We start from the raw sequence: 72,089 nt of genomic DNA, 5'->3' as shown, positions 1-72,089 counted from the left end.
TCATGCAATCATAAAAGAACATTTTTGAAGTCAACAATGACTACCATGTCTTGCAATTCATTGAAGCACCAAAATTGATAGCATGGCGGGCAACGCTCCATGTGATCTACCTCGTGGGTTGAAGGGTCTTCAAACCAACAACTTGAATTTTAGCTACACAACAATTAAGTTGGGAAAAATAAATGAACTGAAAGGGGGGAGTGGAAAGGAATTTTTTGTAAATTCAATATTTTCGTGTATATAACCATGCATATTACCGCACATATTACCTTGCAAATTTAAAAATGGAACAAAGCACGATATGAAGAGTTTAAAAAAAAGGACACTTCTCCTATTTGTCCACTATATACGGCCCTTGAGATATGTAGAGGCTTTGTGCATGCCAACATGTGGTCCATGGCCACTAGCTCATAGCCGTCCATGTGGCCCTTGGCCAAACCCCTATACGTAGTCCTTACTATAAAGAGCCCCGTGCATGCTATCCATGTGCTCCTTGGTCGCATGCTTGTATCCAATCGCCTATACCCTTAGCCATTGGCTTGTAGGACTTGTTTCCTAACAAAATCTTATGTGCAAGCAAATATTCCTTGTTTCTCTACCTGTATGTTCACATTTAATTATCTATATCCATGTCTCTCTCCCATAAACACAAAAGAAATAGGAATATTAAAAGAGAACTTCTTTGATATAAAAAATGCTACTTTCCATCACTAGAAGACAAATAGTGGGATCCCTTGACAAGAGATCTTCGATGGGGATGACTAATGGGGATTTAGTTGGGACCTGGCTATACAATCAGAGTGGATGGGATGAAGCTGATGTTGAGAAAATAGGCTGCATATTTGCTTGTTTGTATGAATTAAAAACCTTAGAATGTTGTTGTTGTTGACACAAAACTAGGAATTATCTATAAGTAGAATTTATACGTATAAACCAAAATGTGAACATGAGGATATAATTTCTTTGGTCGATGCATTCCATCATATCAATGGATTTTGAACACCATCTGAGACCTTAAGATTGCACCTATTTTGGAGATACATCCTTAGAGAGTACTGGGCATGATTTGGTAAGTGATAGAATTAATATGACCTAATTGTTGTGCTTTACATGTTTGCACATATATCTCTTTTTACATAATTCTTTCAGTGCAGGGATTAATAAAAATTCTGTATGTTTGACTTAATGACAGGAATGTCTTGAATTGCACTCAGTAATGGAGCGATTACTGTAGAGGATGCACTAAGTGCATCAAAAGTAATGATGACCTCTCCTCCAATTTTCCATGGACCCATGACTAAACTCACCCCTACAAATTTATCTATTTTTGTTTGTAAAGTTTAGTTGATTGGGAAAGGAATGTGACAAGGTAATGCATGCAGCCTTGGGAAAAGTAGGACCAAACTTTGCGTACTACACAAGTAGGAGGCAAGGACTAGCCAAAGGCGAACATGAAGAGGAAATGACTAAATAAAATCGTATTGGAAAGGCTGATAGTATATAATATACATGAAGATTGTTTTGGAGCAAAAGTGCAGTCAAAATAGAAACAAAGGGCAAGGAAGATTTTGAAAGTACGTCATACTCCATAGCTCCATTGGCTACCAAAATGAGAGTTTGGTGGATTGATACACCTTGGTACTGAGTAACATTCTGAGGGGTGGCAATGGGATCAAGGGAGGGGAAGTGTGCGCACGGGTATCACGGACATCCATCTCGGTAATACTGAACTCAGATAGCGCATGCAAGCCTGGAAATTCACGTCAAAAAAAACTAAACCTGGACAACATGTCCACCTGGCGAGATTTGGGAGGTAGATATGGACAAAAAAGGGATCCACGTTGGCCTTTCCACTCACCTCTTGGAGGGGATTTCTATCATTTTTGCATGCATGCATGAGGGGTGGCCATGGGAAGACACTAAAGCTGGACGATTAGAATCAGCCACATAATGTGCAAGGTAGTGGAACTTGCAGGTGGTTGGGGACTAACAGGTGTTCATGAGGGGTGTTTGTGTTTGAGCCGAGCTCGGTAAGCGCTTCATTGTGTGATGCTGAACAAAGACGGGGAAGGCACGCTTGTTTGTGATAGATGCTCGATATGCATATTCTACTACTTGTGGATCAATGAATGCATCTCGTCTTTCTCTTTTGCTGCCAGACACACATGAATGCAATCAGTTGCTCCACACACACACACACACACATAATTGTAATAGGTCATCCCACACACACACACTCATGAATATGAATGCATCGTTCTGCTAATGGTTGTAGGTTTGGCAGTAAGCACCCCTAGAAATGGGGCAATCACTCCAAAAAAATCTTGACAAGAGTTTTCGTATGGGAGATACTTCGTGTCGCATGACACATACCAACTCCATGTGGTTCAGATTTTAAGTGAGTGGAGGAGTAATCCAGGAGATGGAGAGAGCAAGGTAGAGGGATACATCCCTGAGCATGTGGATGATGTCAGTGAGGCACATGAAGAGTTGATGCCTTCTCAAGAGGAGAGCTTCAATAGCCCCCCCCCCCCCTCCCCGTCTCCTGGGGAAAAACTGCCAACAACATAGGTGAGAAGAATCCTGCATCTAGTCATGCATAATCTGCCTGCAAAAGAAGATGGCTAGTTCAAGTGTTGATAATGCCTCCTACAACAAAGAGCTAAGGGATGACTCTAAGGGCATAGAAGAGAAAGCACAAGCAATGAAGGAAGAGGCAACATACATTGATCCTTGCAAATTCTATGTAGAGATTGAGCTCCCCGATGAAGACTAGCAAACCATTGTGGTGAAAGTGAGGATTTCCCCTCGATTTTGCGTTCATATTCAAGGAATTGAGCATGATGACTCACCTCAAGGAGTCTCATGGCATTGATATAGAGATTCCAAAGCGTATTGGAGGCCGGCCCTTGCACAAAGAGGTGGAGAGAAGAGTTAATTTGCTTCCTAAGCCTAAGGTTATGGCTTGGAAGAAAGAAGCCATGAAAAGGTTCTCCGATAAAGATTGGAACTTCAAGAAAAATTGCAAGCAATATCAATGGCTCATGCGCTTTCAAGCATTAGAAGTATAGAAGGATCTTGGTGGACAATACAAGGAGAAGAATCAAGCTTTCTTGGTTCAAGAGTTTATTAGTGGGAGGATGAAAAAATACATGGCGGACAAGGCTTGCTGGCTTGGCCAAATTCAAAAGATAATTGAAGAAGGTTATGATGCACATGTATGTGTCCTAATTTATGAGTGTCCTACTTTGTTGCTTCTTTGCTTCATCACACTAAGCATGCATGTGTAATCACTTTTTCCCTTAATGCTATGCATGTGCATAAATAAAAATTAGTTCACGATATTGCTCCATGGCTTGAGGATGCCTTGGATGACATTGATATTGAGGATCCCTTCCAATTGTCTCCAAAGAGTGAGGATGATGATAAAACATAGAGAAAACTTTTGAAGCAATTGATACAAGAGGATATCTAGATGAGGTTTGTGGGAGGTATTTCTACATTAATGTCTATTGTGACAGGAGGTTCATGACTTACATGCTCACAAGGATGTCTTGTTTATGTCATTTAAATAATAAGATGCACTTTACCATTTAGGATTATGTACTTACTTCTTCATCCAAGAAGAAGCTATCAATTTGAGGAGGCAAGACTTTCAACGAGAAACCGAACAATTTACATGTATGATTTAGAGACATCTTTATATTTTTGGGATTTTGTGTGCATGACAACCATTACATTACTGATTGTGACCTATTTTCACTAGATTCTCTTCGCATATACCCATCAGATTCAACTCCGTTCAATTTGGCATACATGTGGACATGGATGAGGAGGTGTTGTGGATCATACTACATAGTGAAGCCTCAACAAAGAAATGAATTTATTTACAATGTAATATTTTGATGTTGATCCTTTCTTGTGTCTCTATTATGTATAAGTACAAGGATTTAGAAGCATAACTAGTGTTTCTTAACAGGTGGATGGAGCACACTATCGCACCAGATATGCTAAATTGAGTTATGTTTTTTGATTCCATGTGGGTTCCAGTGGTAGAAGCAAGTCTAGGTAAGCAAGATGGCATACATGTTATGAAAAACTTCTTTGGGGAGAAGGATATTAGCCATTGTGTGCTAACCATTTTTCTGATTGTTATAAGGTCATGCACGTTAACAAATACACATATGTTACATTTACCTAATGTGAGAAATGCCCTAAAACTTTCCTTCTTGTCTTTTTCGTAGAAAGCATTGGACTTTATGTGTGATGTACCTTTCCACACATATGAAGATAAAGGGTCTAGGTGGAAGAAAGCACCAGCTTCTCTTCTCTTTTTTGATTCACTCGGTTGTAGTGCTCGCATGGATGTTATGCCTTTCTTGCAGAGGTACTAGCATAATTGTGTATTTGAATTTTACATGTGTTACTACGTCGTGCACTCTTATAGATGATTCATGTAATGCTATGGAGGCAATCGCCATGGAGCAAACAATCATGCAATGAAACGTGCATTACTCAAGCCGTGTAGCAATTTTGAGATTAAAGTGCTACAAGTATGATTTGAGTGTGCTCTTGTGGCTGCTTAAAATCATGGATGGCCCTGATCATGTCATGGATTTGATGTAGGGCCCATGTTAGCCAAATGGGATTGACTGTGGTTTCTATGTCATGGCTACCATTAGATATATAATATCCTCTTGCCTTCAAGAGAAGAGTAAGGGATGGGTATGGTGCCATAACTCCTATGTGCTTGTGTAGTTGGTCCATGTTTGTTCTCATTGCTTACTTACTACATTGCTTCCATGTGACTGCCTATTTGTTGCAGGTAAAGAAGAAATGGTTTTGACCATGATGACATATGAGGAAAAATCTTCATGGATGTTGTCTCAAGGTTTTGGCAGAAGACTAAGTTTATTGTATTGTTGGGAATGCTTTTCGAAAAGTGCCTTGGTATAGCCTTGCCTTTGTATAGACAAGTTACTTATGAGGCAAAATCCCCATGGATGGTGTCTTAAAGTTGACTAGAAATATATGTATATGGAATTATGAAATTGGGACATGACAATGTGATATTCCGCAATTTTTCTTGAGTCTTTACCCAATCTATATAAATGGTATTATGAAATTGATAATACTAAATTTTTTGGAGTCTTTATGGTATGACACTTGAGTCATGGTTTATTGTGAGATCTAAGATGTGTTTAGATTTATGGCGAGTCCAAGTTTATTGGGAGGTCCAAGTTGGTGGTGTGTTTAATATGTCAAGGTTTAGGGTTTGTGGTGTATCCAAGTTTATGGCAAGCTAATAGAATTTTGAGTTTTGCTGTGGTGGTATGTGTGAGGTTGCTGCCAAGTTTTGTGAGTGTTACAGGTTAAACCACTTTTCACTTGGTTCTATAATATGCTAGCTTTGTTGTAAGTGTATTTTTTAGAAATCTGGCCACTTGTTACAAACAAAATGGTGGGTCCAGCTGGGTTAATGGCAAGTCCATGGTTTACTGTGTGAGATCTACGGTATGTCCAGTTTTGTTTATGGCAAGGTTTATTAGTTTGTGTTGTTTCCATTTATGGTGAGGTCCAAGTTGTTTTTGTTCATTCAATTATCATGCAAGGTATATGGCATTCCGGTTTATGGCGAGGTCAACAAGGTTTGCGAGGTCCATGTTTATGTCTAGGTTTTATGGCGAGGTTTAGGTTTTATGGTGAGATCTAGGGTTATTGTGAGTCCATGTTTATGTCTGGGTTTATTGCAATCCAGGTTTATTGCGAGGTCCATGTTTATGTTTAAGTTTATGGCAGTCCAGGTTTTATTGCAAGGTCTAGGTTTTATGGTGAGGTCAAGGTTTATTATGAGGTCCAGGTCTTATGGTGAAGTCCAGGTCTATTGTAAGGTCCATGTTTATGTCCAACTGGGTTTATGGCAGTCCAGGTTTATTGTGAGGTCCATGTTTATTATGTCCAGGCTTATGGCAAGCTCCAGTTTATGGCGAGGTCAAGGTTTATTTCTCGGTCCATGTTTATGTTTGGGTTTATGGAAATCTAGGTTTATACGAGGTCCATGTTTATGTCTGGGTTTATGGAATTCTAGGTTTATTGTGAGGTTCATGTTTATTATGTCCCGGTTTATGGCAAGCTCCACTTTATGGCAAGGTTGAGGTTTATTTCTCGGTCCATGTTTAGTCTGGGTTTATGGCAGTCGGGGTTTATTTATCGCTACATGTTTATATATGGTTATGGAAGTCCAGGATTATTGAGAGGTGCAACAGGAGAGTCTCTCTCTCTCTCCCTCTCTCTCTCTCTCTCTCTCTCTCTCTCTCTCTCTCTCTCTCTCTCTCTCTCTCTCTCTCTCTCTCTCTCTCTCCAAGAAGATGATGTTGCTGGTGGTGATGGCAATAGGAGTATGTGCAATATGAGGGGGCTAAGACCATGTGTTTGTCACTCTGGTTAATTAATAGTTTGATTGTAGAGATAAATTTTCTTAGCCAAGATTTGTAAGATTGAACTAATAAAAAAGTCAAAATTTCTACCAAATCCTAATTTAGCTAGCAAAAATCAAAACTAAAAAAGAAAGTGAAAAAATCACAATGTAAGTAAGAAGGTACAAAGAAAACTCATATGTAAGTAGGACCCATATCAGAATCAAGCACCTTGCAGCCATGTTACTGCTAAGTGTCAAAGATTCAATCCCATAAGTGCATACTTTTGTATTACTACTGAAATGCACACATGCAACACCACATGCATCTTTGACATTTCACTTGATTTTGAACAAATCTTGTCGACAATGGACACAGTGTAGAACTTGGGTACTAACTTGTGATCTTGCAAGCAGCTTGAGAGACATGGAGGGTGATAGTGTGTCCATTATGCAGGAAGGAAATTGACTTTCTCAGAAATCTGAGAGAGCCATATGTGTACATCAGGTCTTTGTCGAGCACTACATCAAAGGACACTAGGCACTATGATGAGTAGTTGCTTGTAGTGTTTGTGAATAGTGCAGGAGAAGCACAAACCGACTCTCTCCATGACTTGGGCTCACATGAAATTGTGCGAAGAGTTGTTGGATAAGAAGAAAGAGGTAGGAACCCATTTAGGTAGCCATTGAAGTTCAAGGTATTTAGCAAGCATTCATCCTTGCCGTGGGCCAGTAACCTACTAATCCGGTAGGTTTCTTAAGGCTCCTAAGACTATTGCAACTCTTGCACATCGCCATAGCCACCATAATCCCTACCCATCTCTCTCTCTCTCTCTCTCTCTCTCTCTCTCTCTCTCTCTTGCACATGCGCGCAAGCACAGATATTGAACATATAGATTCCTTTCTCCCTCAACCACTCAAACAAAAAAGAGTGCTTTGTAGGCTATGATGAGGGCTACTCCAATTTACGAGGATGCCATTGAACTCAAATACCATGGGCTTCTAGACCGGAGAGCGTGAGCTATAGAGATGTTGTAGGTGAAATCTTGTTCTATAGGCTACGATTAGGGATGCATTGACTACAAGTCCTTGAACTCAAACAATATGAGTTGCTAGATGGTGGGAGAGCATGAAAATGTTGCAGGTGAAGTTGGAGAGGCCATTGAGAGACCAAAGATGACAAGCATTGTGAAGCTTGGCATGGGAATTATCGTGCGGTAGCATTCTTGATAGTTCTTGATACATGTGGTTCTAGGGATGTTGTTGTTGTTGAACCAAATGCAAAAGAGGACATGAAGTGCCACATGAGTTGTCAAGGCCAAAAAATGGTGCTACAGAGCCATGAGGGCTACATGCTATAGAAGGAAGGAGAAGCCGAAGAGGACGTCTCTCTCTCTCTCTCTCTCTCTCTCTCTCTCTCTCTCTCTCTCTCTCTCTCTCTCTCTATCTATCTATCTATATGTATATATATATATATGACCCAAGAGAAAGGAATCATACCAATGACATTGACGGCCGGTTTTCAAAACCGCGACCACGAGAACCAAACCCCAAGGAGGGGAGAGCATATTACCAAGGGAAAACAAAAAAAAAGAAAAGTTTCTTTAACATTCACCATCCCTCTAAGCTTAACCATTGGCGGGGCTCCACCAATTTGGCCTAACACTCTCTCTCTCTCACTTACCCTTCCGCTGCATCACCCGGCCCAATGGGCGCATAAAAAAAACATTTCCATTATTCCCTAGTGGGCCGCCAATTTTGTAAATTCTCTTTCTCTCTCTCTTCCATTATTCACAAGATCTCTTTCTCTCTCCCTCTTCCCTCTCGTCCACACCCCCTCGGCTTCACATCCCTCCCCTCTTGTTTTCTTCCTATCGGCGGACCACCGCCCTATCCTCCCCTATCTTCCCCTCCCTCAGTTAGCTCTCACTCTCTCTCCCTCTGAGTGAGCGGCCCTGCGGGCATGGAATAGAATAACTCTCTCTCTCTCTCTCTCTCTCTCTCTCTCTCTCTCTCTCTCTCTCTCTCTCTCTCTCTCTCTCTCTCTCTCTCTCTCTCTCTCTATACAACCACTCACCACCCCCTCCCCATTCCGTTGACCTCCCATCCCCCCCTTCTTGCTCTCTGTCGAACAGGCAGCTCGAGCCACAAACTCCCTCCCTGGCGCTCTCATAAGCTCGAAGGCAGCCCAATGGGCACGCTTGTCCACACACCAACAATCTCCCTCTCTCACACTCTCTCTGTGACTGAGCCAACTCATTGCACCGCGCCCGCAGGCAACCCATCTCATACTCTCCCTCTCTCTCACTCTCAGCTCGTCGGAGGCGCGCAACCAGTCAACAGGAGCACTCTCTCTCTCTCTCTCTATCACAGACACACACCCTTGTTGTATGCGCACACACCCACACACACAACCCCCCCCCCCCGCTCAATCACACACCCTCCTCACACCATCTTTGTGGCAGGCATCACTTAGAAAAAAACCATAATATAACAAAAATAAAAATAAATAAATAAATATATTCTTTAACTTATACCCCCCCGTTCTCATGCACACCTTGCCATACATACACCCATACATATACGCACTCACGAGCACACTCACATATATAGCATGCACGTCTATATGCACGAGTATAAATCCTCACATACACACGCACGCCATACGTACCCACCAAAAATTAAAAAAGAAGTAAAAAAAACTGAAGGACATAGACGTCATCAACAAAAAGAAAGGAGACAACCAAATTGCACGTCGCCGACACCAAAAGACGCAAAGGTGCCGAAGGCATGCCCTGATCGATCTTGAAAGTGACAAATACGCTACACCGAGGCACCAACGAGGCTCCCTTTCACTGGCATTGCATCCACGACACCCTCTTTAGTAAAAATATGTAGGTTGTCGTTATTTTTCTAGTTTCAAAACGAAATCTTGTTAAAAAATCCCAATTTTGTAAATTCTCATCTCTCTAGGTGATGGTCACAAAGGCCCACCTAGAGGTTTTCCTTATAATATTTCCCAAGACAAAGCAAGGGTCAACCACCCAGGGCCCACCTCCTTGCTTGGTCTCCCCTGATTAGATTACCCTAATCTAAAGCAACCAGCACCTATAAAAAGACACTGAGAGGTCACTATTGGGGGGGGGGGGAGGGGCAAGTTCATCAAAGGTCTGCACTTGGTAGTATTTTGGTGGGAGGGATTGGCAACGTTTGCATCACAAGAGAGGGGACTTAGCATAGTGAATTTTTTTGGAAATTTGTACTATGTAAAAGAAGCTATGTCTACATCTCGACTCCAACGGTCGATGCACACACACTCATGTTAGCAAAGTTTTTGTGTCAGTGAGTCATCTCTAGAGAACGCACCAAGTAGGCTCACTATCTCTCTATCACCATGATTTTCCACCTCGTCGGAAATAAGGTTGCTGTAAATATTATAAGAGAATAATTCTCCCTCACACCCCCGAGGGTTTTCAACACCTGTCGCTTTGTGTGTGTGTGTGTGGAGAGTTCGTGATATTTCAAGTCACCATTGTCTGCATCCTAGCCACTCAAAGCTAGGGGGTGCCCCCTGTTCATTTCATCGTGACCGGCTTGCGGCTTGCATCGGCTCCCAACATTTATGTGGCCGTCGGGATTTGTGTCGCGCGTTGCGCTCGTCATTTGGTGCCCCCACGAAGGAGGGCTTCTCGAAAACCTTCAATCTACAATGGTGAAGGCAACGCACATCATCAATCATGGACAAATGACTAAAGAGGCACTAGCTGCCTTCATTGAAGTACTACTGCGAGGCTGTAGTGTCATCAGTATTCAAGAGGTAAGATACCCATCTCGTGTTGCTCGTTCTAACCACAAATTGAGAGCATCAAGTGGGAGGTCTATGAAGTTCCATCACTGCTGTCAACCAAAGCACACTATCAATGAGTGCCTGCAACGAAGGTAGCAAAGGGACTGAAATTGCATTCAACGCAAGGAGGTTGTCCATATCAAAGGAGGAAAGAAAACGATAAGGCCTCTCTTCCCTAAGGAAACTGAAATCAGAGGTATAACCTCGACTCCAAAATGGCCTAAAGGGGTTGCTCGAGCCAAAGGTAAGGAAAGTAGCAACCAGCTTGGAAACACATGACCCCAAAGGAAGAAGCATCTGGCCATGTGAGTGATTCAAATTCGGAAAGCCGGGTCATACCCAATTTGCCAAAGAGAAGGTCATCCGAGGCTAAGCGGCAAAAGGTCGCCTATCGATTCGCACAGCGCATGCGAGTACTGCCAGTCCATTTTGACAATCCTAGAGCAGAAGTGGTAAGAAGGTTTCCATGCCCTAGGGAGGAGAGGTTTGGCTACTGCTCTCGCTGTTTTGGAGGACGGGTAGAGGGTCTTCCTCCTCTCCCCATACAGCTCATCCTGAAGAATCTCTCCACCACGGGTGAAACCTAGTGGGTTGGAGACGAGTTACAGCTATGGAGTGGAGTTCATGCAACACGCCGACTACGGTAATTATCAACAATTGCTGCTAGCCAAAAGACTGGGAGTAGTCAGACGCGTTGTCATCACTCTGTACGTGTTGAGCGACGAAGCAAAAGTAGAGCCTATGAAAGGCGACAACCTCCTACGGATGTGCCAACTCATCAACACCGGCACGGTAAGAGTATAAGTAAGTGATCCACCCTCTGTGCATGATGGAAAACGGGTCGATAGCGTTCACGTTTAGATTCTTGTAGCATATGCATGTGAATATTTATGTAGATAGGAAAATCTTCTACCAACAGAAGATTGTGTATCTGTTTGGTGCTGCGGTGCTAGGAGAAATTGTTAGCTCCCCAAACCCTATCATTCTCCTCATATTGGATTACCACCACTCCTTCAATGTTTCCATATTTATCCTGTTTTAATCTATCCACCCAACCATGTAAAAAGTCGCTATGAGCCGCTACTGTCATTAATAATAATAAAAAAGACTTTGTAATTTCCTGAGTCACTACCATGGCAAGTGTTTCTTTTCCCACGTTTAGTGGAAATAAGGGAGAAGACTTCACCACCGACTTTCTAGATGATTTCAACATCGCTTGTGTGGTTTCCAACAAGGATGACGACGTATCATGTCTATAAATTTTTCCTCTACTGATGAAAGTAGAGGCCAAGTCTTAGTACAATGCTTTGCCCCAAGCTACCAAAAATGCATGGGATGTATTACATGCTACCTTTGTGAAGAGGTTTGGTGAAGGCACAACCTCAGAAAAGCTATGGCAGCTATACTGACGGAATTAAAGCAGGGAGGTCTGCTAGAGTATGCCACCTTTGAGTCCAAGTTTGTGGATTTGTGGGAGAGATGGGGTGCCTCACTGGAGGAAGGTGAAGGAGCGCCTAATTTCTTTAAGAAGGAACATTTCATTGCTGGCCTATGATCACCGCTTAAGGAGAAGTTGAAGGGAAGGTTTTCTGCAACATATGAGTTGGCAGTGGAAGTAGCCCGCCTTAAAGACAAGAAGCTGCGCATGCAAGCAAGAGTCAATGAGTCAGAGGAATAAAGCTCAGTCCGACTAATCCTAGTGACTTCAACAGCCGTGCATAGAACCCAATCACAAGAGGCATCAGAAGAGCAGCAGGACCTGCTGAGTCGCATCACTACCCAACTTGAGAGTTTATCCGTGCATCTAGTGCAGCAAGGGCATGCACCTGGCAGAAATACAGAGCAAGGGAGAGGACAACGAAGGTAAAACCAAGAGTACCATTGCTATAATTGCGGGGAAGACAGCCATGGCATGTACTACTACCCAAATCCAAGAAGGCAGAATTTCAATAGAGGAGGGAGACAGAATCAGATCTCTCCGCCAAGGGCAAGACCACCACCACCCAGGCAACCAGGGCTGATTCCACCGGTCCAAATCCATCGACCACCTATACAAAAACCACCACCACCACCGCGTATTCCACCGCTACCCACACTACCTGCTGTAAACCAAGCAGTGAGTGTTATTGGCTTGGAAGCTAAAGGGAAGGCAAAGGAAGAAGAACCAGTTTGAGAGAAGAACAAAGGGAAAGCTAAAGTAGAAGAGGTGGATGCCATGGGAGTGAAGCATGCCAGGCACAAAGAAGCATCTCAAAAAGAAGAGAAAATAAAAGGAAAACGTGAGTCTAGCAAGCAGGCAGCTAAATCATGACGGAAGATAGACATCGTGGCTTTTTCACTAGGTGAGTATGCTAAACCATATGACTTAGTTCAGGATGTGTTGATGTAGGGTCCGAAGATAACTTGGCCCCAATTAATCCATCTTGCACCAAGGATGAGGAGGCAATGGACGAAGATGGTAAGTACGAGAAAATCAAGACCAAGGATAGCTGGGGCTATCTCTAGGAGGGACCTAGAAGACATCCTACCAACCATGGATGTCCACGTCAAGGGGCAACAAATCTCAAACATCTACATAGATGGTGGCACGCAGATATGCTTCATGAGTGAAAAAATGATGCACCATCTAGGCCTAGAGGTGAGTAGGCCGGCACCCTGCCGAGCCAAAATGGCAAATAACGTAGGAGTGAAATGCATAGGCATTGTGAATGCGGTCAAAGTAAAGGCATTCAATACAAAAGTGGAGGTAGATATTTTTGTCATGCCACACAAAGGGGAGCGCTTACCTATCATTCTTGGAAGACCCTGGCTCATGGCTATGGAAGCTAAGCAAGACTGGAGTACTAGAATGATTCAGATGAAGGACGCTAAAGGGAAGTCCATATTCTATGACATGAAGACTGGGAAGCAACACAGCATGATCTTGGAGGCTTCAGAAGATGATTCCACCAGTGACTATTTGTCCACCTCAGGAGAAGAGACAACAACAATTGAAGAAAGTGACAGTAGCATCGAAGTGATGGGGGTCATCCTTAAAGACCCAAAAAGATTGACACAATCTGAAGCACCATTGGAAAACCGAGAGGGACCATCAAGTACGCAATCCTTAGAGGATACAAGTAGGTTACATTGGATGCTCTCCAATGAGTTAACCGACAAAGAGAGGAAGGAGTATGTCTCCATGCTAGGTAGCTTCACCACATTGTTCATTGATGGTTATGATAAGATCACAGGAATCACAGTAGTACAACACTGCATAAAACTCAAGGAATGAAGTAAACCCGTAGTGCAAAAGCTCAGAAGACTTGGGGTAATCCAACAAGAGGCACTACTCAAAGAAGTGAGGGATATTCTATATGCACGTTTCATCTACCTCCTCGAAGACTCAGAATGGGTCTCTCCAGTAGTGGTCACACCAAAAAAGAATGGCAAGTGGAGAGTCTGTGTGGACTATAAACCTCTCAATGCAGCCACAAAGAGGGATCACTTTCCCCTCCCATTCCAAGATGAAATTCTCAATGAAGTGGAAGGTCATGAGTGCTACATGGTATGTGATGGCTACTCATGATACTTTCAAATTAGCATTGCAAAAGAAGACCAAAAAAAGAAAACTTTCATAACACCTTGGGGATGCTTTGCTTACAGAGTGATGCCTTTTGGCCTCACCAGTACTCCGGCCACATTCCAGTACTATGTGACTTTTGTCTTTCAACCATACTTTGGAACGTCAATACGGGTACTTTGGAACGTCAATACGGGTCTTCATAGATGATTTCTACATTTATAGTTCATGCTCCCTCCATTTGAGCGAAGTCTATGATAGCCTGAACAGGCTACAAACCTTGGGCAGTCAGCTCAACGTGGATAAGTGTCACATTGGTGAAAGAAAAGTCACTGTCCTTGGCCATGTAATTTTAGTAAAAGGGATTGAGGCTGATCCCAACAAGATTCAAGCTTTGGTATCTTTATCATCACCCACCACAGCTAAGCAATTGGTCTCTTTCGTTCAGAAGGTAAGATACTTAAGCAAGTTCATCCATTTGCTATCTCAAGTGGTTCTCTCTCTACAACAAGTCACTCAGAGGGATGTCTTCTCATGGAGTGAAGAAAATAAGCAACAATTTACCAAGGTAAAGCAAATCCTAGCCACGCTTCCCACTATTTCACCCCCCTAGATGGGACGAGCCATTTTATGTGAGCCCAAGTGTAAGAAGTGATATACTCGGAGCCGTGCTAATGCAAAAGGACCCCCAAACTTCTTTCATGCGTACTATCTACTTCTCTAGTCATATCATGACCCCATCAGAAAAGGGATTCATCGCGGTAGAACACATGGTGCTCGCACTAATGTTTGCTACCACAAAGTTTTGCTCATATCTACTGCCTAGACCCTTTGTAATTCTGACAATGGAGGAGGTTTTTTCATATGGTATGCGACACATGGATGTCTCATCTAGGATCTCTAAATGGTTGGTTAGATTACAAGATTTTGACTACACCATGCAAGTAGAAAACTCCACTAGTTCTAGTTTAGCGGGTATTCTTACTCATCACCACTATGAGAAGAAGCTGAAGGTCAACACGGAAGCAAAAGAAGAGGAACCAATGGTAGAAAGTCCTAAGCTAGAAAGAGCTCACTCTCTATTCTTTGATGGAGCATATAAGAGAACAGTGGACCAGTCTGCAGCTGGCATTGTCATTTTCAATGAGCAACATGAAAGGGTGTTCTCCATCGGGTAGCTATTACACTCCTACTCCAATAACGAAGTAGAGTATGCAACTTTAATTCTTGGGTTAGAAAAGTGTATTGCACAAGGGATTCAACGCCTAAATGTGTTTGGCAATGCCCTGCTTTTGATAAAGCAGATAAATGGTACTTGGGTTTGTAAAAATCAGGTTTTACTTGGTCAACTATGCCAAGTTAAGAATCTTTTAAGGAAGTTTGAAGTAGTGCAATTATTTCATGTCCCCATGACAGAGAATCAGGAGGCAGATGCTCTAGCTAAGGAAAGAATACAAGATGTTCCCATAGGAGCAATCAAACTAAAACTAACCCTCTTTCACGATAGTGATGCTATGCCTGATATTATCAGCTTTCTAGACACAGGAGAATGTCTGGAAGGGTACACTAGGGGCCAAAAACAGTGGCTGGTAAGGAAAGCTACAAGATACCGCCTTCTAAAGGACCACTTGTATTGTAAAGGCAAGGATCAAATTCTCAGGTGAGTACCAACCTCCAGTGAGATCACAGGGGTAATTTCAAGTTGCCATGATGGTGTCTACTGCGGTCATTTTGCTTTAGACATCACCAGTAGGAAGATTCTACAGGCAAGATACTCTTGGCCTAGTCTGAACAGGGATGTGCATCATTGGTGTAAAACATGCAAGGCCTGTCAAGTGGTCAGTGATCGGGAACTAACCTATGAACCTCAGACTCCTATCATCGCATACGGTCCATTTGAGAAATGGGGAATAGATGCAATCAGTTCTCTACCAAGGGCCCAATCAAGTAAACTATACATTCTAGTTGGTGTAGACTACATGACCCGATGGGCGGAAGCAACAGCCACCACCCGCATTACAACCCAAGAGGTAGCAAAGTTCATGTTTGAGCGTATATGTTGCCGTTTTGGCACACCTCTTGAGATAATATCAGATAGGGGACCAGGTTTCAGAGGCGATCTGGTGGGAGAACTGATGAAAAAGTTAGGCATTACACGCCGATATTCCACACCATACTATCCACAGTGCAATGGCCTAGTAGAAAAGGTAAATGGAATGATCTGTAAAATCATCACAAAGCAGGTGAATAACCACACAGGAGATTGGGATAAACATCTCATGGTTGCTCTATGGGCCTACCGAACGACGTTCCGAACATCATTAGGTTTCACCCCTTTCCATCTAGTTTACGGAAAGGAGGCAATTTTGCCCATTGAGGTACAGATAGCAAGCCTACGACTCATGGCTAGCCAACTACATCGCCCAATTGTAAATCTCCGCAACCACATCCTGGATGTGGAAAGGCTCCAACTAGATAGGGAAGATGCATTCAATCACTGTGCAGTGTAGGCAGAGGGATGCGGCTCACCTTCAATCAAGGACTTAATAAAAAGGGCCTGGAGAAAGGCATGTTAGTATTGAGATATGACAACAGATTTGACACTAGGAAGGACAAGAAATTTCAACCCCGATGGGAAGGATCATTAATTGTCAAAAGGCACTATGACAACGGCAGCTATAAGCTGATGGAAACAGATGGGAGAATTCACAAGACTAAAGTCAATGGATGGAGGCTAACGAGATATTTCCTTAGGTTTGATCCAGATTTCATGCTATATATTCCAGAAGAGGGAGAACCCTCCCACTCCGTGACTAAAGAATCAAAGGTAGGGCTAGAAGCATGAATGCCTCTAGCCTGACGGGAGGGATAATGACGACCCGTTTTCGTAACCTTGGCCACGAGAACCAAACCCCAAGGAGGGGAGAGCATATTACCAAGGGAAAAAAAAATTTTCTTTAACATTCACCACCCCTCTAGGCTTAACCACTGGCGGGGCGCCACTAATTTGGCCACACTCTCTCTCTCACTTACCCTGCCGCTGCATCACCTGGTCCAATGGGCGCATTAAAAAAAAAACATTTCCACTATTCCCTGGTGGCCACCAATTTTGTAAATTCTCTCTCTCTCTCTCTCTCTCTCTCTCTCTCTCTCTCTCTCTCTTCCGTTATTCACAAGCTCTCCCTCTCTCTCTCCCTCTTCCCGCTCGTCCACACCCCTCGGCTTCACTCTCCTCCCTATCCCTCCCCTCTTGTTTTCTTCCCACCGGCGGACCACCACCCTATCCTCCCCTATCTTCCCCTCCCTAAGTTAGGTCTCACTCTCTCTCCCTCTGAGTGAGCGGCCCTGTGGGCATGGAATAGAGTAACTCTCTCTCTCTCTCTCTCTCTCTCTCTCTCTCTCTCTCTCTCTCTCTCTCTCTCTCTCTCTCTCTCTCTCTCTCTCTCTCTCAATTCACCCCCTCCACATAGCCTCTTCCTCTTATCCATCTTCCCCCCCTCACTCACACACTCTCTCCAACGGTGTAGGAACACGCCAAAATATATTCTCTCTCTCTCTCTCTCTCTCTCTCTCTCTCTCTCTCTCTCTCTCTCTCTCTCTCTCTCTCTCTCTCTCTCTCTCTCTCTCTCTCTCTCACAACCACCCGCCACCCCCTTCCCATGCCATTGACTTCCCATTCCCCCTTCTCGCTCTCTGTCCAACAGGAAATCTGGCCCGAGTCACAAACTCTTTCCCTCGCGCTCTCGTAAGCCCCGAAGGTAGCCTAGTGGGCACACTCGTCCACACACCAACAATCTCCCTCTCTCGTGCTCTCTCTGTGACTGAGCCAGCTCATCGCACCGCACCCGCACACAACCCATTTTATCTCTCTCTCTCTCTCTCTCTCTCTCTCTCTCTCTCTCTCTCTCTCTCTCTCTCTCTCTCTCTCTCTCTCTCTCTCTCTCTCATTGCCCCGCGCTCGCAGGCAGCCCATCTCATACTCTCCCCCTCTCTCGCTCTCAGCTCGTCGGAGGCGCGCAACCAGTCAACAGGAGCACTCTCTCTCTCTATCACACACACACACCCTTGCCATATGTGCACACACACACACACACACACACACCATTCCCCCCCTCACTCACACACTCTCCTCACGCCATCTCTGTGGTAGGCATCGCGCAGGCAAAAAACCATAGTATATCTATATATATATATCTATATTCTTTAACTTATACCCACCCGTTCTCATGCACACCTTGCCATACATACACCCATACATATACGCACTCATGAGCACACTCACATATATAGCACGCACGTCTACATGCATGAGTATAAATCCTCACATACACACGCATGCCATACACACGCACCAAAAATAAAAAATAAGTAAAAAAACCAAAGGACATTGACGTCATCAACAAAAAGAAAGGAGACGGCCAAATCGAGCGTCGCCGACACCGTTGTCAACCAAGGCACACGGTCAATGAGTGCCATCAACGAAGGCAGTGGAAGGGCTGAAGTCTTCTACATTGACATTCATCGCAAGGAGGTCATTCACGTCAAGGAAGGAAAGCAGACGGTGAGGCCTCTTTTCCCTAAATAAACTGCAGTCAAAGATAAAACCCCAAAGTGGCCTAAAGGGACTGCTCGAGCCAAGGGCAAAGAGAAGATAGGCTAGCCTCGAAACACATGACCCCGAAGGGAGAGACATTTGGCCAAGCAAGTGCTTCAAGCTCAGAGAGCTGGGTAGTACCCACTTTGTCAAAGAAGAAGTCATCCGAAGCTAAGCGGCAGAACCGATTTGCACGACGCATGCGAGTGCTACCAATCCACTTTGACAATCCAGAAGAAGAAGTGGTGAGAAGATTCCCATGTCCTAGAGAAGAGTGGTTCGGCTACTGCTCTCGCTGTTTTGGGAAGCGAGTGGAGGACCTTCCTCCCCTCCCTGTACAACTTATCCTGAAAAAGCTCTCTACCATGGGAAAGACCCAGTGGGCTGGAGATGAGCTGCAGGTGATGGAGTAGAATTCATGCAACACGCCGATTACGGAAATTACCTACAATTGCTGTTGGCCAAGAGACTGGGAGTGGTCAGACGCGTCGCCATCACCCCGTACGTGCTAAGCAACGAAGGAAGGGTAGAGCCCATGAAAGGCGACAACCTCTTGTGGATGTGCCGACTCATCAACACTGGCACGGTAAGAGTATAAGTAAGTATCTCACCCTCTGTGCATGATGGAAAACGAGCCGACGGCATTCCCGTTCAGATTCCTGCAGCATATGCATGTGAATATCTATGTAAATAGGAAAGTCTTCTACCAACAGAAGATCGTTTACCTATTCGGTGCGGCAGTACTAGGAGAAATCCTCAGTTCCCCGAACCTATCATTCTTCCCATACTAGATTACCATGTTTCCTTTAATGTCTCTATTTTTATCCTGTTTTAGCCTATCCATTTGCCCCTGAAAAAAAAACCGCTATGAGCAGTTGCTGTGATGTTTTTTTAAAAAAAAAAGGGTAATTTCCCAAGTCACCGCCATGGCAAGTGTTTCTTTCCCTACGTTCAGTGGAAAGAAGGGTGAGGATCTCACCAGTGATTTTTTGGACGATTTTGACATTGCTTGTGTCGTCTCCAACAAAGATGACGACGCTTCACGACTCAGAATTTTTCCTCTACTGATGAAAGTAGAGGCCAAGTCCTGGTATAATGCATTGCCCCAGGCTACCAAGAATGCATGGGATGTGTTAAGGGCTGCTTTTGTAAAGAGGTTTGGTGGAGGCACAACCTCGAAGAAGCTATGGCAGCTATTGATAGAATTAAAGCAGGCAGGCCTGCTGGAGTACGCCACCTATGAGTCGAAGTTTGTGGACCTATGGTAGAGGTGGGTTGCCACATTGTAGGAAGGCGAAGGAGCGCCCAATTTCTTGAAGAAGGACCGTTTCATTGTTGGTCTATGGTCGCCGCTTAGAGAGAAGGTGAAGGGAAGGTTTCCTGCAACATATGAGTTGGCAGTCGAAGTAGCCCGCCTTAAAGACAAGAAGCTGCGCATGCAAGCAAGAGTAAACGAGTCAGAGGAAACAAGCTCGACCCGACCAACCCCAGTGGCTGCAACAACCAATCATAGAGTCCAACCACAGGAGACATCAGAGGAACAACAAGACTTGCTGAGTCGCATCACCACCCAACTAGATAGTTTATCTGTGCATCTGGTACAGCAAGGGCATGCATCTGGCAGAAATCCAGAACAAGGAAGAGGACAATGAAGGCAAAACCCAGAATACCACTATTACAACTGCGGGGAAGACTGCCATGTAATGTACTACTGCCCACACCCAAGAAGGCAGAATTTCAATAGAGGGGGGAGACAGAATCAGATCTCTCCGCCAAGAGTAAGAGCAACACCAAGGCAGCCAGGACCAATCCCAACAATCCAAATCCTGCAACCACCTATACAACAGCAACCACCACCCCAACCTCTCATTCCGCCACTACCCCCACCACCTGCGGTGAACCAAGCGGTGAGTGTCATTAGCTTAGAGGCTAAAGGGAAGGCGAAGGTAGAAGAGTCAGCTCGAGAGAAGCACAAAGGAAAAGCGAAGGTAGAATAAGTGGATGCTATGGGAGTGAAACGTGCGAGGCACGAGGAGGCATCTCAAAAAGAAGAGAAGATGAAAGGGAAAGCCGAGTCTAGCAAGCAAGCAGCTAAACCACGGCGGAAGATAGACATCGTGGACTTCTCACTAGGTGAGGAAGCACAACCCTATGACTTAGTTCAGGATGTGTTAATGCAGGACCCGAAGATAACTTGGCCCCAATTACTCCACCTTGCACCCAAAATGAGGAGGCAATGGACGAAAATGGTAAGTACCAGGAAATCAAAACCACGGATAGCTGGGGCTATCTCTGGGAGGGATCTCGATGACATCTTGCCAACCATGGACGCTCACATCAAAGGGCAGCGGATTTCAAACGTCTACAACGATGGTGGCGCGCAAATATGCATCATGAGTGAAAAGATGATGCACCATCTAGGTCTAGAGGTAAGTAGGCCGGCACCCTGCCGAGCCAAGATGGCAAACAATGTAAGAGTAAAATGCGTAGGCATTGTAAATGCCGTCAAAGTAAAATCATTCAATACGGAAGTGGAGGTAGACATCTTCGTCATGCCACACAAAGGGGAGGGCTACCCCATCATTCTTGGAAGGCCTTGGCTTATGGCCATGGAAGCCAAACAAGACTGGAGCACCGGGATGATCCGGATGAAGGATGCTAAAGGGAAGTCCATATTCTACGACATGAGGACTGGAAAGCAGCACAATATGATCTTGGAGGCTTCAGAAGACGAGTCCACCAGCGGCTCCTCATCTACCTCAGGAGAAGACACAACCACCACCGATGGGAGTGACAGTAGCATCGAAGTAATGGGAGTCATTCTTAAAGACCCAAATAGATTAACACAATCTGAAGCAACCTCAACAAACCAAGAGGGACCATCACGTAAGCAGTCATTGGAGGATGCAGGTAAGCTACAAAAAATGCTCTCAAATGAGTTAACCAATGAAGAAAAGAAGGAGTATGTCTCCATGTTAGGCAACTTCACTACTTTGTTCATTGATGGCTATGATAAGATCACAAGAATTACAGTAGTGCAGCACCACATAAAGCTCAAGGAAGGCAGTAAACCCATAGTACAGAAGCTCAGAAGACTTGGAGTCATCCAACAAGAGGCATTTCTTAAAGAAGTAAGGAGTTTGCTACAAGCAGGTTTCATCTACCCTGTTGAAGACTCAGAATGGGTCTCCCCAGTAGTAGTCACACCAAAAAAAAATGGTAAATGGAGAGTCTGTGTGGATTATAAACCTCTCAATGTAGCCACGAAGAGGGACCATTTTCCCCTCCCATTCCAGGATGAAATACTCAATCAAGTGGCAGGTCACGAACGCTACGCAGTATGCGATGGCTACTCAGGATACTTCCAGATAAGCATTGCGGAGGAGGATCAGAGGAAGACAACCTTCATCACACCTTGGGGATGTTTTGCCTACAGAGTAATGCCATTTGGCCTCACCAACGCCCCAGCCACATTTCAACGCTATGTGACATTTGTTTTCCAATTCTACTTTGGGACATCAATACGGGTTTTCATAGATGATTTTTGCATCTATAGCTCATGAGCCCTTCATCTAAGCAAAGTCTATGATGGCTTAACCAGGCTACAAACCCTGGGTGGCCAACTCAACGTAGACAAGTGTCACATTGGTGAGAGCAAGGTCACTCTCCTTGGTCATGTAATTTCAGCAAAAGGAATCGAGGCTGACCCTAGCAAAATTTAGGCTCTGGTATCTTTATCATCTCCCACCACCGCCAAGCAGTTGGTTTCTTTCCTTCAAAAGGTAAGATATTTAAGAAGGTTCATTCACCTGCTATCTCAAGTGGTCCTTCCCCTACAACAACTCACCCAAAGGGATGTTTTCTCATGGAGTGAAGAGAATGAGCAGCAATTTACTGAGGTAAAGCAAGTCCTATCTATGCTTCCCACTATTTCACCTCCTAAGTGGGACGAGCCATTCTATGTAAACCCTAGTGTGGGAAATGATACTCTGGGAGAAGTGCTAATGCAAAAGGATCCCAAAACTTCTTTCATGCGCCCTATTTACTTCTCTAGTCGAGTCATGACCCCATCAGAAAAGGGATTCACCGAAGTAGAACACATGGTTCTGGCACTAATGTTTGTTACCACGAAATTCCTCTCCTATCTTTTGCCTAGACCATTTGTAATCCTGACAATGGAAGAGGTTTTCCCTTATGTAATACGACACATGGATGTCCCATCTAGGATCTCAAAGTGGTTAATAAGACTACAAGAGTTTGATTACACCATGCAAGTAGAAAACTCCACCAGGGCTAGTCTAGCAGGAATTCTCACTCATCGCCACTACGAGAAGAAACTGAAGGTCAACACGGAAGAAAAGGAAGGTATACCAGATAAAGAGAGACCTAAGCTAGAGAGAGCTCACTCTCTCTTCTTTGATGGAGCATACAAGAGAACAATGGATCTGTCTGCAACAGGCATGGTCAGTTTCAATGAACAGCAGGAAAGAGTATTCTCCATGGGGAAGTTATTACACTCCCACTCTAACAATGAGGCAGAATATGAAACCCTAATCCTTGGGCTGGAACAATGTATTTCACAAAAAATCCAGCGCTTGAATGTGTTTGGCGACGCTTTGCTTTTGATAAGGCAGATAAATGGCACATGGGAGTGTAAAAATCAGGTTTTACTTGGTCAACTTTGCAAAGTTAAGGACCTTCTGAAGAAGTTTGAAGCAGTAAAACTCTTCCATATTCCCAGAGCAGAAAATCAAGAGGCAGATGCACTAGCTAAAGAAAGAATACAAGATGTTTCCATAGGAGCAATCAAATTAAAGCTACCCCTCTTCCAAGGCAGTGACGCTATGCCTGATATCATCAGCTTCCTGAATACAGGGGAATGTCCAACAGGACACACCAAAGGACAAAAACAATGGCTGGTAAGGAAGGCTACTAGGTACCGCCTTATAGATGACCACTTGTATTGTAAGGGAAAATATCAAATTCTCAGGCGGGTGCCAACCTCCAGTGAAATCACAGAGGTAATTTCAAGCTGCCATGACGATGTCTGCGGTGGTCATTTTTCTCTAGATATCACTAGTAGGAAGATTCTACAAGCAGGATACTTTTGGCCTAGTTTGAACAGAGATGCGCACCATTGGTGTAAAACATGTAGGGCTTGTCAAGTGGCCAGTGATCGCACGCTAACCTACAAGCCACAAACCCCTATCATTTCATATGGTCCGTTTGAGAAATGGGGAATAGATGCAATTGGTCCCTTACCAAGGGCCCAATCAGGTAAACTGTACATCATAGTGGGTGTAGACTACATGACGCGATGGGCAGAAGCAACGACCACCACCCGCATTACAGCCCAAGAGGTGGCAAAGTTCATTTTTGAGCATATCGTTTGCCGTTTTGGAACTCCTCTTGAGATAATATCAGATAGAGGACCAGGATTCAAAGGTGATGTGGTAGGACAATTGATGAAGAAGTTAGGCATCACATGTCGGCATTCCACACCATACTATCCACAATGCAATGGTCTGGTAGAGAAGGTAAATGGAATGATTTGCAAGATCATCACAAAACAGGTAAACAACCATACAGGAGATTGGGATAAACATCTCATGGCAGCTCTTTGGGCCTACAGAACAACGTTCCGAACATCACTAGGTTTCACCCCTTTCCATCTAGTTTATGGGAAGGAGGCAATTCTACCCATTGAGGTACAAATAGCCAGCTTACGAGTCTTGGCCAGCCGGACCCACCGTCCAATCGTAAACCTTAGAAACCACATCCTAGATCTAGAGAGACTCCAACTGGATAGGGAAGAAGCAATCAATCACTATGCAGCACAAGCAGAACGACGCCGACTCGCTTTCAATCAAGGGCTTAAAGAGAAAGGACTGGGAAAAGGCATGCTAGTACTGCGATACGACAACATATTTGATACCAGGAAGGATAAGAAATTTCAACCCAGATGGGAAGGGCCATTCATCATCAAGAAGCGCTACGACAACGGTAGCTATAAGTTGATGGAAGCAGATGGGAGAATTCACAAGACTAGAGTCATTGGATGGATATTGAAGAGGTATTTTCTTAGGTTTGACCCAGAATTCGTGCTAGACATTCCAGAAGAGGGAGAACCCTCTAACTCTACAGCTTAAGAAATTGAAGAAGGGCTAGAAGCATGAATGCCTCTAGCCAAAAGAGAGAGGGCTAATGATAGCCGACTTTCGGAAATCAAGTAAAAAAAAAAGAAAAAAAAACCATTTCACCCCCCCCACTCTTAGTACCCCCCCACTGTAACTTATTCCCCCCCCCCCCTACGGGCATCAGATAAAACCCTCGCACTCTCTCCCCCCATTTTCCTTACATACCCCCTTCCCTAATATCACTCTCCCCCCGATTTACCCTCCCTGGCCAGGCAAAGATTCAGAAAAGAAAACCCCAACCCCTCTCTCGTGCTCCCTCGGTGTGAGCCGCGTGAGAACCCCCCCCCCCCCCCCCCCCCCCCCCCCCCCCCCTCACTCTTACACTCACCCGAATCACCCCTCACCCATTACCTTCTACCCTCATCACCCCCCCCCCCCCCCCCCCCCCCCCTCTTTGGCCCGCCAATATTCCCTCCCCCGACCCCTCCTCCCTCTTCCCCACCCGCTTGCCTCACCCTCCTTCGGCTCATTCACACCCCCCTCGGCCTCATTCCCCCCCTCTTTGGCCCGCGGATATATTCCCTTACACCCCCCCCTCATTGACTTAGTTTCCCTTCGTCCTCAAGCTCCCATGCAAGACAACACCCCCCCCCCCTCTCCCTCTCACCCACACACCTCCCATACCCCGCCACACACTCCCCCCCCCCTCACTCTCCCTCACACACTCTCTCTATCTCTTATCCCCTCACCCCTCTCCCCTCCCCCTCTCCCTCATTCTCCCTCTCACGCCAGCGTTCAATTCACTCTCTCTCTATCTCTCTCTCTCTCTCTCTCTCTCTCTCTCTCTCTCTCTCTCTCTCTCTCTCATCCGGATGCCGCAGGCCAACGTAAAGCTCTCTCTCTCTCTCTCTCTCTCTCTCTCTCTCTCTCTCTCTCTCTCTCTCTCTCTCTCTCTCTCTCTCTCTCTCTCTCTCTCTCTCTCTCTCTCTCTCTCTCTCTCTCTCCCTCCCATGCGGGTAGCGTTGCGATCCCACACAACACACACACTCACCCACACACACACACACACACACCCCACAACACCACCCCCTCTCCCCTCTCTCTCCCCAAGCGCTGGGCGCCTTATTCGATACACACACACACACACACACACACCCTCGCGAGCATCAGCAAATAAGCCAACACAACACACACACACACACACACACATACACACGCACACTCACCCACCCACACACACACACACCCCCTTTTCAACCCCCCCCCCCTCCCTTTCCTCCTTGCGTAGAAGAAGCAAGCCGCCGGCCATCCGCAGAAAAATAAAATAAAATATATATATATATACATTATATACATATATAGCTCCCCTTCCCACGCACGTTTTCACACACACATGCCTATACAAAACACACACACACCCGCCTCATGCACAAATACATACACACACGCATATATGCACCGCACCGCAATATGAAGGAAAAGGCTACGACATCAACAAACGAAAGAAGAAGGATCCAAAGCACGCGCCGCCAACAACAAAAACAGAAAATGCGCTGAAGGCATGCCCCGGCCGACTCCGAAAAGAAGTACGCTCGACACCGACGCACCGGAAACACGCCATTCGCTGGCAACCCACAACCACGATGCCATCCCAGTAATTTTTAGGTTATTTTACCATTATCTTCAGTTTTTCACCCAAGCCATTGTAAATTTCCATTTTTGTAAATATCCTCTCTCTAGGTGATGGTGACAAAGGCCCACATAGAGATTCCCATCTTTTAATAACCTTCCCCAAAACAAAGCAAGGGTCAACCACACCGGGCCCACCACTTGCTTTGTCTCCCCGATTAAGATTACCCTAACCACACTGGGATTACCATAATCCAAGCAGCCAACACCTATCAATTGGCACTGAGAGGTCACTATTGGGGTGGAGGGGGGCAACTTATGTGGAACCAAGCATTGGGTAGAGTGTAGTAGGAGGGATTGACACTATCACCATCACGGGGAGGGGGTCTTGTGTGTTGGGTTTGCCTTGGAAATTGCACCATGCGAAGGGAACCACACCCATCTCTCGACTCCAATGGTCGATGCACACACGTATGCATGCTCTTGGCAATGAGTATTCATAGTCATTGAGTCGCCCTAGAGAATGCACCAAGTAGGTTGCACTATCTCCTTCCCCTACCTCTCTACCACCACGGTATGCCACCTTGTAAATATTGCAGAAATAACTCACCCTCACACCCCCGAGGTTGTTTTCATCAATTGCGAGTGTTCTCTCTCTCTCTCTCTCTCTCTCTCTCTCTCTCTCTCTCTCTCTCTCTCTCTCTCTCTCTCTCTCTCTCTCTCTCTCTCTCTCTTCCTCTCTCTCGGTGTGTAGGCTTGCGGTGTTCATATCATCGTGGGCTTTGCGTCCTAGCCACTCAAAGCTAGGTGGTGCCCCCTGTTCTCTTTACTGTGGCAGGCTCGAGGCGAGCCATTCGGCCCCCAGCGTTTTAGAGGTTGTCTGGGTTCGGGGTCCGCTTTGCGTCCGTCAATGTGTAAACTTATGTCCAGCCTTGCTTGGCTCACAAAGACTAGGTTGCAAAGCAGCTTGATCCATCTTATCCATACAGTCTTTTGGTAGAGGTAATGCCACTAGTTTCACTTTCTTTGCCACAGACTTGTACTTGGTCTCTACTCGTACATCAACACCTTGAGTATTTTTAAAATCCTCAATGACTTTGTACATTTCTATTGAGCATACTTTCACAACCTCACTTTCCATATGCAAATTGCAGTCCACTAAACACTCCAAGTCTTGCATAGTATCCACAAACGAACACTCATCAAACACACTTGCATTGCATTTACCATCTTCTAGCAAACCATTCATCTTAAACCCTCTATGTACACTATTTACATGTTGTAGTTCACCCTGCTTTAAGTTCTCACACTTTGTAAAAGCAGTAAATCCATACTCTGCTAATCCTACAAAACTTGTAGAAAATGTTTCTTTTGCATATGCATCATGCAATAACTTTTCTCTTCTTGTACCACTGCAATCCCTCTACAATGGTACATGGTCAAAACCCCCATATCCCTGTAGTCTTTGAATTCTTTGTTTGTCTTTGGCAAGGGTTGCTATCTAAGACTTTCATGGTTCCTTTCATGGTCCACACAAACAGTAAGGAATTGTACTGCACGCTTCCCATCTTTGCTCCTTATCCTAGCATAAGCTGAACCATCGTCCATTACCTTGGTTTCTATGCGAGTAGCAGTGATGTATGGCTGCCCAATGACAAGAGGGTATGTAGACATCTCCTGTACAAAGAAACTCTAGTCATCTTTCACATCCCCTTTAGTCACCTTTACATTTGTACAAGCTCCCTTGATGAGTTGTTTGCTGCACGAATCATCCATCCATTATTTATATCAATAATCCATTTTCCTTTTTGATAAAGACTCTTTGACCTGAGGTTAATTTTTGACCCAAAATGTGTCAAAGCAATGTACTCTTCAAGTAATAACTCTTGTGAGTGGTCTCAAATTCATCTTCATCATCCAAGAAGCAGACATGTTTTAGTCCTCCCTAGACTTGTAGCATCCAGTAATAGTTTGATCACCTTGCTCACCATAGACATGTACTCCTTTTGCATTTAAAGTCTCTTCTTCACCCTGTACATGGATAGATTCAGTAAGATACTGCCACTTCCTCTTTATGATATCAATTATTCTTCATAAAAATCCCTCTTTTCTATTCCAAGAACCTCACCCAAGGTAAATTCCACCTTACTATTCAAAATCCTCTCTTCCAAAACCTTTTTGAGATTAATTTCTACCTCTATATCAGATTGGAGTTTGTAGGCTGGACCCTTTGCTTTGGATTTCATTGCTTCCTTCTTCTTTTCTTTAGAGGCTTCTTGCATAGGCACTTTGGGGACAGTCATTTGTTGCGGGGAAGGTGTTCTAGGAGGCACTGTGTCATTTTTGCCTCCACTCCTCATCACCCGTTTTGAAGGACCTTCATCCCCATTCTCACACCTATGTTTCTCATTGACAATGGCCTTATTGGCTTGACATTTGGCAATGTATGCATGCACTGACAAAGAGTCGACAGGCTCATTCCAACCTGGTTCAAGCCGAATGTAGTCTCCAACTTCATGAAAACCTATGTAGTCATTTTACCCCTCTTAGCAAATTCTATAGCGCATGGCGATAGCTCTCCAATACCATTAGATGCTTCTTCTCCAACCTTGACTCCTTTTTGCTTTATAGGCTACACCTTCAACCCATAGGGGGCTACCTCAACCATTGAGATGGCATGGCTAGTAGCCATGTCCTCAACTAGCTTCTTCATCCCGCCTTTTCCAATGTTCGTCCCCAAGATCTTACCTGTTTCATTTAAGTAAACGTTTTCCATCTTTAAAGAAAACAAACTCCTTTGTCAAAGCGTCTTTAAAGCTTTCACAATCCCTCCTTGCATGCTCAGTACTATCACACCATATACAACTATTGACAAAGCCTTCTCTAGTTTGAGGTTGTTGTCATATAGATTGACCCAATGGTTGCCCCTTTTCTTCTAGCCTAGTAAGCTACACCTCACCCCCTTTAACTGTCGCCCCTTCTCCTTTTTTAGTTTCTTATCAAAATCCTTACAAATTTGTTTGCTTTCCTTTTAGCATTGATGGCCATTCACATGGTCAAATCGCATGAACTTCATCATGCAAGTTTAGGCGATTGGAGAAAAACCTTCCCTTCACATCCAAATATCCAAAAAAAAAAATTGTGCTTTTCACAATGCACCACTTTGACTTACATATCTTCCAAAGCGTAACCAAGCACATAATTTTCAAAGCATCATTAAGCAATATCTCTCATTGCCATGTTGGCCATATCCCACTATTAATGTACTCTAAGTAACGCGTTGGAGAGGGGGAAAGGGGAGCACACCCAACACACAACACAATGTCTCACTATAGCCCAAGGTATACATAGCGCCCCAATCCACTAGAGTTTACCTCCAAAACTCAATACTATTCGGAAGCAAACCACCGCCTGCACACAACCATATGCATACACGCTTTTTAGTGCATCAAATAGACCCAATCATTACACTCTGCCCAATTCACAGCCTTCCACATGCACACAGCCTATTTCTATCTCTCTTTGCATGACAAACCTCGGGGGGGAAAACACGCCGACACACGCTCAAAAACACATGCACACAAGTAGAGAAGAGAAAGGGGAAGGGGGAATGATGACAAGAGACAATAATGATGGCTTCCTTGCATATACACAACCATGTATAACCAATTCCCTCTCGGCACGACCCTCGGAAAAAACTTCAACAGGCCCAAAAGCCTAATGGAAAAAAGGCCCAAGAGCAAAAAACAAAATGGCAAAAAGCCCTATGGCCAATAAGCGCTTAAAAACTCATGTTTACATCCTTTTATAGGGGTGGCTAAAAGACCCAAAAAAGAAAAAAAAAAGGGAGCTTTCCAGCTCGTGCACTCAACTTTGAGCTCGTTTTAGAACTCTCCTTGCATTGCATACATTTGGTTCACTTCTTTTTTGGAAACACTTGCATGGGACACTTCCCTTTGTCTAGCTGCTTGAAACCGCCCTCTTGCTCTTTGAATTTGCCCCTTGGCATACAGCCCCCCTCTCACATGCCTTCTTCGCCCCAACCTTGGGACCTGCTCCTTGGATGGCCTTTGACCTCTCTCTCTCTCTCTCTCTCTCTCTCTCTCTCTCTCTCTCTCTCTCTCTCTCTCTCTCTCTCTCTCTCTCTCTGTACCACTTGACACGAGACTGCCCCCTTACCCTACCGCTAGCGATATTGGGGGGGGGGGGGGGGGCTCTAGGCTCACTTGCCTTCAAAAAAGGGGGATGCCAATGCGGGACCAATGGCTTACTAAACTGCCATGTCACCATGTGCACCTAGCCATAGTGAACCACTGGCCGTCGGCTACTGCCAGTGCACCACCGCGCATACCCAACACAGTGTCGCCGGAGGGCCGCCATATCCAAGCTCAAGCGGAGAGCTCCCTCATGCCTTCACATTATCAAATGGGGTGCCCACTACGGGTCTTATACCCCTCACTTTCAGCTACCCCATGCCATGTGGTGCCCTCTTGAGAGCCCACTTTGAACTCTTAAGAAGAACATTTAAACCCCCCCTTGAGTGCCTCTTTTAACCTGCTATAGAAGCTCCCTACTCACATGTCTAATAGCCAATTCGTGAAGCCCAGCAACAAAATCACATGATTGGCTCCGAACTCCTTTGACCTTGCCGCGCTTCAAGATTTTCCAAGACCCGAAACTAAGGCCGCAAAAACATTAAACTTTATCTGCAACCAATCTTGAGCAACCGCCCCACATCTTCCAACTGCTATAACTTTTTGCTCCGGGCTCCATTTGACAAGGGGTCATATTTTGTTAGCTCCATACACCACATGGCACCTTCTCAAAATTTGTCCAGGCCTAAACAATGCCAGATGGCATGACTCCCCATGTGGTCAAGTGGGCACCAACAAGTGGGCACCAACCCAGGCCCCGACAAAACTTCAATTGGCCATGACTTGCAATCCATAGCTCTGATCTGCAATCCAAAAAGATGAGCATGCTCCAAAAACATAAGGGCCCATACACTCACATCTACTTGGGCCAACTGTCCCCAATTGCCCTGCCGGCTGGCGAGGATTTGCAACGCATTGCACTTTCAAACTCAAGTATCTTGGCCCTCTAGCTCTGCTTGATGAGCCATCTGGACCTACTCCTTCAGCACCTCAAGCTCTACATTTCTAGACCCAAATATTTCACCTTAAACCTCCTTCATCTTCTTCTGAAATTAGCCCCTTGTGGAGCCTTTCTTGGCCTATAAACCGCATCATCCATACATATTCATTGCTACCTGTCTGCCCATGATATTCATAGATGCTCTAGCCCTTTTCCATGCACATCTTCTAGCCTGGACATACCTGCCCATGCCATCTTCTATGGTCAACCAACTTTGGATGCACCATCATTGCCCACCCCCTAGTTGAACATTCATGCTCAACCAAAAAAGATCTTTATTCCACTTCTAACTGCAAAACCTAGCACACACTATAAGAAAACCAAAACCATATTTACACAGTCTTATTGCAGCCTACTACCAAACCTTCAAGTGTCTTGCCCCACCCCCTGCATCACATAGCTCCGACCTAGATCAAATACCTACCATTGGTGTTGTCCACCCATTTGTAACATCACCCCGTAGTGTTGTACCCCAACACATAGACCATCATGTGCATAGACGACTGCCTTCAGCACTCCATGTATGCGTCTACAAACTGTCTACTCCATACCAAGGAGCACCAAGCATATCACCATCTAAGAAACATGTACCTGACACCAAGCTCAAACACATGTTTTACCCTCCCTCCCATCCATGTAAAGTGATATCTTCTTCCAAAAAATCCTATACCTGCTCAACGTCCATTGCATAGCCGCTTTGATCACCATCCCCTTCAACCACCACTCATAAACCACCTTGGAAATCTTGGACACCGTCTTGGAATCCACATCACCCGCCATAGAGTGCCCTTGCTACATAGGAAGCACCTCCATCTTTGGCTCCATATTGTCCTCCTCACCTACCATGCACTCAATTCTAGCATCATTGAGCTCCTCCTCTTCTACTAACCCTTCAAGGTCAATCAACACCACTGATTTTCGGCTTCCATCATCTGCTCTTCAAGCATTTGCTCTTCCGATGCATCATACTCCACCAAGGAAGAGAGACACTTATCCTCTATTGCATCATCCTCCTCTTCCTCCATTGGCATGGCTGCTCTATCTCTCCTGAAAAAACTTTACCTGTTGCACCACCGTGGCACACTCCATCGTCACTTTTACCAACATGGCCACTAGCATGAAACCACACATCACCTTTACCTACATAGCATCACCTGTAGGCCTAGACCACTCCACTTGGAATTCATCATGGATCTCGGCTTGATTTGTTTCCTGCTCTTCTTGAACATTGGCTACTGCCAGACCATCAAACACATAATAAGGTAGCTTTACCTTTACCAGCTCAGGTTTGCTAGACACCATCTCCTTGCCATAGGATGTGGACTCATCCGCTCTATCCTCCTCGCGTGTATCCTAGCAAATCGCACTTGTATCTTCATCATCATCGGCATCATATAGCGACTCAGTATCTGCATCTTTATCCGCTTGCTACTCCACCAATGCTTGATCATCTTCATGGCTTTGCACACTTTCTTCATTGGCTTCTGAACTCTTGGTATCTGCAACCTAATTTCATTCAGCTACCTTTTCATGCAAACTTTCCAGAAGAACAGGCTTTACCTCTTTAATCCACACCAGAACCTCAACATCTGCTACCGCTTTTTCATCTTGGTTCGCTTCAACATGGAGCTTCTTGTCATTGACAAGCTCGTCCACCCTCATCACATGCACATCACAAACTAGAAATCTCCAAGGAACATAACCAACCATAGGCCTTCAAACAATCTGAACCGCCTTTGGTCAGAGACCAAAGAACACTCTGCAACCACCACAACAGGCACATAATCTACAGGCTTCAACACTCCCAAATCCAGCTTTTGCTTTATCTTTCTGCTCTTCACCTTGGCCAAATAGATCTTGTCTTCATACGTATCCGCACCGTCTTCCACCTTTTCTCCAATCCTTGGATGCAAGCACTCTAACAACTTTGACAGCTTCAAATATTGATTGCTTTTTACCCCAGTAGCAAGATCTAATTGCTTCCAGCATGATTCAAACTGCTCAATGAAAATAGAAAAAACCTTACTCACATCCTCGCGTACCGCCTTCAACTTTGCACCAGCTTCCTCTGCAGTAATCACCTCTTGAAACCGCTTCAATAATTGACTTTGCAGCTCCCGCCATGATCTTTGAACTCTGCTCTTTAAACCATCAAACCACATATTGGCTCACACTCGCATCAATAGAGGCACTCTCTGCAGCTTTTTCACATCCGTCAACATATGCATCGACAATAGCCATAACTCAAAATCTACTAACCAATCCTCGGGATCTTCAATGCCCGTAAATATGGGGCCAAAACCTGGCTCCATCATTTTTTCCAGCTTCAAACTCGACCACCAAACATTTTGACCATCAGCCAACCGCTTTGTCGGCTACCAAACATCATTTTAAACCTCAAATCGGAGCATCAGATAGATCCTCAGTGGGGGCACCAGAAGATGGAGATGGGGAAAGGGGAACACACCCAACACACAACACAATGCCTCACTATATCCTAAGGTATACACAACACCCCAATCCACTAGAGTTCACCTTCAAAACTCAACACTATCTGCAAGAAAACCATTGCTTGCACACGACCATACACACACACACTTTGAAGTACACCAAGCATACCCAATCATTCCGCTCTGTCCAATTCATAGTCCTCCACATGCACACAGCCTCTCTCTATCTCTCTTTGCACGACAAACCTTGAGGGGACACACACACCATCACACGCTCGGAAACACAAGCACACAAGCAAAGAAGAGAAGGGGGAATGATGCCAAGAGACAACAATGATGGCTTTCTTGCATATACACAACCATGTACAACCAATTCCCTGCCAGCACAACCCTCGGAAAAAAACTTCAACAGGCCCAAAAGCCTAATGGAAAAAAGGCCCAAGAGCAAAAATCATACTGGCAAAAAAGCCCTATGGCCAAAAAGCGCTTAAAAATTCATGTTTACATTCTTTTATAGGGGTGGCTAAAAGACCCAAAAAAGGAAAAAAATGGGAGCTTTCCAGCTCGTGCACTCAACTTTGAGCTCATTTTAGAACTCTCCTTGCATTGCATACATTTGGTTCACTTCTTTTTTGGAAACACTTGCATGGGACACCTCCCTTTGTCCAGCTGCTTGAAAAGGCCCTCTTGCTCTTTGAATTTGCCCCTTGGCATACGACCCCCCTCTCACATGCCTTCTTGGTCCTCACCTTGGGACCTGCTCCTTGGATGGCCTTTGACCCACTCTCTCTCTCTCTCTCTCTCTCTCTCTCTCTCTCTCTCTCTCTCTCTCTCTCTCTCTCTCTCTCTCTCTCTCTCTCTCTCTCTCTCTCTCTCTCTCTCTCTACCAGTTGATGCGGGACTGCCCCATTACCCTACCACTAGCTATATCGCGCGGGGGGGACCAGGGGGGGGGGGGGGTGTGCTTGCTTGCCTTCAAAAAAAACGGGCACCGCATGGGACCACGGCTTACCAAACTGCCACATCACCGTGTGCACCTGGCCACAATGAACCAAATGAACATAGCATTTAGTTAGCTTGGCATGAACAATACTTTTGCAAGAGAGAGAGTTTAGAGAACATGACAAGAGTTAAGGGCTGGATTTATGTGAAGTCGGGTCCCCCTCCAATAGGCATTTGTATAACACTTTCTGCCATCAAGATTGTTACAAAACAATTTGTGTTCCTTGTGACCTAGGTGATCGAATGAAGATGGAAATCTTTATGCATCACTAGCATAACATAAACTTTGTGGAAAGCATTAACTATCCCAAGCCTCATTCCCAAGACCTCAAACACCTTCGAAGGTGGAGAGAGATAGCACGGTAGGGAAGAGGAAGAAGAAACACTTCATAGGAGAAAGAACTAATTCATCACTCTTCTTGCTAGCATACATAATAGCATAGTAATGAAGATGGAGAAGATGGCAAGCTAAAAGCATTGCAGCATGGCTCTTGGTTAGATTTGCATTCCATAGCCAAGAGTGTTGGTGTAGGCTCTCAACCACTCTACTTGCTTGAAGAAGGAGAGGGAGCTCTTTCACTTCCCACTTCACACAATGTGGGTAGGAGAGTATACCCCTTAAGCATGCCCCCTACATGCTTTAGTCGACCCCCCTTGTAGCTAATGCTTGAAGCTCATTGGACCCCTCAAGCCTAGCCAATCACAAGCAAGACTCATACCAAGAAATCATACTAGTCTTGACACGTGTCCCCCTTTCCCCTTTGAGAGAGAGGACTTGATAAATGCAAAAACAATTAATCAAATGTACCAATTTATCATTGGACCCCTTAGATGGCCAACCAATGGGCTTTAGGCACACCATGAGGGAAACATGAGGAGGAACTTGACAAGTGTCCCTTTTTCTTGCCTTGTGTGGGTGTGTATGTGTGTTCTCTCTCATCCCCCTTCTTGTAGGGCTCCCCCCCTCCTTGCAGGGATTCATGATTGACTTTTTGGCACACCTTACCTCAAGCGCCTTGGTTAGAAAGCATGACAAAGCACCTCAATCTTGGGTGGTGTTCCCACAAGCACCTCAAGCTCCCTAGTCGGCAAGCACAACAAGCACCTCAAGCACCTTAGTCAGCAAGCACATCAAGCACCTTAGTCAGCAAGCACCTCAAGCACCTCAAGCACCTTAGTCATCAAGCACGACAAGCACCTTAATCTTGGTCCGGCCGGGTTCCCACCTCAAGCACATCCCTAGCTTATCTAAGGTCAAAGGTAGTTAGCCTTGCTTTGTGATAGACCATCTCTCATTTGGGCCCCTTAACCATTGGCCCGTGTTGAGATAGATCTATAAGCACATGTCTATATCATAACCCTTGTTCCTGTTTATTCTCCCAAATTAAATGATCACTTTAATATGAGAAAAATCATTTGGGTTGGTTAGATATTAGATTTTATGACACAACCTCTCTCTTGAAATCATAGTCGTTCTTGACTATGAGGTAGAAGAGATAAATCCTTCGTCATTAGTCAATCTTGCTTAGCGGGTAGAGGATCCCTTTTTACCCTACGACATCTTTCCAAGATGGATGACTAATCCATTTGGTGCTTGGGAGACATAGCTGCCAAAGCATGTCTACTCTTTAGTCCATTTCATTCTCCCAAAGTAGAGTGACAGATTCTACTTGGTGTTTAAGAGACGTCGTCATCACAAACATGACTCTAAGCATGCATACTATTTAAATTTGTGCACAATGAAAAAGAGAACTAGTCTTATAATAAAAAAACTTGGGTCATTTAAAAGAAATTTTTACATTTGCTTACTCTAATGTAGCATTGTAAGCATTGACAAGGTTCATAATGTCCTTAAGTTGTATTCCTTGCATCCATCTAGCATCTTCAAAAGGATAATTTTTGAGCTCAATAAGATACCATCTAATAATCTTACCATGTCGTAGTACCTTGTCTTCATGCCAAAGGATAGCTTTGGGTTGTAGCACTTGTTCTTGGTCTTCAATTTCGAGAGGATCTTCAATGATTGGTTCATTTGGTGGCTCTCCTTTGTAGGGCTTAAGTAGGCTCACATGAAAAGCATCGTGTATGAGACAATGGTTGGGTAGATGAGTTGGTAAGCCATCTCATTGATGGGCTTCAAGATTTTGAAAGGACCATAGTATCTTTTTGCTAGCTTAGCATACTAATTTTGATGGCTTGTAGTATTTATGTCCGTTGTTTGCCTCAATTGAGCCTTAGTAAACTTAAGTAAGACCCAACTATTTTCTTTGAACATAAAGGCCCTTCTGTGCTTGCGAGCAGCAGCTTTTTTCCTTTTTTGAGAGATGGATATAGCCTCCTTAATCTTTTAAAATGATTCTTGTAGGTCATGGCTATAACAATGGAAGCGAAGATTTTCCCATGTAATTTAAGTAGTGGGGGACTTTTAGGTCTTCCCTCAATTATTTTTCAAAAGATGCTTTTTTGGTAGAAGTATGTACAATATTATTGTAGGCGTACTCTACAAGAGGACATACTTTTCCCATTGTGAGTGTTGATCTACTTCTATAACATCAGTGTTTAGTAGATTGATTATCATAAGATTGGATATCTCACTTTGGCCATCCGTTTGTGGGTGATAGGCTGAAGAGAAATTCAATCTTGTTCCTAGATTTTCAAAGAGAATTTTCAAGAAATTACTGGTCATTCTAAGATCTTTGTCTGACATGATGGATGTTGGTAATCCATGGTGTTAGAAAATATGTGATATGAAGAGAGTTTCTATTTGTTGTGCCTTAATAGTCTTTTTGACAGGAATAAAGTATGCTTGCTTGCTAAACCTGTCAACTATTGTCCATATTCCCGTATTTCCCATGGATAGACTTGGGTAATCTGAAGATAAAATCCATGGATATACTCTCCCATGGTGAATTTGGGATATGCAACGGCTGGAGTAATCCAGGTTGCTTCCCTCTATCATACTTGGTCTTTTGGCATACTACACATTTTGAAACATACTCTTGTAAGTCCACTTTCATGGTAGGCCAATAGAAGTACGTCTCTACTCCTTGAAGAGTAGTTTGAATGCCTCTATGCCCCGCATAGGGAGGATCATGGGATTCATACAAAAATTTCTCACGAAAGGAATGGATAACACATAGCCTATTGTTGTGGAGAAGATAACCATCCTACAAGGTGAATGGTTGGTGTTTCTTCCCCAAAGCAAGGGCTGACATTATGTCACTAAAGTCAAGGTCAGTAGCGTACTCATCTATCCTAGAAGATAGATCATTGTGAGTAGCTATAGACACCGCATTAACTTTTGGTCATTGTGAAAGTGCATCGGCCACTTGATTGTGCTTACCAGAAATGTGAGCAATATGGAAATTAAATTGCAAAAGAAAATTTTCCCACCTCATTTGTTTGTCAGGAAGTTTGGTTTGCGTCATGAAGTACTTGAGACTTTGGTGGTCTGTTCTTAGAATGAATGGAGTCCCCAATAAGTTGTGATTCCATGTGTCTAGGGCATGTAGAACAACTAAGAGCTCTTTCTCATAAATTTCCAAGACTCGTTCATCTATATTGAGCCTTCGACTCTCATATGCTATGGCATGCCCTTCTTAAAGCAAAAATGCTGCAAGGAAATCACCACAAGCATCACATTGGACCTCAAATTGTTTTGAGAGATCGGGAAGCATGAGGACTAGTTGGGAGTTAAGCTTCTCTTTGAGCTTGTCAAAAGAATTTTTCTCCTTAGTAATCCATAAATACTTAACGCTCTTCTAAGTGAAGTCATGTAATGGTCCTGCTATTTGAAAAAAATTTCTATGAAGCTTCTATAGTATGCACAGATACCAATAAAGCTTCTTAGCTCATGTAGATTCCTTGAATTAGTCCATGCTTTTACTACCTATAACTTTGATGGATCCATACAAATACCATCTTGAGAGATAATATGACCTAGGTATTGAATCTCTTGAAGGAAAAATTTTCTTTTCTTTTGGTTGAGAAAAAGTTTGTTCGCCCTCAATTCTTGAAAAATCACTTGGAGATGTTGCTTATGTTCCTCCAAAGACTTGGAGTAGATGCTGATATCATCAAAGAACACTCTATAGAATTTTCATTAGGGTCTAAACATTTTCTCCATTAGACGATTGAACATGGTTGGTGCATTATTCAAGCCAAAAGGCACGACTAGATATTCATAAAGGCCAAATGTTGTGCGAAACACGGTCTTTAGGATATCTTCACCCACTATACTTATTTGATGATAGCCACTTTTAAGGTCAATCCTACTGTAGTAGGTAGGGCCTTGTAGCTTATCAAATAGATCTTCTACCCAAGGCACAAGAAATCTATTTTTGATAGTGATATGGTTTAGAGCTCTATAGTCCACACACATTCGGTATGTATCATATTTCTTTTGGACTAAAAGGATTGGAGAACAAAAGTGAGAGGAGCTAGGTCTCACCATCCCTTTGTCTACCACTTCCTATACTTGCCTCATAATCTCCTCTTGTTGAGCTTGGGAAACTTGATAAGGAGGGATGCTAGGCGGTGAGCTGCTTGGGAGGAGCTCAATGCGATGGTCATCATCCCCTCATTTTGGAGTTAAGTCCATAGGGATATCATTGATGAACACATCTTGCAATCCTTTTAGAAAATTAGACAAGTCTAACTCTTTCTGATTCCTACCATTTACATTTGATGAAACATTAGGATCTTTTAGGGACTCTTTGACAAAAATCATGTACGCAAAAACTCAGCTCTTTATTGATTGATTAAAAGCAGGAGGATTTACAAGTGGTATAGTACGACCACACTCACTAAAATCTATATACATGTTCTTTTCCCTGTAGGTGAAGTAGATTCTCCTTTCAGAGAACTTCATGTTGGCAGCCTTGCGATCAAACCAACCATGCCACCCCTAGAGTAGCATCCTCAAGTTGGAGACACTACAAGAGGTTGTGTGCTCTTGTGACACTTATAGTGACGGAAATACACTGGGTTTTTAAAACCCCCGGAGTCGCTAAAACCGTTGCTATTAGCGTCGATACGAGAACGTCACTATAGTGGTCTCTATAGCAGTCTCAATAAGCATGGCTATAGGCGTCTCTATATAGCGACGCCTATAGCGACGTCTATAGCGACGCTACAGGGCCATAGATAGCGACACCTATAGCGACACTGTAGAGCCTAATATAGCGATGCCCGAGATTAAAAGAAATTGGTGGCAGGGCATTCACCCATCAACCATATTGAATGTTTCATTTGTCTATTTACCGTTGAAAAAAAGTGCAAAGGTAAATATAGACCCAAAATAGTCACCCACAAGACAATATAATAATTAACTCCATCATCCATAGTACGTTGTCGTGCTGTGACACGTACATAGTGGGAATGCATGCTACAAGATCTATCTTGTAACTTTTTAGATACATAATTATCTTTCCTATAATGTACATATGCATATTTAAGTATAATAATAAGCCTTCTATCTCATCCTATTATTTTTCTCAAGGGTAACCTATCCTTACTTTACCATCAGAAAATACTATGGGAAAATCTCAATAGCTCTACCTCTTTAACTTGGGTCAAAAAACATTGATTCTTTATTTCTACTATCTCATTATCATCTCACACCCTAGCTAGATCCTATATCTAGGGTAAATTCCAATATATATATATTCTATGTATTTTTTATACTTTTCTTATATTTCTTTTTAAATAGCTACTAGGAGGGAATCAAATCCTAGTGGGACACTAGGTGGCATGATTTCAAAGATACACTTATTTTAATGCATTATTGCAAGCATTATTACAAAACTTTGTCAAGGAGTGATGTCATTCTTTCATATGGCATGAGGTGTCCTTTGGAATTAAATGAAAGTCTAGGCTAAGGGGACCACGGGAAGAATTTTGCTGCCAGAAATGGACCCTATTTCGATGAATTTTTTACACAAGGTTCCAATCTGAATTGGAAAATGATTTTCAAATAAAACTCGTAGCTAATGAGCTGAAGTTTCTGCCCATATTTTTACTTTTTTATTTGAAGCCACGGTTGAGGAGATATGATCAAAATATTGGACCCCAGTCTGTCCACATAATGCAGAGACAGCTCATTTCCAACTTTCCCAATTCCTATTCACACTGGCTCCTCTCTTCTTGTGTAAACCCTTGGGGGTTCCCTTTACCTATAAAAGGGGACCTCTTCTTCCTTGAAAAGGAACTCAAGCATTCAAGCCATTGATGAGAGGAATTCTTGAGGGAGTGAGTAGTAATGCCTAATTGTACTTAGCCATTAACATAAGCCCAAGCCTACACTTTCTCCTAGAGGAAGACTAGCCATTCTTGTACACTATCCTTGGAAGATCAACTCTAATCAAAGAAAGTGTTGTACTTGGCGTATCAATCAACATTGAATTCTCCCCTTTTCTTCTCTCTCCATCAATAATGGTGCCAAAGGGTTTGTCAAGTAAGATGTGTTCTACATTGATGTTTTCTTGATTTCTTGTTGTTTTCTTTTTCATCTCTAATCCAACATATATATATATATATATATCTAATATTATCTCCTTAACCAAATCTATCTCTCTCACTCTTAGTAATTCATCCTCTCTATAAATTTTAGGTTCTCTTTGCTACAGGTACATCTCTCCCCGCAGTATCCTTATTGCCTACGGGCAAGAATAGGGCTTGGAAGGGAAACTTCTCATCTCTTCACTTCTCTCATATCTACATTTCTCACATACTATCCTAGATGAATAACCCACATGATGATCATTTCTATCGCTTTCACTCTGTACGATCCATTAGAATTAACGTATGGATTAGCCAAAAAATACACTTTCAACAACGTATAGTTTTTCTCTTTGGCCCAAAAAGGCTTAATGAAATACTTCTATCACCGGATCCCATCATACTACCTCTCATAGACTATAACTTTTCTTTTGACGTAAGCGTAGTTATCTTGCTATAAACCAAGAGGATTTGTACACACAATTAATCCCAATCACTAGACAAAATATATATATTATGGTAAGCACAAAACTACAATTCCAAAGAACAATTCGTAGCCTATTTGGTCAGTCAAGATTGAATGCCATTAACTCATCTATTAACCCTTTCATATTACCCATGATACGATATGACCATAGCCTTGATGTTTTCATTTTCGTATTGTTTTGACATTCTCTTTTGTGTTCTTTCTTTGTGTGTGTGAGTGCAAGAGAGAAAGAGTGAGTCTTCTTTGATTTCACTTCTTTCCAAACCCTAGTCTTCATGGCATCTATGGTTTAACTCCTTCATATAGTTTTTGTTGAGTTCTCTCACAAACTCTCACAGCCATAAGCCCGATGCTTTCCTGGCAAGACCACAAATTTCTCGACATATTTTTGGTGAACCCGACGCGAATCTACTAGGGTGAGAGTTTGTCGGTAACCATGGGTGATCATGTTGAGCAACAAGGTATGCATTTTGACCCAGCAACAATGCAAATGTTTCAAGCATTTCTAATGTTCATGCAACAACAACATGCTATTGAAAGAAGGGAGATTTCAGCAACGAAGGCCATACAAGTGGTCGTCAACATAATGGATCAGTTCAATGGCAAAGATGTAACCAAGTACTTATGCGAGTATGTGAAGGAGATGGAGCTGCATCGCGTGTCAGAAGGTGAGATGATTCAAAGCTTTGAGCTAGTTGTTGCTCTAGAAATTAGGGAGCATGTTAGGGCAATTAAAGATGGGCATGGGAGAAATTGGGAAGAACTCAAAGTAGCTTTAAAGGAGGAATATTTCATGGAGGACTCGGAGAGAGTGACCAAAAGGGCATTCTTAAAATGGGTAGTCAAGACAATGTAAGGACTATCAATAACAGAGCTACTTAGGGAATTTGAGCGGCGCTATGCACAACTCTCTAGGACAAAAAGGGCCACACTAGATGCAGAGAAGACAGATCTTTTCTTACAAGCTGCAGGCAAAGAGTTTCAAGAAAATTTGGAGCTTCTTCTTGAAGATAAAGATGTTGAGCAAGGACTAAAGACCGATTGGAATGAGGTTGAAGGTGCTGTCTCACTGCTTGCCAAACGACAAAGAAGAAGGGACAAGATGGTAGTAAACACTACAAGTCCTTCCACCTCAACTTATGATAAAATGGTAAAGCCTACTTTTATCGCTCCTAAATTTGATGAGTCCATGCTAGATGAGCTTGTGAAGGGAATGCGTGACTTGAAGGTGAAGTTTGCAAAGTTTGAAGAAAAAGGCCAACCATCAGGGCCACTTCCTAGGCAAAGACAACATTCCAAAGAAGGGTTTGTTAATAGATGTATTTGGTGTGATAGTACAGACCATGTAAGAAGGGATTGTGATGATTTTAGTGATGCTTTGTGAAAAGATTTTTTCTTTTTTAAGGATGGTAAAATCCACTTAAGAGAGACAGAGCTACCCTTGAGAACTAACTTTGGGAAGGGGGGAATGCAAACCTTAGTTGAAGATATGGAAACCAAGCATTCCACCTCTTCAGTTGAGGCAGCTACTTATGGAGTAAAAATTGAACATTTTTGTGATGAAGAGGTGAGTGACCATCATGGTCAAATTTGGCCAAATGTCATGCAATTAGCTAAAAAGGGAAAGCTTACAAAAGAGATTCTACATAAAGCAGGTGATTGCATACGTCTAGAAACAGGATGGAATGATCCAGTGGACTCATTGTCAGTGCATGCCTACATTACAAAATGCCAACAAAATGAGGCAATTGTAGAAGAGAAGCGCAGACGTGAGAATGTTGATGAAGGACCATCAAAAAGAGCTTCTAGAAGTGGGGGAAGAAGTGACTCAATGCCTTCTCAAACACCCTCAACACAAGGAGCATCTCCACCTGAAGTACTCATGGAGGATTCTACAACAGGAAAGAAGAAAGAGCCTACGAAAGGTAAGACAAAAGGCCCAACTTATAAACTACAATCTGATATTGAGATTGCTACAGATTTAAAGAAAGTCTTGGAGGAAAGGATCTTGAACAGCAAGATTGAGTTTACTCTAGGAGAAGTTCTTGGCATTGCAAAGCGTGAATTCCATGAGGAGATCATTGACATCATCAAGAGGAAGAGGCAAACCCTTGCTGAAGTTTCTCGTCCACAGGTTGAAGGGAAAACCTCAAAGACACAAGGGATGCAACTGAAAAATAAGGAGAATGATGGAGCTGTGGTAGGATGCTACCAATCTAGTGGGAGAGTGAAGCAAGTGCATTTCTCAAATGATGATGAAGAAGTTGAAGATATTCCTAGGAGTTACTATTCACGAAGTCATTGGGCAACGGCTACTACAGAAACTTTGGTCAAGGTAGGTGATCTTGAAGAGCCATTTGTTGCCTTGATTGACCATGGTTCGGAAATAAACATAATGTCAAAGAGTCTCTACAACAAGTGCAAATGGCCGATGGACACAGATCATGGCTGGATGGTAAAAGTGGCAAACAATTCATCCGGTGAATTGTATGCAGCATGTCCAGGTGTGAAGGTAACAATAGGTGCTGTAAAGATTGACCAAAACTTCTTTGTACAGGATACATCTTCATATCATCTCATCCTTGGACAGCCCTACATTGTGGGAGTTTGAATGGAAACAAAGGTAATGGATGATGGTTCAACATATGCTAGGATACGTAGCAAAGATGGTAAACGAGCTGTCCAATTTCTCACAGTTTGTGTGAACCATGAATTTCTTTTTTTGGTGGCAAGGCATTGAATGCCCTGCCACCCATCAACCATATTGAATGTTTCATTTGTCTATTTACCTTTGAAAAAAAGTGCAAAGGTAAATATAGACCAAAAATAGTCACCCACAAGACAAAATAATCATTAACTCCATCATCCATAGTACATTGTCGTGCTGTGACATGTACATAGTGGAAACGCATGCTACAAGATCTATCTTGTAACTTTTTAGATACATAATTATCTTTTCTATAATGTACATATGCATATTTAAGTATAATAATAAGCCTTCTATCTCATCCTATTATTTTTCTCAAGGGTAACCTATCCTTACTTTACCATCAGAAAATACTATGGGAAAAGCTCAATAGCTCCGCCTCTTTAACTTGGGTCAAAAAGCATTGATTCTTTATTTCTACTATCTCATTATCATCTCACACCCTAGCTAGATCCTATATCTAGGGTAAACTCCAATATATATATATTCTATGTATTTTTTATACTTTTCTTATATTTCTTTTTAAATAGCTACTAGGAGGGAATCAAATCCTAGTGAGACACTAGGTGGCATGATTTCAAAGATACACTTATTTTAATGCATTATTGCAAGCATGATTACAAAACTTTGTCAAAGAGCAATGTCATGCTTTCATATGGCATGAGGTGTCCTTTGGAATTACATGAAAGTCTAGGCTAAGGGGACCACGGGAAGACTTTTGCTGCCAGAAATGGACCCAATTTTGATGAATTTTTTACACAAGGTTCCAATCTGAATTCGAAAATGATTTTAAAATGAAAATCGTAGCTAATGAGATGAAGTTTCTGTCCATATTTTTACTTTTTTATTTGAAGCCACGGTTGAGGAGATATGATCAAAATACTGGACCCCATTCTGTCCACATCATGCAGCGACAGCTCATTTCCAACTTTTCCAATTGCTATTCACACTGGCTCGTCTCTTCTTGTGTAAATCCTTGGGGGTTCCCTTCACCTATAAAAGGGGACCTCTTCTTCCTTGAAAAGGAACTCAAGCATTCAAGCCATTGATGAGAGGAATTCTTGAGGGAGTGAGTAGTAATGCCTAATTGTACTTAGCCATTAACATAAGCCCAAGCCTACACTTTCTCCTAGAGGAAGACTAGCCATTCTTGTATGCTATCCTTGGAAGATCAACTCTAATCAAAGAAGGTGTTGTACTTGGCGTATCAATCAACATTGAATTCTCCTCTCTTCTTCTCTCTCCATCAATAATGGTGCCAAAGGGTTTGTCAAGTAAGATGTGTTCTACATTGATGTTTTCTTGATTTCTTGTTGTTTTCTTTTTCATCTCTAATCCAACATATATATATATATATCTAATATTATCTCCTTAACCAAATCTATCTCTCTTACTCTTAGTAATTCATCCTCTCTACAAATTTTAGGTTCTCTTTGCTACAGGTACATCTCTCCCCGCAGTATCCTTATTGCCTACGGGCAAGAATAGGGCTTGGAAGGGAAACTTCTCATCTCTTCACTTCTCTCATATCTACATTTGTCACATACTATCCTAGATGAATAACCCACATGATGATCATTTCTATCGCTTTCACTTTGTACGATCTATTAGAATTAACGTATGGATTAGCCGAAAAATACAATTTCAACAACGTATAGTGTTTCTGTTTGGCCCAGAAAGGCTTAATGAAATACTTCTATCACCAGATCCCATCATACTACCTCTCATAGACTATAACTTTTCTTTTGACGTAAGCGTAGTTATCTTGCTATGAACCAAGAGGATTTGTACACACAATTAATCCCAATCACTAGACAAAATATATATATTATGGTAAGCACAAAACTACAATTCCAAAGAACAATTCATAGCCTATTTGGTCAGTCAATATTGAATGCCATTAACTCATCTATTAACCCTTTCATATTACCCATGATACGATATGACCATAGCCTTGATGTTTTCATTTTCGTATTGTTTTGACATTCTCTTTTGTGTTCTTTCTTTGTGTGTGTGAGTGCAAGAGAGAAAGAGTGAGTCTTCTTTGATTGCACTTCTTTCCAAACCCTAGTCTTCATGGCATCTATGGTTTAACTTCTTCATATAGTTTTTGTTGAGTTCTCTCACAAACTCTCACAGCCATAAGCCCGGTGCTTTCTTGGCAAGACCGCAAATTTCTCGACAACGTATTGTTTGCAAAATAAAGATACAAAAATGAAAAGCGTGAATTGATGGAAGTAAATAAATGACAATTGTACACAGCAGCAAAATCACTTTATTGTTAATCATTGTAAATGTAATAGTTACAAACCATTGTCATTATTTAAAAAATATACATGGTTTTCAAAAATACATAGTTACATGGTCTCATGATACATAAGCTATGAAAAAAAGAAACTAATGCTATCTAGCTATGGCTAAACTCACATCATCTAATCAGACGTCTCATCGCGTCCAAGCGACGTATCTGTCGGATTCTACAAAAAAAAACAATAAGATAGCTTTTTGTAAGTATAAACATATAGCGAGCGACGTTTATAAAGCAATACAATAAATAGAAAAGAATAAACCCTATTACTAACCATGCCGCCGTGAGAACTCAGGATGCCTATAAGGGCGTTTGAGCCCTTCCTCCCTGCGTACTCACGCTTGTACGGTGTGGGATCACGTCCGGTAAACGACCACTGTCAAAACATACAAAGAATCCATTATGTTAGAATTTCAAATCCCATAAACCCTAAACTATCGAGCATAGATGCGAAAACACTTACAAAATCGGCCTCAAATGATGCCCACCTGCCGCTCCCCAAGTGGTGCGAGCTCCCTACCTCTGCTCGCGCTTTGGCTGCCTCCTTTTGCTGCTTCCACTTGTCGGGATTCTCGCATGCTTCTTTCTTCGCATGCTTCCAATCTTCTTTGGCCAGTCAATCTGGTCTATTCCATCCATGCTTGATTGCTTTTTGCACTTCGGAACGCTTATGCTTGCACTATTCGCACATTCGAACCTTCATCACATCTTCATTGAAGCGGCCATCCCGTGTTGGAACGCGAAACTTGTCATGAAGCATGCTGATAACTCTGTCTTTTGATTCATTCGGTAATTCACTCCAGATGTTTAGTATCTAGTGTCTAAAAACCTGAGAGCAAAGACCGTGCATGCGCAAAATCACCTTCTTGTCGTCATCATCCAAGATGATGCCACCGCTGAAGTCGACGGAGTAAGGCAAGCCCTCTCGCCGCTGACACATGAACCTAGGTGTTTCGACAGGGGTCTCTAGCGGCATGTCAACGAGGGTACGGACGCCAGATGTCTCCACTAGGGTCTGAGCCCCGAAGCGAGGAGTGTCCACTGGAGTGACTCCTGGAGGAGTAGCTAGTGGTGTGTAGATGTGGGGAACGACACTCAGCCGTGCAAAACCTAGTGTCAATGGCGATGCCGTGACTGGTGTCGGGATGGGCAAAGAAGGGGAGGGTAAAGAGCCTCGTCGAAGACGAAGTGGTGTCGAAGCATCGGTGGCGCCACCCCCACAACAACCGCCACCGCCACCACTAGAGCGCCAGTGCCTAGACGAGTGTGAAGATCATCTCATCGACACCGAAGCTTCGGAGCGTGCTGAGGACTCCGAAAGAGAGGGAGATGCGGATGGTAGGAACGCGCAATGGTGCGCCGGAGCGATGACCCTCCACGTACCACTGTCTCTGCTGGGGTGACAAAGAAGAAAGAAACTCCTCATCATCCGTACCTGCATTAAACACACGAACATTTAAACTTAATATTGAATGAACGGAGTAGAAAACATGGACAAGTAGAGAGAGAGAGAGAGAGAGAGAGAGAGAGAGAGAGAGAGAGAGAGAGAGGAGGAGGAGGAGGAGGTGGTCATCGTCTCTGCTTATGAGAACATACCTAGAGCATACGTACCTAGAGTGGACGCAAAGACCATTAAATATAATGACGCAATGATGCAAGTAATTAAAGAGCTGGAGAATCATACAAGAACTTGAATGTGCTTCTAGCTTTGGAATGTTCAAAGGCTAGCAGCAACAGAAAGCGTTCTTCTTATTTTCAACTTGAGTGATGGAAGAGGCAAGTGCATAACTCTGAATTTACAAAATGGAGCAAAATTGTTCAAATACAATATTTATGGCTTTAAGAGATCTCTCTCTCATCCTCGCATAGCTCAACATAACTTCCTATATCTATATAGAGCTCTCCGTTTAAACAGACGTCCTCTATTTCATTTTGTAGATCCTCTGCATGTACCCCATAGAGAGTAGCAACTTGATGTTCGTCTAGCACCACCTCCACGACTTCTGACTGAGCATCTTCTCCGATCTCCTCTATTTATGCCGCTGTTATTGGCACATGGTAGCCTTCATACGTCAGTGCACTACGAGGGGCTACCTCTATGACGTACCACCAGTTTGATGCAGAATTTGTTGGATGAAATATCACCTGCCAGAGCCACATAACTTACATGAGAGATTCCAAGCACATAAATTCTAAAACACGCGTTAACTATTTACATACTTACTTGTTCACAATGCTCGGGTAGTACGAAAGTGTCTCTTAGGTCAGTCCATTTCTTAGTTGAATCCACCTCAAGAAAACTAAACTCTCCTCTACGCACAGTAGCGTTGCGACCCTCCATGATTATCTTGAACCATTTCACGTCGAACAAGTCGACAAAAAATCCTCTATAATCAATCCTCAAAATCTCTTGTAGCGTGCCGAAGTAAGTGAGTTCTGCCACCACAGGATCTGCATCAGAGGACCGTCATCGACTAGACTGTTCAAATTTTGCCATGATTCCACAATCTTGATTAAAACATTTTTTGTCGATCCGTTCCATCCTAAAATGTCAACCTTTACACCATGCTCCTGTGTATGACTTATACTACAACCAACAAAGATTATGAGTGGCCGTTCAAATATCTAGAAAGTTACTAGTCGTACATTGCAAACTTACCTTGGTCGCACAACCCCTAGAGTACTCCCACTCTTCCTCAGTCACTTCTTCACCGCACTGTTGTGCGCTTTTCAGTTGGTTGTGAAACCATCTTAAGCTCATGAATGTTGGTAGGCTCTCGAGACCCGTCGGATAGTGCATCGGTGGTCGTCTTTCCTGTCTCCACTCAATTCTTGCCCTTTGTCGCTCTTGCTTTGCATCCTCATATTGTGAGATCCACTTCTGCATGACTGGATTGTGAAGCATACAAAATCGGTTGATTTTAGCCTCTAGATCTTCCGTCATCTTCTTCTCAACACCGAGATTGCACATGACAATTCCAGATATGCGCTCATCATCTATGGTTCGCCATAGCGTGTCCCGGGCTTTATCAAATCCATCTAGACACTCTCCAATGTACACTAGGGACTCTAATACTAGCCAACCTTCTGCCATGCTACCCTTTGGATGTGCCTTTTGACACACATATCCCTTGAGCGTTTTCATGAAACGTTCTAAAAAGAACATCCATCTGGAATGTACTGTGCCGGCTATTTCCACCTCATCAACTATGTGAACAAGAAGATGCACTTGAATGGTTAGCATGGTAGTAGGAAAATGTTTCTAAAACATACACACAACCTCCGCAGCGTTTAGTTTGGTGAATGGTATGGAGTCTACGTTGATCTCCTTTTGTGAGATCCATTGTACCAACTTCGCAAGTTTGTAGATTGTGTTGCGGACGTTAAGAGACAGACATCCCTCAATGGAACCGGTAAAATAAACTGTAAAACATGTACAACAATGATATTAAAGTATGTCCACACACGAATTTGTTACACAATTCTCACTATTATATACTCCACTATGAACATACCTGACACATTTTATGCCAGTCGTGTGACTTCAAACCGGTAAGCTTTCCTTCTTTAGTAAAACACGTTCAGAGCGAGTGCATTACGCAAGTGGGAGTCCGCAAAGATTGAATGGTCTCTTTTACTTTGTGTTCTTGGGCTCCTATGAAAATCCATGGTGCTGTAGAGAGTTTTATCGATCCATCAGATGCTGTTTGCGGCCAATATTGCTCCATACGATCCACATTGCTAAGGTCAACTCTGGCTCCCAAAGTATCTTTCTTGCCGGTCAGATGGTCCCATAGTAGATTACCCACATTCTTGAATATGTGCATTGGATTGAGCAAGTGATTGATCATGAGTCGGGGCCAGTATGGTAACTCGTACCATATAGGTAGTCTCTTCATCCCCGGGGGCAATCCGTCATCACACATCTCCTTCTGCTCTAACCATGCTTGTGTAGACATCCTCGGTGGCTCTCTTCCCAAAAAGCCGGCGCGTAACACATGATTCTCTGGAAGATACACTTGATGACCTTCGTAGATTTGCTTCTTCAGTGAGGGCGCCCTACGTGCATTCAATCTAGGTCCACATGTGACACATGCTCTGTATCCGCTTGTTTGAATCCCTGCATGTATACACATGATAATAGATCAACTTGAGAAAAAGCAAGATTTACAGTTGATGGGGGCTTTTCACAAGCCAAGCTCCCATACCCCTCTTCTCTCATCCCCACCCCATGAAAACCCCCTCTTAGGGAGGGAGTGATAAAAAGCATTGGAAAAAGTAAGAAAAAAATAAAGTATGATTATGTAAATATATAAGAAAGGTAAAATAGGACACCTCATGCCTGCGGGGTAGCCCATCCCCACCTTGCCTCCTTTTTCTTCATTGTTGCCCCGCCGTGTGTCCCTTTTCCTCTCCTCCACTCAAAAGGTCAACCCCCTCTCTCTTCCCCTTGTCCTTTCTCCTTTCTCTCTCCCCTCAAGCTACCCCACCTCTCACCAATAATGCATTATAACTCACCAATAATGCACCCTAACTCACATGCAACTTACCCTATCCTCCAAAATAGTATACCCCACCACCTCTTTCTCTCTCCTATCATATCCCATGACCCAAATACCCCCCTCTCTCTCTAAAGGGCGCCATGTCTCTTGTCTTGTAGCTAAATAACCTCCCCCACACTCACACACACTCAGTTTCACTGAAAAAGGTGCCCATAGACCCATCCCCACCCGGTGGTTACCTGATTTTTCTTGTGTTCACACACATCTGCACACAGATTCACCTCTGAACACACTCCCCTCTCTCCCCTCTTGTAATTACTTTATTCTCCATGTCACCTCTCACTTTTTTTCATCAACCCATCTCTCTCTCTTAGTCTCTCTCTCATGAGACTGCTGTTGTGGCACATATACACAGCCAGACAAGTGGGGCCCAAAGTCACATGGCCTATGTAGATAATGATTTCTTCATTTCTAAATTCTAAAATTTCTCCCCCCTCCTCCCCTATATAAAGAGGGGTCACCATCACACTAAGGACACAACATCACCAAAGAACACACTATGCACTGTGTGTGTCTAGTGCACACACACACACACCCACACCATCACCATCACCATCACCGCAATCACCATGCTTGTCTTGAGCATGACCTCTACACCCTTGGCTATGGAAGATGAAGGGCAACTAAATGAAGGATGATGGCCATAATCCTCGTGCGAGTCTTCGCCATCAACTCCCACCTATCCGCCATGTGCTCTACCACTCTCTCTCCCTTCTCATTCCCCTACCCTATGCTCCCCATTTCATCGCCTAATTCTCTAAATAAAGCTTGAGGTTTTGTGAGTATGTTTTCTTGCAATGTTTTGCCCATGTGAGGTGTGCGGAATCTCTACTTAGTCTTGTGTTTTGGAGTGAGCTTGTGTATGTGTGAAGGGTGTGCGGATTCGCCATCCTTTTGTGGTGCCTAAGTACTAAGCCGCTATACCCCCTCCCTCACTCTCTCTCTCACTTGATCTCATTCCGTTTCCTCTTCATCATTACTCCCAAGCATCCATCTCTCTTGGATGAAAACTTTGTTATGGTGGTGTGTTGTTTGCGTCCTAGCCGCTGAAGCTAGGTGGTGCCCCCTGTTTGCTTTACCATGATAGGCTTGAGGCGCGCCATTCGATCCCCGGTGTTTTAGAGGCCGTCGGGGGTTCGGGGTTCGCTTTGCTCCCGTCATTTGGTGCCCCCACTGAGGATCTTTTCATGAAACCCTTCAGTTTACAAGACTGAAACCCCTAAACTATTGTGAATTGATGAATGGCTAGCAAGATTTGCTAATTGGACGACAGAAGAAGAAGAGCTCGAAGCACAACTAGACGAACTCCGCATCTCCATCGAAGCTGGAGTGCCAGGCGTAACAGTAATCAATTTGCAGTGGGAGAGTCAACCAACACGCCAAACCCAGTGGATATACATAGGCCAAGTGCCAAGAAGAAGAAGGAGAAGGTCGAAACCATGTCCGCAACCTACAACCAACCCACAACAACAAAATGGAAGGAGCTCTACAAAATAGAGAATCAACACTATTCTACTTTGAGAATCGGGTAACTCAAGTCACCGAGGTAATTAACACAGTCAGTTTTCAAGTCGCACCTGATGCTGCAGCACAGATAACGAAAGCATTGGCTCACACTCTCACTAGAGAAACTAGGGATCTACTGAGTTTGTTTCAGGAAAGAACACCACCCTCTCCCACAAGCTTGGACAATGACTAAGCACCTCTAAGCTTCACATGAATCAATACAACCTACCTCAAGACAGATCACACTTACCAACACGTGTACGCTCAATCAAGGTAATACTGGATTTGAAGGCTCACTACTAGCACGTCATTGACACCATGCCGGGTGGGGAGCGGTTTTTGGAGGTTCTGGCATCAGATCAACCATTTGTCTTACCTTTGGTACAAGGCAATGTACCGTTTGAAGTTTTAATCTATGTCCTAGTATAAGAGGGTATACACGCCTCCTTGTAAAGAAGAAAAAAACTTTTTCAAGTTAAGCAATGTGTCTTTCTAGCTCTCTCTCAGTAATCATGGCAAGTGTAGCATTTCCAACATTTAAAGGAAAGAAGGGGGAGGATTTGGTAACAGACTTCCTAGATTTGGGACAAGTTGAGAGACTTGAAGCAGGAGGGTCTTTTAGAATATGCCACCTATGAGTCCAAATTTGTGGATTTGTGGGAATGGTGGGTTGAGTCACTGGCTAGGGGGGAAGCTGCACCCGATTTCCTAAAAAAGATCGGTTCACGCATGGCTTATGGCCGCTTCTCAAGGAGAAGGTGAAAGGTAGATTCCCGGCTACGTACGAGTTAGCCGTTGAGATTGCTCGCCTTAAGGACAAGAAGCTGCGAATGAAAGCCAAAGAAACTGAGTCAACAGAAGCAGGAACATCGCGTCGACCAGCAACTACGACAACCACCATACCACCATCACCGGCTCTTGGGGTAAGAGATGACCAACAAGATATATTGGCCCATATTACTAACCAACTGCAGAATTTGTCTGTCCACTTAATACAGCAAGGGAGGAGTCAAGAAAGAGATCAAGACCCTGGAAGAGCACGACGACAAAACAGGGAGTATCATTGCTACAACTGCGGAGAAGACGGTCACGGTATGTACTACTGTCTCAAACCACGACAAAACTATAATAGAGGAGGTAGGAGGAACCAATTGTCACCCCCTAGAGAAAGAACACCCCCACCCCGAGCACCACCCCCACCAACACAAATTCTACGTCCACCCCAGACACCACTACAAGCATCCATCCCACCTCTTCCACCAGCCCCACCACCTGATCGCCCTGTAAACATCATAAGGCTAGAAGAGAAAGGAAAAGCCGTAGTAGTGGATCCACCCAGAGCAAAGGAGAGGGACAAGGGTAAGGAGAAGGTAACCTTTTTAGAACCACTTGAAGCCATGACTGTGAAAAGAGCTAGGAGGGAGAAAGCTACACAATCAGATGATGAGAGAAGCATGAGAGGAGAAACTAGCAAGAGGCCATCCAGGCCACGATGGAAATTGGGCATCGCCGACTTCCAGCTAGGGGAAAGTTTTAAGCCCTATGATCTAACATTGGATGTGGCAGAGCAAGGACCGAAGATTACATGGCCACAGCTGCTACATCTTGTACCTAAAGTAAGGCGACAATGGTCTAAAATGGTAAGTACAAGACGCTCCAAAACAAAGGTAGCCGGAGCAATTTCGGGATGCAACATGGATGACATCCTTCCAATTGTCGACGTAAACATAAAAGGAAAGAGGGTTGGAAACACCTACATTGATGGAGGTGCACAAATCTGTGTAATGAGCGAAGCTATGATGCTTCGATTAGGGCTCGAGGTTGACAGGCCTTCTCCATGCAAGGCAAAGATGGAAAACAACGCAAAAGTTAAGTGTGTGGGTGTGGTAAGTGCCGTGAAAATCAAAGCTTTCAACACTGAGGTAGAGGTAGATGTTTTTGTGATGCCTACTAAGGGGGAGGGCTATCCACTAATTTTTGGAAGGCCATGGTTGATGGCCATGAAGGCAAAATAGGACTGGGGTACTGGCCTTCTACGCATGACCGGTAAGAAAGGGGAGACAATCTACTACGACATGAGGATTGGCAAGCAGAAGCAAATGAATCTGGAAACATCGGCAGATGAAACCACTAGCGAATCTTCCAGTTCTGAGGAGGAGGCCACATCCACCGACGAAAGTGACAGTTCCATTGATGTGATGGGTATCATTATGAAGGATCCACAAAGGGTAAGCACAACTGGTGATCCATCACCAAAAGGGCAACCCAATGAAGAGGAGAGCAAATCACCTGGCCTAGGAGGAAGTAGGTTGAAGGGTATGTTGTCTACGGAATTAACACTTGAGGAGAAAGATAGTTTTTTGCAAATGTTGATGGGATTTCCTAACCTGTTCATTGACAACTATGAAAGAATCACAGGCATTACAGTGGTGGAACATCATATTAAGCTGAAGGAAGGGGTAAAACCAGTTGTGCAAAAGCTACGACGACTGGGGGTCATACAAGAAAAGGCACTCTTGGCCGAGGTAAGGAAACTGCTGGAGGCGGGATTCATCTATCCTGTAGAAAACTCAGAATGGGTGTCACCCGTAGTGGTGACGCCTAAAAAGAATGGTAAGTGGAGGGTCTGTGTTGACTACAAACCACTAAATGCAGCTACAAAGAGAGACCACTTTCCTCTCCCTTTCTTGGATGAAATTCTGAATGAAGTAGCGGGTTTTGAATGCTATACCGTCTGTGATGGTTATTCTGGATACTTTCAAATACGCATAGCCTTGGAAGATCAGCTAAAAACCACTTTTATCACGCCATGGGGTTGTTTTGCATACAGGGTTATGCCATTTGGTCTCACAAATGCACCTGCCACATTCCAGAGATATGTCACATATGTTTTTCAACCCTTCTTTGGAACATCCATAAGAGTGTTCATTGATGATTTTTGTATATATAGCTCCCGTATTTCACATTTAGAAAAGGTAACTGAAGGTTTGGCCAGGTTGCAGAGCCTAGGTGGGCAATTAAATGTGGATAAATGCCACATTGGGGAGAGTAAAGTCATTCTACTAGGCCATGAAATTTCAGCAAAAGGTATCAACGTCGACCCAAGTAAGGTGTCCGCACTCATAGCCCTACCTTCACCAAAGACCGCACGTCAATTGGTCTCTTTTCTACAGAAGGTGAGGTACTTCAGTAGATTCATACATCTACTATCACAACTTGTTCTACCACTGCAACAACTCACTCAAAGATCAACTTTCACTTGGGACGAGGAAAGCGAACATCACTACAACAAGGTAAAGGAGGCCTTAGCCACTCTGCCAACTATCTCACCACCTAAGTGTGATGACTCATTGGGGGCTGTGCTACTCCAAAAGGATACGACGACATCTTTCATGAGGCCAATCTACTTCTCTAGTCGAATGATGACAGCAGGAGAGAAAGGTTTCACCCATGTGGAACACTTAGTCCTAGCTCTTAGATTTGCAACTACAAAGTTTAGGTCATATTTGCTGCCTAAGCAATTTGTGATTCTAACCACGGATGAAATATTTCCCTATGTTGTACAACACATGGATGTGTCTGCTAGGATTACTAAATGGCTAGTTCGTCTGCAAGAGTTTGACTACACGGTACAGGTAGAAAGCACGACAAGGGCAAGTTTGGGGGGACTCATGACCTACCAAGTCTTTGAAAGGAAGGAGAAGCAATCTAAGGAAGGAGAAGTCCGATTACCTCCAGTACCACCGATGGTAGAAGGAGCATACTCTCTCTACTTTGATGGAGCCTACAAGCGAGCGTCCGACAAAGCAGCTGCAGGCATAGTGGTCTTTGATGACAAAGGGACAAAGGTATTTTCGTTGGGCCAATTGTTAGATTCACATTCTAACAATGAAGCTGAGTATGCAACACTAACCAAGGGTCTACAATGGTGCGTCTCGCAAGGTGTACAACACCTTAATGTATTTGGGGATGCTCTACTTCTGGTAAGGCAAGTAAATGGAGCATGGACATGCAAGAATCCTAGTTTAAGGACTCACTTAAGTGGTGTAAAAACCTTGTTGGGTAAGTTTGAAGAAGTTCAAATACACCATATCCCAAGGACTCAAAACCAAGAAGCAGATGCCCTAGCAAGTGAAAGACTACAGGAAGTGGTGGTTGGAGCAATAAAACTAAAGCTCCCTCTATTTCAAGGAAGTGATGCCTTGCCTGACATCATGCATTTTTTGGAAACAGGGGAATGCCCATCAGATTTAACAAAGGGACAGAAGCAATGGCTGACGCGGAAGGCCACAAGATATCGACTCATCAATGACGGTTTGTACTGTAAGGGTAAGGACCAAATACTCAGGAGGGTCCCTCTCTCTCAGGAAATCACGGGAGTAATTGCTAGTTGTCACGACGGGGTTTGTGGTGGTCACTTTGTCCTAGACATAACAAGTAGGAAACTCTTGCAGGCAGGCTTCATATGGCCTAGCCTCAACCGTGATGTACACCATTGGTGCAAAACGTGTAAGTTGTGTCAAAAGGCCGGCACTAGGTCACTTATTCCTGAACCACAGACACCTATTCTCTCATCTGGCCCATTTGAAAAATGGGGTATCGATGCCATTGGGCCATTACCTAGGGCCAACTCAGGAAAATTCTACATTATCATGGGGGTCGACTACATGACTAGATGGGCAGAGGCTACAGCCACCACTAGAATCACAGCGGTAGAGATAGCTAAATTTATCTACGAGCACATATGCTGTAGGTTTGGCACACCTTTAGAGATCATCTCTGATAGAGGGCCAGGTTTCAGAGCAGACTTGGTAGGAGAATTAATGCAGAAACTGGGCATTACAAGGAGGCACTCTTCACCATATTACCCTCAATGTAATGGCCTAGTTGAAAAGGTAAATGGAATGGTTTCTAAAATTATTACCAAGCAGGTAAACAATCATCCTGGAGACTGGGATAAGTATCTATTACCAGCTTTATGGGCCTACAGAACTTCATTTCGTACATCCTTGGGATTCACACCGTATCATCTAGTATTTGGTAAGGAAGCAATCTTGCCCATTGAAGTGCAACTACAAAGTCTCAAAGTAATGGCAAGCCAGCTTCAACAGCCCAACATGCATTTGAGAGATCACATCATCAACTTGGAAAGACTGCAGCTAGACAGAGAAGAAGCAATAAATTATTATGCAGCACAAGCAGAGCATAGACGGCTTAGCTTTAACGAGCATCTCCGGAAAAAAGAATTGAAGAAAGGAATGTTAGTGCTCCGCTACGACAATCGCTTCGACACGCGCAAGGATAAGAAACTCCTACTCCGATGGGAAGGCCCTTTCATCATCAGGAAAAAGTATGCCAATGGAAGCTACCAGCTTATGGAGGCTGATGGAAAACTTCATAAAACCACGGTAAATGGTTGGCGACTTAAACCTTATTTTCTTCGATTTGACCAGGCTCCACCAATTGACATTCCAGATGAGAACACACCATCAACCACCACCTCCGACGATAATGATCAAACAGATGAGCTAGAGACATGAATGCCTCTAGCCAAAAGGGGAGGGCTAATGATGGGGGCTTTTCACAAGCCAAGCTCCCATACCCCTCTTCTCTCGTCCCCACCCCATGAAAACCCCCTCTTAGGGAGGGAGTGATAAAAAGCATTGGAAAAAGTAAGAAAAAAATAAAGTATGATTATGTAAATATATAAGAAAGGTAAAATAGGACACCTCATGCCTGCGGGGTAGCCCATCCCCACCTTGCCTCCTTTTTCTTCATTGTTGCCCCGCCGTGTGTCCCTTTTCCTCTCCTCCACTCAAAAGGTCAACCCCCTCTCTCTTCCCCTTGTCCTTTCTCCTTTCTCTCTCCCCTCAAGCTACCCCACCTCTCACCAATAATGCATTATAACTCACCAATAATGCACCCTAACTCACATGCAACTTACCCTATCCTACAAAATAGTATACCCCACCACCTCTTTCTCTCTCCTATCATATCCCATGACCCAAATACCCCCCTCTCTCTCTAAAGGGCGCCATGTCTCTTGTCTTGTAGCTAAATAACCTCCCCCACACTCACACACACTCAGTTTCACTGAAAAAGGTGCCCATAGACCCATCCCCACCCGGTGGTTACCTGATTTTTCTTGTGTTCACACACATCTGCACACAGATTCACCTCTGAACACACTCCCCTCTCTCCCCTCTTGTAATTACTTTATTCTCCATGTCACCTCTCACTTTTTTTCATCAACCCATCTCTCTCTCTTAGTCTCTCTCTCATGAGACTGCTGTTGTGGCACATATACACACAGCCAGACAAGTGGGGCCCAAAGTCACATGGCCTATGTAGATAATGATTTCTTCATATCTAAATTCTAGAATTTCTCCCCCCTCCTCCCCTATATAAAGAGGGGTCACCATCACACTAAGGACACAACATCACCAAAGAACACACTATGCGTTGTGTGTGCCTAGTGCACACACACACACCCACACCATCACCATCACCATCACCGCAATCACCATGCTTGTCTTGAGCATGACCTCTACACCCTTGGCTATGGAAGATGAAGGGCAACTAAATGAAGGATGATGGCCATAATCCTCGTGCGAGTCTTCGCCATCAACTCCCACCTATCCACCATGTGCTCTACCACTCTCTCCCTTCTCATTCCCCTACCCTATGCTCCCCATTTCATCGCCTAATTCTCTAAATAAAGCTTGAAGTTTTGTGAGTATGTTTTCTTGCAATGTTTTGCCCATGTGAGGTGTGCGGAATCGCCACCTAGTCTTGTGTTTTGGAGTGAGCTTGTGTATGTGTGAAGGGTGTGCGGATTTGCCATCCTTTTGTGGTGCCTAAGTACTAAGCCGCTATACCCCCTCCCTCACTCTCTCTCTCTCACTTGATCTCATTCCGTTTCCTCTTCATCATTACTCCCAAGCATCCATCTCTCTTGGATGAAAAATTTGTTATGGTGGTGTGTTGTTTGCGTCCTAGCCGCAAAAGCTAGGTGGTGCCCCCTGTTTGCTTTACCATGACAGGCTCGAGGCGCGCCATTCGATCCTCGGTGTTTTAGAGGCCGTCGGGGGTTCGGGGTTCGCTTTGCTCCCGTCACAGTGTCTGATTGAGGAGTGTAAATAGATCACCTGAGCATTCTGTTAGTCTGGGATAGTCATGCATGCTCCACATTAGAATGCCTTTGATCAAAGCATTCCGTCAACCTGTGTGTCGGCTCATGTCCACTACCTCTATGCCAATCCACAATTGTTGTAGCTCTTCCAATAGTGGACGAAGATACACATCCATATTCTTCACATTATATCGCCCCGGCACAATCAAGCTTAGCCATAGGTGCCCCTTCTTCGTAGTCAACCACGGGGGAATGTTGTAGTTGATGATGACAATGGGCAATACACTGTAAGATGTTGTTCTTTGACCAAATGGATTTATGCCATCCATAGCCAGGCCTAAGCGCAAATTTCGAGCTTCCCTGGCAAAATCCGTCCATGTTCCATCTATATGTTTCCAGGCTGCACAATCTGTAGGAATCCGTAGCACACCATCCGAAGATTTATTCTCCTCATGTCATGATGCTAGGGCATCCATGGACTTACATTCAAAGAAATGCTTGATGTGAGGAAGCAGAGAAAAATGTCGCAAAACCTTTTGCGGAATTTTTGTTCCATGGAGATCTACTCGATATCTTTCGGAATCACATTTCGGACACTTCTCCATGTCTATGTATTCCCCTCTGAAAAGAATGCAGTCATTAGGAAAAGCGTAGATCGAATTGTAATCCATCCCCAAGTTTCGAAAAATCTTTCTTGCTCCCTCTCGAGAATCTGGCATCACATTATCAACTGGTAGTATGTGCTCTTTGAGCAATCTACACAACATAAAAATACGGTACAATTGTGTAAAAATCTATCAGATCATTATACATTTAGAGCTTTATTAAAGTAAACTAATTGTAATAGATCACCTGAAAAGCGCTATGATGCTAGTGTCACTCCATCCAAACTTTGTCTGCATGTTGAGAAGAACCAGGAGCGCTTTCAATCTAGACACATGTGCTCCATTATACAATGGCGTATTGGCTTCACTTTTCATATCATTATAAACAAGCCTTTCTGAATCCATGATCGTCTTGATCATTTCATTAATTTCGGGCTCAAACATTGCCTCGTTGGGAATGTGGTCTGCATGATCATCCCCCGAGCTGTTAGAGGCTACATCTTGTGGCCTCACATATGCTGCTTGACCAAAGTGCCTGCGAACACGTCTATTGGGTTGCAAGATTGCTACCTATTGGCGAACGTCAGAGTCCGATGAGTTATAATTGGCAACAACTCCATCTATAATAGATGGATCGAACTCACCAAATTCGCGAATGTGCTGCAAAGAAATGCGTCTTGTCCGTCGCACAGCATGCTTGCAATGGTTACAAGGACATAAGGTCCTCGTTGAGAGATAGGTGTTTCGGTTGGATGGCCCCACATCCTCGTCACTACTCATAATGAGGGAAAAAATCTTATAACCTGGACAACAAATTTAATCTTCTATTGACATTCTTTGTCTTTTATCTCTCTCTCTCTCTCTCTATCTCTCTCTCTTTGTTCACACTGTAAACTACCTCACATTCTCTAGTCATGTCCAATCTCCGCACACCTCGGTCTGGGGGTGCACGGAGATCAATCTCATCTTTATTGGTCAATGCCTATATTTGTGGGTACAAGAAATCTACACACCCACGTCTACATGATACTGCATGTAGTGGACAAAACCCCTTTGCCTCTTCTCTAGCTGTAGCATTTCACAGCATCTTAACATCTTTTCATAGTAGATCTTTGTTTGTAGCATGCAGGTACGTCATTCTTGCAATGTAGTTGATGTCTGCTCAAGGCACTTAATTCTTATTCTAGATCTGACGGGATGTGGTGTGTGTGTGTGTGTGTGTGTGTGTGACCCTTGGAATCGTCATCTTGCATCACTAATTTCTGTGTACGCTCAATTTGCTCTTCCATTAGCTAAACATGAAGGCTTATTGTATGGTAGCAGCAGTCGAACATGCAGGTGGAATTGCTGGTCCGTATGGACTGTCGAGCTGTGAGCGCAGGAAATTTCTCGCCATTTTCTTGTCATTTCTTCTAACCTCATGTATAACATATATAAACCTAAATTAATAAACCTAAATCTAATCTAATATAACGTAAATCTAAATCTAACGTAAATAAACCTAAATCTAATCTAATTTAACTTAAATAAACCTAAATCTAATTTAACGTAAGTCTACATCTAACTTAATCTTTAACGTCTTTTGGGATAGTTTCCTACGACGTTAAAACTCTCTTCTTCTTGTGTGTGTGTGTGTGTGTGTGGGTGTGTGTGTGCCAATAAAAAGAGAAAAATGGTATAACCTTTCTATCACCCAAGTGTGGTAGATTGCTTATGCCATTTTCCTCTTGAATAACAAGTCTTGGTTTCAACTCCTCGTCCGCTAGATTTTTAGGTCTCTTTAATTAGTTTCCTACGACGTTAAATTAAACTCTCTTCTTCTCGGGTGTGCGTGCACGCCAATAAAAAAAGGAGAAAAATGGTGTAACTTTTCTATCACCGAAGTGTGATAGATTGGTTATGCCATTTTCCTTATGAATAACATGTCTTGAGTTCAACTCCTATCGACTAGATCTTTAAGGTCTCTTGGGATACTTTCCTACGATGTTAAGACTCTCTTCTTCTTCTTCTTTTCTCTCTCTCTCTCTCTCTCTCTCTCTCTCTCTTTCCCTCTCTCAATGTGTGTGCATTCTTTGATTATGCATGTGTGTGTGCGCGTTTTTGGTTTATGCATGCTCTCTCTCGCTTTTCCTCTCTCAATGTGTGTGTGATTTCTTTGTGTATGCATGTGTGTGTGTGTGTTTTTTGTTTATGCATGTGCTCTCTCTCTCTCTCTCTCTCTCTCAAAACACAATGTGTGTGTGTGTGTGTGTGTGTGTGTGTGAGAGAGAGAGAGAGAGAGAGAGAGAGAGAGAGAGAGACGGAGAGAGAAAGAGGGGAAGGGACCATGAGAGTGAGGAGAGGGAAGGAGCATAACTGGCTCTCCTTCCTCTCCTCGTGTGTGTGTGTGTGTGTGTGTGTGAGAGAGAGAGAGAGAGAGAGAGAGAGAGAGAGAGAGCAATAGAGAGAAAGAGGGGAAGGGAACATGAGAGTGAGGAGAGGGAAGGAGCATACCTGGCTCTCCTTCCTCTCCTCGTGTGTGTGTGTGTGTGTGTGTGTGTGTGTGTGTGTGGAGAAGAAAGAGAGAGAGAGAGAGAGAAAGAGAGAGAGAGAGGGAGAGCGTTACCTTGCTTGCTTGAGCGCGCGTCGAAAACTCAGATCTGAGATCTGAGTTTTCGGACGCTCTCGGTTATTTTTTTAGCTCTGTCAGCGTCGCTATATGCGTCTCTATGTTACAAGTAACATAGCGACGCATATAGGGACACCGTGCATTTTTATTTTTGAGCATCGCTAATGTTAAGCATGGCTTGTAGTGAGAGGAGAGATGAAAAAGTCTTCTTTGTTGACATAGCTTTAGACATGAAGCCTCAACATCCCCATCAAGGGAGTAAAGGGGGCTTGTTTTCCCTTGAAATCTATGTCAGCCGTTACAATATCTCCCATCTTGAAAGCTTGAATGCCCAACTTGGTGGCCAACTCTGTTGATATGAAGTTGTGAGTAGAGCTAGGGTCAAACAGGATTAGGGCATCATGCTCCTTTACCTTCCCCCAAGCATAGGAGAGAGATGATCCTTTGCAATGAGAATCCTCTTTTGGAACTTTGATGGTGGAAGCCCTAGGAGTCTCATTGTGAGCATTTTTCTTGGGGCAAGAATGATAGCCATGTCCTTGCTCCCCACACTTAAAACACTTATGGTCCTTGTAAAAAGATTCAAGCTCTTCAGGAGAGAGTTTGTTTTTGCCTTTTTATACTCTCTTCTCCTTGGACCGATTGTTGTTGTTGTTGTTGTTGGAAGTGCCTTGGGAAGAATTTTGGGCATTGGTTTTCTACTTTGCATCATTTTTGTCTTAATTTTCCATGGGCTTGACATTCCGTCTAGCCCCTTGTTAGAAATTGATGCCTGAAGCAACCATGGTCTGATGGATTACTTCGGTGATAGAACCAATGCATTGAGAGTTGACGTATTCGGCTATCTCTTAAGGTAATCCCACACAAAATTGTTGTTTTTGTTCGGTTAAGTCTACCTTTTGGAAGATAGTAGCCTTGAGATGTAAATCCCAAAACTTGTCTACATATTTGTGGATAGACTCATGAGAGAGAAGCTTCAAACTCTGCCATTTGGTTAGCACTTTGTCCTTTGCATCGCTTGCAAGGAATTGCTTCATGATGGAAACTCATAGAGTTTTCCATGTCTTTGGGGCTTCTCCATTGCCACAAAGGCTAGCCCACCATTGACGAGCCGATTTTTGAAAGTGCATAGCTACATGGCGTAGCTTGGAGGACTCCGTGAAGCCCTCATCTCCAAAGGATCAAATTGCTGGATAAAGGCCAATACTTTGTCGGTAGCACCAAATGTGCCATCACATGTGATAAAAGAGATACTCTTTCCTCCCTCCTTGAACTTCTTGAGCTTTTGTGACCTTCCCCATGCAGGGTATGATTTGGAATGTCCTCCCCTCTTGTATTCTCTAGGAGAATAGCCATACCTTTCATCAAAAGAGGAGGAAGGTAAAGACAAAGGAGAAGAGGGTGACCTCTTTCTTGCCCTTTTCTTCTTTTGGTTCCTCTCTTCCCTTTTGGAATGATGAGGACAAGGACTTTTTGGTTGATATTTTCCTCTTGGGAGGAGTTGATGATCGTCTAGACTGCCGTCTTCGTGGAGCCACATCTTCAGAGGAACTTAAAGTTCCATTCCTTTATTTCTCTTTGGATTCCTCCTCTTGTATGGGAGAGAGTCTTCTTTTGGGGGTCTCTTCAAGAGGCCTCCTAAGCTCTCTCTCTCCTCTTGGAGAGGAAGGGAAATCCCATAAGTGTGAAGTTGTTGAGTAACTTCTGCTTGCAAAGCAGGGTTGCCTATAGCTTGCTGCAACCTAGTAACGAGATAATTGACAAACATGGGGGCATCATCATTAGCATCCTCATGTGCAAAACCAAAGCTATCAATGTTCATTCTAGTCTCTTGGTTATTGTCAGCCATGTTAACAAAAATTTTGTACGTACTTAGTGTATTCTTTGGCAATCCAAAACCTTAGTTGCCACTCCTCTTAGCCTTTGGAAATAGGCTCTTAAGTATCTACACCCACGGCTCAAAGTGGTTAATTATAGAGAGTATTGGAGTGGGTCTAATATTGCAGAATTGTCGAGGGCTAGCTCCTTTCAGACTTCTTATGGCTCAATAATAGTAAATCCATAGGCAAGTCTAAAAAGACCCCATTATTAAGTCCAAATCTCCGGAGGTGTACACATATCCCACATAGTGGGCTCAACAAAACCTATAATAGATCCCAATGCCACTTACCCTAATATAATTTAAAAAATCAACCATTTATAGGCTACTTAAGGACATCTCTTATTAGGCAAGAAAAGAGAAACCAAATGCTCTGATACCAATGTAAAGGAATTGGCCTATAACTTGACGATAGCATAAATTAGAGGGATTACTTTTGTGAGCATAGCGGGTGAACATAATTGATTGTAGCAACATAAACATAGCATTTAGTTAACTTGGCATGAACAATACTTTTGCAAAAGAGAGAGTTTAGAGAACATGACAACAGTTGAGGGCCGGATTTATGTGGATCTGGTCGCCCCTCCAATAGGCATTTGTATTATAGTTTCTCCCATTCAGAGAGACTTGTTACAATACAATCTTTGTGTTCCTTGTGAACTAGGTGATGCAATGAAGATGGAAAGCTTCATGCATCATGAGCATAACATAAACTTTGTGGAAAATATTTACTATCCCAAGCCTCAGTCCCAAGACCTCAAACACCTTGGAAGGTTGAGAGAGCTAGCAGGGAATGAGGGTAGGGAAGAGGAAGAAGAAAAATTTCATTGGAGAAAGAACTAATTCTCACTTATCATCACTCTTCTTGCTAGCATACATAATAGCATAGTAATGAAGATGGAGAAGATGGAAAGATTAAACATTGAATCATGGCTCTTGGTTGGATTTGCATTCCATAGACAAGAGTGTTGGTGTAGGCTCTCAACCTCTCTACTTGCTTGGAGAAGGAGAGGGAGCTCTTGCACTTTGTACTTCACACGATGAGTGTATGTGTGAGTGTGTGTGTGGGTGGGAGAGTATACCCCTCAAGAATGCCCCCTACTTGCTTTGGTCGACCCCCCCCCCCCCCCCTTATAGCTCATGCTTGAATCTCATTGGACCCCTCAGGCCTAGCCAATCACAAGCAAGAGTCATACCAAGCAAGCATACTAGTCTTGGGACAAGTGTCCCCCTTTCCCCTTTGAGAGAGCGGACCTGATAAATGCAAAAACAGTTAATTAGATCTACTAATTTATCATTGGACCCCTTGGGTGACCAACCAATAGGCTTTAGGCACATGATGAGGGCAGCATGAGAAGGAACTTGACAAGTGTCCCTTTTTCTTTCTTTGTACAAAGCTTTCCTTGTGTGAGTGTGTGTGTGTGTTCTCTCTCATCCCCCCTCTCTAGGTCTCCCCCCCCTCCTAGTAGGGATTGATGGTTGATGTTTTCGCACACCTTACCTCAAGCACCCTAGTCAGTAAGTATAACAAAGCACCTCAAGCTTGGGTGGTGTTCCCACAAGCACCTCAAGTGTAAAGGCTCAAAACCGACCCATACCAAAAGCGGGATGGAACCTTTGACAAGTCTCCAGGCCTACTAAAGTCAAAGTCTTTAAACAAGAAAACTTCCAGGGAATTCACCCTTACCATTGGCAATGGTTTAGGTTTATAGCCTAGAAGAGACCTAGTCCTGTTTCGCAGTGGAAACGGGACCCTGAATGGAAAAAAATTCCGGCCCTAAATCTTCATCCTTTAGATTAAGGTTTCCTTAGCCAACGCTTTTTTCCCTCTAACATATGTGCTGGTGGATTCCTCGTCCAAGTGAAGAAGTTTCTAAACGTTTTAGTGCGCGTGAATGGATAGTTACCTGACTAATCAGGTCCACCCGTCCATGATTGACAACCTTAGTCAATCCCCACTTACCACCCTGCACTCACACATGATTATATTGTTATTTAATTACTATCACATTCTTTCCACAATTAAAATAATGGTTCCTTTTTTAACTTTTAAAACTGCATTTCCTTAAGACAACCTTTGAAAACAGCATTGAAGACATTCTTTCAGAAAACAGACATCTTTAAACTTAAGACAAGGTACTGTCATTTTAAGGTATCACTGACCAGTACTAACTTGTCTCAAGACCACCTATACAAGGGTGAAAAACGGCACCCATTCCTTATTTATATAACCGGGGTGGAAAAAGTCTTCACCCAAAGTCCGGGCGCCCATACGCCAAAACCAGTTTCCCATACAACCGGGCGGTTCCTCTAGGATACACTTAAAAGTACTATCCATAAACATAAACAAGCACGGGGTAAAGACTCCACACGTGCCGAGGTAACCGACTCCTCCATGAGGGTATCTCCATCATTACTCATTACCTGGAGTAAAATATTTCCAAGGAATCAGAGGTGTCTTGAGACAAGCTATCTTAAGGATGGCCAAACATTTCTTTCCTATTTCAATCAGTCATAACCCAATCAGTCCTTTCCTAATTACAATCATTGCTCGCGGGTTTCGTGGAAGTTACCTTCCATTTACAGCCAGTTTTTTTTTCTTCCTAACCTTACGTATGCAATGCTTAACTTAAACTAAAATCTAAAAGTTTATTAATGGAATGATTGAAATCCACCTGGGACTGGTCGTCCATCTGCTATGGGGCAGGTGCCCGTAAACTCTCCTCTGTTGGCCTATGGCTAGGACCTGCTTCATGGTCGTTAGTTACATTGTTGCGTTTGTTACTAACATCTTCATCTTCCGTCAAAAGGCTCCCCCTGGTTCTCCTGGGAGCCATTTCGGCAACCGTTAGGGTTAATCAATTAGAGAATCAACTCTAATGATTTCTGCGTAGTGTTTCTCCCTAGATGAGAGAGAAATTCTCAAGGCTCCGAGTCTAACAAAATATGAAGAGAATGCTCCTATTTATAGCTTTTTCTAGGCATCTGGCAGATTTTGGCAGCTTTCCCCTAGTCCAAGCAGCCCCCCAGCTTGAAAATGGCGCATTTTTTTGCCATCACTACCCCTGGCAAGTTTCCACAGCTTCCACACTCACCCCATACCTTCCAAAATTTGCCTGTTTGATTTTTGCAGATTTTACATGATGAAATTTGGAATTTCCTATTTAACTCTAGAACCTTAGTGTAAAGAAGTCTTTGCTAATGATTAAAATGAAACCATCCAATTTTTGTTATTAATTAAATTTCTATGGTAATTTTCCAGGTCCCGTAACTGTTCCCATTTTTATCAGAATCAGATTCTGAAAATTTCTAGACATAGTAAAGATCTACTTACAATTCCAAAAATACCAAAATTAATAGTGTTTGGAGTCCTGCAATAGTATTTTCCATTAAGTTTTTCAAGCTTAGTATAGTTTTCAAGGTTTCGGAAACTGGAAACCTTACATCAAGCTCCCTAGTCTTAAGGATGGCCAAACATTTCTTTCCTATTTCAACCAGTCATAACCCAATCAGTCCTTTCCTAATTACAATCATTGCTCGTGGGTTTCGTGGAAGTTACCTTCCATTTACAGCCAGTTTTTTTTCTTCCTAACCTTACGTATGCAATGCTTAACTTAAACTTAAATTTAGAAGTTTATTAATGGCATAATTGAAATCCACCTGGGACTGGTCGTCCATCTGCTGTGGGGCAGGTGCCTGTAAACTCTCCTCTGTTGGCCTATGGCTAGGCCCTGCTTCATGGTCGTTAGTTGCTTTGTTGCGTTTGTTACTAACATCTTCATCTTCCGTCAAAGGGTTCCCCCTGGTTCTCTTGGGAGCCATTTCGGCTGCCGTTAGGGTTAATCAAATAGAGATTCAACTCTAATGATTTCTGCGTAGTGTTTCTCCCTAGATGAGAGAGACATATGAAGGCTTCGAGTCTAACAAAATATGAAGAGAATGGTCCTATTTATAGCTTTTTCTGGGCATCTGGCAGCTTTTGGCAGCTTTCCCCTAGTCCAAGTATCCCCACAGCTTGAAAATGGTGCATTTTTTTGCCATCACTGCCCCTGGCAAGTTTCCACAGCTTCCACACTCACCCCATACCTTCCAGAATTTGCCTGTTTGATTTTTGCAGATTTTACATGATGAAATTTGGAATTTCCTATTTAACTCTAGAACCTTAGTGTAAAGAAGTCTTTGCTAATTATTAAAATGAAACCATCCAATTTTTGTTATTAATTAAATTTCTATGGTAATTTTCCAGGTCCCGTAACTGTTCCCGTTTTTATCGGAATCAGGTTCTGAAAATTTCTAGACATAGTAAAGCTCTGCTTATAATTCCAAAAATGCCAAAATTATTAGTGTTTGGAGTCCTGCAATAGTATTTTCCATTAAGTTTTTCAAGCTTAGTATAGTTTTCAAGGTTTCGGAAACTGAAAACCTTACATCAAGCTCCCTAGTCTTAAGGATGGCCAAACATTTCTTTCCTATTTCAACCAGTCATAACCCAATCAGTCCTTTCCTAATTACAATCATTGCTCGCGGGTTTCGTGGAAGTTACCTTCCATTTACAGCCAGTTTTTTTTTCTTCCTAACCTTTCGTATGCAATGCTTAACTTAAACTGAAATCTAAAAGTTTATTAATGGCATAATTGAAATCCACCTAGGACTGGTCGTCCATCTGCTGTGGGGCAGGTGCCTGTAAACTCTCCTCTGTTGGCCTATGGCTAGGCCCTGCTTCATGGTCGTTAGTTGCTTTGTTGCGTTTGTTACTAACATCTTCATCTTCCGTCAAAGGGTTCCCCCTGGTTCTCTTGGGAGCCATTTCGGCTGCCGTTAGGGTTAATCATCTAGAGATTCAACTCTAATGATTTCTGTGTAGTGTTTCTCCCTAGATGAGAGAGAAATATGAAGGCTCCGAGTCTAACAAAATATGAAGAGAATGGTCCTATTTATAGCTTTTTCTGGGCATCTGGCAGCTTTTGGCAGCTTTCCCCTAGTCCAAGTAGCCCCCCAGCTTGAAAATGGCGCATTCTTTTGCCATCACTGCCCCTGGCAAGTTTCCACAGCTTCCACACTCACCCCATACCTTCCAGAATTTGCCTGTTTGATGTTTGCAGATTTTACATGATGAAATTTGGAATTTCCTATTTAACTCTAGAACCTTAGTGTAAAGAAGTCTTTGCTAATGATTAAAATGAAACCATCCAATTTTTGTTATTAATTAAATTTATATGGTAATTTTCCAGGTCCCGTAACTGTTCCCGTTTTTATTGGAATCAGATTCTGAAAATTTCTAGACATAGTAAAGCTCTGCTTATAATTCCAAAAATACCAAAATTAATAGTGTTTGGAGTCCTGCAATAGTATTTTCCATTACGTTTTTCAAGCTTAGTATAGTTTTGAAGGTTTCGGAAGGTGGAAACCTTACAATCACCCCAACTTAAGGATTTGAGATGTCCTCATCTCAACCGAAATTGGGAAAGTCCTTGTGAAGGGATACTTCATCCTCCCAGGTGGCATCCTTGGTAGGGTAGTCCTTTCATTTGACCAAATATTCTTTGATAACTCTGTTTCTTAGACTCCTTTCCCTGGTGTCGAGAATACAATCTAGTTGAAGCTCAAGAATTCCTTGCTTCCGCATTACAACTTGTTCGTCATCCAGAGTATGATTTGGATTTGGGATGTAAGGTTTTATAAGACTGATATGGAAAACATTATGGACCTTGAGATGCTCAGGTAATTTTAGTTTATAAGCTTGATCACTGATTACTTTAATCACTTCATACGGTCCACAATATCTGGGGCTTAGTTTTTTGTATTTTCCCAAGGATAGAGTGCTTCTTTTTGGCCGAACCCTTAGGAATACTTTATCTCCATGTTTGAAAACTCGATCAGACCGTTTTTGATCAGCATACTGTTTTTGGCGATCCTTGGCTGCCTGAATGTCTTGCCTTATGGATTTGGTTTGGGCTTCCATTTCCTCCAACATTTGCTTTGAAGCTTCTACCCTTGTAGTAGGATCATAAAAGTTTAGGGGTGATATACACTCATGCCCATAAAGAGCATTGAATGGTGACATCCCAATGCTTTGATGAAAGGAAGAGTTATAGGCGAATTCCACCAAAGGAAGAAATTGGATCCATTTTCGGGGTTCTCTACCACAATAGGCTCTAAGGATGTCTTCAATGACTTGGTTTACTCTTTCTGTCAGGCCGTCTATTTGGGGGTGATAGGATGTACTGAAACATAGCTGCGTTCCTAAGGATTCAAATAAAGCTTTCCAAAATTTTGAAGTGAATTTTGCATCTCTGTCACTGACTATTCTCTTAGGAAGCCCGTGCAATCTGAAGATCTCTTTGATAAAGAGACGGCTTATGTTTGATGCAGTATAAGTTGTTTTTACAGGCATCAAGTGGGAGACTTTAGTCAACATATCCACTACCACCATAATGGAGTCCTAACCCCCTTGAACAGTGGGAAGTCCTGTTACAAAGTCCATTCTAATGAGTTCCCACTTCATCTGAGGAATGTCCAGAGGTTGAAGTTTTCCTGGCAGCATTACCCGTTTAGCCTTAATCCTTTGACAGGAAAGACATTTTCTGATGTAGCGAAGTATATCTCCTTTCATTCCTGGCCAGAAATAGCTTTTCCTTATTGCATTAACACTAGGTTGGTAATGGGACACTTTTATGTCCTGGGACACTTTTATGTCTTGTGAAGTGACCATTTTCCTTGAATTATGTCAAGAGTTTCAAAATGGATTTTGAGGTGCTATCTGTCAAGAAAGTTGTCTCATGAGCTGAAAAAAACTCGACATTTTTTTGGAATATCAATTCCATCTTTAACCTTGTAATGCACAACATTTCACAACCTAAACTGTGTGAAAAAACGGGTCCTGTTTTTGGCTTTTTTCAACTTTTTGCAACTATACCACTCTAGAATTCATGTTTGTGAGGTCTATAATGCTAGAGAACTATCTCTAGTAGTCCTCAACATGTCCTAATGCTTCTAGGGAGAAATAA

General features: G+C 43.3%; 2 pseudogenes; one reads left to right on the top strand and one right to left on the bottom strand.

Moving 5' to 3' along the window:
- The first annotated feature begins 2,265 nt into the window (after positions 1-2,265).
- Positions 2,266-3,133, top strand: LOC147430520 (uncharacterized; annotated as a pseudogene).
- A 43,781-nt stretch (positions 3,134-46,914) lies between these two features.
- Positions 46,915-47,429, bottom strand: LOC147430519 (uncharacterized; annotated as a pseudogene).
- Positions 47,430-72,089: the final 24,660 nt, after the last annotated feature.

The sequence above is a fragment of the Adiantum capillus-veneris genome, chromosome 21 (assembly GCF_014529385.1).
Source record: "Adiantum capillus-veneris isolate H3 chromosome 21, ASM1452938v2, whole genome shotgun sequence".
Taxonomy (NCBI): Eukaryota; Viridiplantae; Streptophyta; class Polypodiopsida; order Polypodiales; family Pteridaceae; genus Adiantum; species Adiantum capillus-veneris.
This window is presented reverse-complemented; position numbering and strand designations above follow the sequence as displayed.